Source organism: Coregonus clupeaformis, chromosome 8 (assembly GCF_020615455.1).
Source record: "Coregonus clupeaformis isolate EN_2021a chromosome 8, ASM2061545v1, whole genome shotgun sequence".
Taxonomy (NCBI): Eukaryota; Metazoa; Chordata; class Actinopteri; order Salmoniformes; family Salmonidae; genus Coregonus; species Coregonus clupeaformis.
The window spans coordinates 55128730-55195609 of record NC_059199.1 but is presented as its reverse complement, the minus strand read 5'-3'; the positions used below and the strand labels follow the sequence as shown (position 1 = coordinate 55195609).

The 66880-nt window shown below is 43.1% G+C and overlaps 2 protein-coding genes across 3 annotated transcripts; both read left to right on the top strand.

Annotated features, from left to right (window-relative positions):
- The first annotated feature begins 12713 nt into the window (after positions 1 to 12713).
- si:ch211-196f2.6 (immunoglobulin domain-containing protein) lies at positions 12714 to 24476 on the top strand. Of its 2 annotated transcripts, none has more exons than XM_041884760.2 (7): positions 12714 to 13039; positions 16572 to 16745; positions 17058 to 17243; positions 17511 to 17667; positions 22595 to 22649; positions 23537 to 23761; positions 24015 to 24476. In XM_041884760.2, the coding sequence occupies exons 1-7, from the start codon at positions 12973 to 12975 to the stop codon at positions 24234 to 24236; spliced, it is 1086 nt and encodes a 361-aa protein (XP_041740694.1). In that variant the 5' UTR covers positions 12714 to 12972; the 3' UTR covers positions 24237 to 24476. The 2 variants fall into 2 exon arrangements, with proteins under 2 accessions (XP_041740694.1, XP_041740693.1); XM_041884759.2 differs by having other exon boundaries at positions 12715 to 13039; positions 23979 to 24476.
- A 4577-nt stretch (positions 24477 to 29053) lies between these two features.
- On the top strand, positions 29054 to 49992 carry nat16l (N-acetyltransferase 16, like). The gene is made up of 5 exons (XM_041882682.1): positions 29054 to 29128; positions 38437 to 38635; positions 39012 to 39121; positions 39272 to 39395; positions 48897 to 49992. The coding sequence occupies exons 2-5, from the start codon at positions 38447 to 38449 to the stop codon at positions 49476 to 49478; spliced, it is 1005 nt and encodes a 334-aa protein (XP_041738616.1). The 5' UTR covers positions 29054 to 29128; positions 38437 to 38446; the 3' UTR covers positions 49479 to 49992.
- Positions 49993 to 66880: the final 16888 nt, after the last annotated feature.

The window sequence follows — 66880 nt, the reverse complement described above, 5'->3', positions numbered from 1 at the left end:
CACACACACGTACAGTTAACAACAACAGTTTGAGCTGCATTCTGTGTATGAGATATCCTATAGGCTACAAATAATGTTAATTTATGTATAATGTACTGTAGGCATACAGTAGTCCCATGCACCGTGGGTGGACACAAGACAGACAAACACAATTATGACCATGAATGTTCTGCAATGGGATGAGTGTTGTTCTATGCTGCTGTATATATCTATTATCAGGATATTGTCTCATATGATTTACTTATTTTCATGCATTATACTGTAGCGCATATAGGGTTTATAAATAGTAGTAGGATATAGTGTTTATGCACACACACACACACTCTTATTATTATTATTTCGATTTTGCAGATCAATTTAGGATACAGTATGAATACCGCATAACCATAGTCTTGGACAATAACTCATTGAAATGGTCTACCCACAATATTACATTTAATTGATATCTAATTCATGTATCATATTTTTCCATCCATGGCCATATTGAAGCCCTGCTCTGCACAGACAGTAACGCATCATTTGGATGCAAAGACACACACAAACACACAAGCACACACACATACATACACACACAGCCATACACACTGAGTGAGTAACGTGTCACATAAATGTACAGCCCCGTAGCTGCTGCAAATCCCGGATGACATCGAATGCACACTAAGCCCTCCATGGCACTGAAACCCCAAGGTTGAATACCACTGTGTGTGTGTGTATGCCAGTGGACCAGACAATAACCCAGTGGAATTTTCCTCTCCCCCTCCCTCCCCCTCTCCACCCTCCTCCCTTTCCTCCTCTTCTACCCCCCTCAATTCCACTGTGGGGGAGGGGCGGAATTCTGATTGGACAGAGTTGGGGCAAATGTGGGAGAGAGGTTGGCGTTGGGGGGGGGGTTGTGTGTGCGTGCATGTGTGTGTGGTGTGTGTGTGTGCACGAGGCATGCTGGCACAGTTATCCCAGCTGGCAGTGCCTCTCTGAGCCCCTGGGCGTCCATGCCAAGCACATGCCTCAGCATCAGAGAAGAGGAGTGGAAAAGGAGGAAGGAGAGGGGGAGAAGGAGGAGGGGATGGGGGATGCTGTAGGACTACAGGCTGATGTAACAAACGGCCCTGTAGCGCATCGAACCTCCCCTCTCCTCATCACCCCCGATACACACACACACACACACACACACATAAACACATACACACACATATACCTCTTTCATCATTATGAGCAGACTGGAGGCGAGGCAGATGGAACAGATAGGGAGGGACAGGGGATTACACCATCAACCTACATAGTCTTTACCAAGGGGTGGCATATCTATGATAGAATATCTATGATCTAGTGTTGGGAATCAATTTGAGTAATTATTTGATTTGAGTGGCTAATTACTTCATAAGACCGGCAGGTATACAGTATATATATCCCAATCTGTGTCTGTCACCATTGCAGTGCTACGCAAGCATGTGAGTGTTGGGAGAGAGTAGACTAGCCGCACACACACACCCATAGAGAACGAATTGCCCTGCTTTGTAATCGTAGTGATAACAACAAAGTGAAATAAACACACACATATAAGTTCCTGCAACAAGATAGTTTATAATACACACAGTCATGCTGTGCCAACTGAGGTCACAGTGTAGTGTGTGTGTGTGCATGCTTGAACGCCTGCATGACTATGTGCATGTATGCATGCATTACTAAGTGTCTGTGTGTTTGTGTGTGTGTGTGTGTGTGTGTGTGCATATGTGTGAGTGTAGCACTGCTTCTCTACTTCAATATGGGAACAATATGTGCAGAGCACTGTCCCCACAGTCATGAAGCTGAATGTGTGCGCTTGTGTGCCATGACGCTGAAACTGAAGTCTCTTCGAACACGATATTCCCTGCCCAGACTGGAGGGTAGAACCAGGATGGACAGATGGAGGGAGGGGGAGGGGAATAGAGGGCGGGACAAAGATGGAGGGATGGAAGGATGGAAGGAGGAAGGGAGGTAGAGAGGGAAGAATAGAGGCAGAGAAGTGGGAGTGGGAGAGAGGGATGGAGAGAGAATGAGAGGTAGTGGAGAGGGGGAACAAGATAGATGGAGAGGGAGGATGAAATAGATCCTAGGGCATTTTGGGTGAATATCAATACTGTGAGTAATAATAATAGAACTGAGATGGATATATGTACTCTAAGGGCAGTCACCTAGAACAGATCAAAGTGTTTAGAAGGGAAATGATTATGTAATAATGAGAACAAGATGTAGTGCTTTACCCTTGTCTTGCGTGTGTGCTTATGTGTGTGTGTGATTTACTTTACTTTATTAGGTTCCCCATTAGCTGACGATAATGGCGACAGCTAGTCTTACTGGGGTCCGACACATAACGAAAAAGACATTACAGAAAAGATCGTTTACAATTTACATACATTTAAAAATATTAACATGTAGTGTGTGTTTGCATCTATCAGTTACACATACATGTCAGTACATACAGTGTATTCTGAAAGTATTCAGACTCCTTGACTTTTCGACATTTTGTTACGTTACAGCCTTATTCTAAAATGGATTAAATTGTTTTCTTTACTCATCAATCTACAAACAATACCACATAAAGACAAAGCAAAAACAGATATTTTTTCTCGCAAATATATACAGTGGGGAGAACAAGTATTTGATACACTGCCGAATTTGCAGGTTTTCCTACTTACAAAGCATGTAGAGGTCTGTAATTTTTATCATAGGTACACTTCAACTGTGAGAGACGGAATCTAAAACAAAAATCCAGAAAATCACATTGTATGATTTTTAAGTAATTAATTTGCATTTTATTGCATGACATAAGTATTTGATACATCAGAAAAGCAGAACTTAATATTTGGTACAGAAACCTTTGTTTGCAATTACAGAGATCATACGTTTCCTGTAGGTCTTCATCAGGTTTGCACACACTGCAGCAGGGATTTTGGCCCACTCCTCCATACAGACCTTCCCCAGATCCTTAAGGTTTCGGGGCTGTCGATGGGCAATACGGACTTTCACCAGGTCCTGCCGTGTAGTTCTGGGCTGATCCCTCACCTTCCTCATGATCATTGATGCCCCACGAGGTGAGATCTTGCATGGAGCCCCAGACCGAGGGTGATTGACCGTCATCTTGAACTTCTTCAATTTTCTAATAATTGCGCCAACAGTTGTTGCCTTCTCACCAAGCTGCTTGCCTATTGTCCTGTAGCCCATCCCAGCCTTGTGCAGGTCTACAATTGTATCCCTGATGTCCTTACACAGCTCTCTGGTCTTGGCCATTGCGGAGAGGTTGGAGTCTGTTTGATTGAGTGTGTGGACAGGTTTCTTTTATACAGGTAACGTGTTCAAACAGGTGCAGTTAATACAGGTAATGAGTGGAGAACAGGAGGGCTTCTTAAAGAAAAACTAACAGGTCTGTGAGAGCCGGAATTCTTACTGGTTGGTAGGTGATCAAATACTTATGTCATGCAATAAAATGCAAATGAATTACTTAAAAATCATACAATGTGATTTTCTGGATTTTTGTTTTAGATTCCGTCTCTCACAGTTGAAGTGTACCTATGATAAAAATTACAGACCTCTACATGCTTTGTAAGTAGGAAAACCTGCAAAATCGGCAGTATATCAAATACTTGTTCTCCCCACTGTATATATGTACAGTTGAAGTCAGAAGTTTACATACACTTAGGTTGGAGTCATTAAAACTATTTTTTCAACCACACCACACATTTCTTGTTAACAAACTATAGTTTTGGCAAGTCGGTTAGGACATCTACCTTGTGCATGACACAAGTAATTTTTCCAACAATTGTTTACAGACAGATTATTTCACTTATAATTCACTGTATCAAAATTCCAGTGGGTCAGACGTTTACATACACTAAGTTGACTGTGCCTTTAAACAGCTTGGAAAATTCCAGAAGATGATGTCATGGCTTTAGAAGCTTCTGATAGGCTTGCAAGCCGAAGAACACCATCCCAACCGTGAAGCACGGGGGTGGCACCATCGTGCTGTGGGGGTGATTTGCTGCAGGAGGGACTGGTGCACTTCACAAAATAGATGGCATCATGAGGAAGGAAATTATGTGGATATATTGAAGCAACATCTCAAGACATCAGTCAGGAAGTTAAAGCTTGGTCACAAATGGGTCTTCCAAATGGACAATGACCCCAAGCACACTTCCAAAGTTGTGGCAAAATGGCTTAAGGACAACAAAGTCAAAGTAATGGAGTGGCCATCACAAAGCCCTGACCTCAATCCTATAGAAAATGTGTGAGCAGAACTGAAAAAGCGTGTGCGAGCAAGGAGGCCTACAAACCTGACTCAGTTACACCAGCTCTGTCAGGAGGAATGGGCCAAATTCACCCAACTTATTGTGGGAAGCTTGTGGAAGGCTACCCGAAACATCTGACCCAAGTTAAACAATTTAAAGGCAATGCTACCAAATACTAATTGAGTGTATGTAAACTTATGACCCACTGGGAATGTGATGAAAGAAATAAAAGCTGAAATAAATAATTCTCTCTACTATTATTCTGACATTTCACATTCTTAAAATAAAGTGGTGATCCTAACTGACCTAAGACAGTGAATTTTTACTAGGATTAAATGTCAGGAATTGTGAAAAACTGAGTTTAAATGTATTTGGCTAATGTGTATGTAAACTTCCGACTGTATACTTATATATACATACATACATACATACATACATACATACATACATACATACATACATACATACACACACACATATCCTTTTTTAAATTATATTTCCCTTTATTACTTTCCAACTACACCACCCCTTCCCCAATTGGAGTAAACTAGTGAACAACAACACTTAGGCCTCTACTTCCAGTCCATACATACTATATACATTTTATGGACACAGTCGAATTCTACAATAATTATATTTTGTTTGTTTTTACTCCTGAACTTCCTCCGATCATTTTCATGATGTCCATCTGGTTTGCCTCAAGTCTTCTTGGGTATGACGCTACAAGCTTGGCACACCTGTATATGAGGAGTGTCTTCCATTCTTCTCTACAGATCCTCTCAAGCTCTGTCAGGTTGGATGGGGAGCGTCACTGCACAGCTATTTTCAGGTCTCTCTAGAGATGTTAGATCGGGTTGAAGTCCAGGCTCTGGCTGGGCCACTCAAGGACATTCAGAGACTTGTCCTGAAGCCACTCCTGCATTGTCTTTGCTGTGTGCTTAAGGTTAGTGTCCTGTTAGAAGGTGAACTGTCACCCCAGTCTGAGGTCCTGAGCGCTTTGGAGCAGGTTTTCATCAAGGATCTCTCTGTACTTTGCTCTGTTCATCTTTCCCTCGATCCTGACTAGTCTCCCAGTCCCTGCCTCTAAAACATCTCCACAGCATGATGCTGCCACCACCATCCTTCACTGTAGGGATGGTGCCAGGTTTCCTCCAGACGTGACGCTTGGCATTCAGGCCAAAGAGTTCAATCTTGGTTTCATCAAACCAGAGAATCTTGTTTCTCATGGTCTGAGTCCTTTAGGTGCCTTTTGGCAAACTCCAAGCGGGCTGTCATATGCCTTTTACTGAGGAGTGGCTTCTGTCTGGCCACGCTACCATAAAGGCCTGATTGGTGGAGTGCTGCAGAGATGGTTGTCCTTCTGGAAGTTTCTCCCATCTCCACAGAGGAACTCTGGAGCTCTGTCAGCGTGACCATCAGGTTCTTGGTCACCTCCCTGACAAAGGCCCTTCTCCCTCGATTGCTCAGTTTGGCCGGGCGGCCAGGTCTAGGAAGAGTCTTGGTGGTGCAAACTTCTTCCATTTTAGAATGATGGAGGACACTGTGTTCTTGGGGACCGTCAATGCTGCAGAATGTTTTTGGTACCCTTCCCCCAGATCTGTGCCTCGACACAATCCTGTCTCGGCGCTCTACGGACAATTCCTTCGACCTCATGGCTTGGTTTCTGCTCTGACATGCACTGTCAACTGTGGGACCTTATATAGACAGGTGTGTGCCTTTGCAAATCATGTCCAATCAATTGAATTTACCACAGGTGAACTCAAATCAAGTTGTAGAAACATCTGAAGTATGATCAATGCAAAGGATGCATCTGAGCTCAATTTCGAGTCTCATACCAAAGGGTCTGAATACTTATGTAAATACGTTTTTTTCTTTTTTCTTTTTTTAATATAATTTAATCCATTTTAGAATAAGGCTGTAACTTAACAAAATGTGGAAAAAGTCAAGGTGTCTGAATACTTTCCGAATGCACTGTATATGATGGTGTGTATAGACATTATGGAGAGTATATGAATAGAAGGTGTGTACAGCAGTAGTTACAGTATATAGAATGAGCCTTGAATACAGTATATACATATGAAGTGGGTAAAACAGTATGCAAACATTATTAGAGTGACCAGTGCTTAATGACTATGTACATAGGCCAGCAGTCTCTAAAGTGCAGGGTTGAGTACCGGGTGGTAGCTGGTTAGTAACAGTGACTAATGTTCAGGGCAAGGAACTGGGCGGAAGCCAGCTAGTGGTGACTATTTCATAGTCTGATGGCCTGGAGATAGGAGTTGTTTTTCAGTCTCTCGGTCCCAGCTTTGATGCACCTGTAATGTCTCCGCCTTCTAGATGGTAACGGGGTGAACAGGCCGTGGCTCGGGTGGCTGAGGTCCTTGATTATCTTCTTGTCCTTCCTGTGACACCGGGTGCTGTAGGGCAGGCAGTGTGCGCCCGGTGATGCGTTGGGTGCAGTTGCCGTACCTGGCGGTGATACAGCCCGACAGGCTGCTCTCTGTAGAAGTTTGTGAGGGTCTTAGGAGCCAAGACAAATTTATTCAGCCTCCAAAGATTAAAGAGGTGTGTTGGGCCTTCTTCACCACGCTGTCTGTGTGAATGGACCATTTCAGGTTGTCAGTGATGTGCACGGCGAGGAACTTGAAGCTTTTCACCCTCTCCACTGCGGCCCCATCGATGTGAATGGGGCGTGCTCCCTCTCCCTCAGTGGCAGGTCATTGGTAAAAACAGAAAAGAGTAAAGGGCCAAGAGAGCTGCCCTGCAATACACCACACTTTACATGTTTAACATTAGAGAAGCTTCCATTAAAGAAAACCATCTATGTATACAAAAGTATGTGGACTCCCTTTCAAATTAGTGGATTTGGCTATTTCAGCCACACCCGTTGCTGACAGGTGTATAAAATCAAGCACACAGCCATGCGATCTCCATAGACAAACATTGGCAGTAGAATGGTCTTACTGAAGAGCTCAGTGACTTTCAACGTGGCACTGTCATAGGATGCCACCTTTCCAAGTCAGTTCATCAAATTTCTGCCCTGCTAGAGCTGCCCAGGTCAACTGTAAGTGCTGTTATTGTGAAGTGTAAACATCTAGGTGCAACAACGGCTCAGCCGCGAAGTGGTAGGCCACACAAGCTCGCAGAACAGGACCGCCGAGTGCTGAAGCGCGTAGCACGTAAAAATCATCTGTCCTCAGTTGCAACACTCATTACCCAGTTCCAAACTGCCACTGGAAGCAACGTCAGCACAATAATTGTTTGTCGGGAGCTTCATGAAATGGATTTCCATGGCCAAGCAGCCATAAACAAGCCTAAGATCACCATGCGCAATGCCAAGCATTGGCAGGAGTGGTGTAAAGCTCACCGCCATTGTACTTTGGAGCAGTGGAAATGCGTTCTCTGGCGGGATGAGTCACGCTTCACCATCTGGCAGTCCGACGTACGAATCTGGGTTTGGCAGATGACAGGAGAACGCTACCTGCCCCAATGCATAGTGCCAACTGTAAAGTTTGGTGGAGGAGGAATAATGGTCTGGGGCTGTTTTTCATGCTTCAGGCTAGGCCCCTTAGTTCCAGTGAAGGGACATCTTAACGCTACAGCATACAATGACATTCTAGATGATTCTGTGCTTCCAACTTTATGGCAACAGAATGACAATGCCTCCGTGCACAAAGCGAGGTCTATACAGAAATGGTTTGTCGAGATCGGTATGGAAGAAATTGACTGGCCTGCACAAAGCCCTGACCTCAACCCCATCGAACACCTTTGGGATGAATTGGAATGCCGACTGTGAGCCAGGCCTAATCGCCCAACATCAGTGCCCGACCTCACTAATGCTCTTGTGGCTGAATTAAAGCAAGTCCCCGCAGCAATGTTCCAACAGTGGAAGGCCTTCCCAGAAGAGTGGAGGCTGTTATAGCAGCAAAGGGGGGACCAACTCCATTTTAATGCCCATAATTTTGGGCATTGATATGGAGCAGGTGTTCACATACCTTTGGTAATGTAGTGTAGCTCTGAATCCATCTTTATGGCAAATGTTGAAAAGTCATAACACATAAATGTTTTCAACAACAGGTTATGGTCAATAATATCAATTTCTTTCAACCAGTCATCAGTCATTTGTGTCAGGGCAGTACATGTTGAGTGCCTTTCTCTATAAACATGCTGAAAGTCTGTTGTTAATTTGTTTACAGAGAAATAGCATGTGTGTGTGTGTGTGGATGAACAGGAGGGTGGTGTGAAGAGAGGCATAAAGAGGGTTAGGAGGCACAACGAGGATGGGGCGGGGTGAAAGGGTTAAGAAGGGGTTAGGGGCACAACGAGGATGGGGCGGGGTGAAAGGGTTAAGAAGGGGTTAGGGGCACAACGAGGATGGGGCGGGGTGAAAGGGTTAAGAAGGGGTTAGGGGCACAACGAGGATGGGGCGGGGTGAAAGGGTTAAGAAGGGGTTAGGGGCACAACGATGATGGGGCGGGGTGAAAGGGTTAAGAAGGGGTTAGGGCGACGGGAGAGGGGTGTATACAATTAGTGTGAGAGCTTTTGTTAAATGATGAGTAGTAGTGCATATAGTTCCGCTTTTAATAATCCTCCTTTATTTTCTTGTGTTCTGTGTTGATTCTGGGAATACTCAGAGCAACAATGAGAGGTAAAAAAGAGAATGCAAAAAGCATTGGGACCCAAAATAGTTCTACCTGGAACCAAAAAGGGTTCTTTAGCTTCTAGATAGCACTTTCTTTTCTAATAGTGTACTATGAGAGGCTTTGCACAAAAACACAACCTAGTCTTATTTACCACAACAATATCAAATAGAAATGGAATGTTAGCAGAGCGTTGGTGGAACGTTGACGGAACTTTGACGGCACTCCAGAACAGGTTCCAGCACCTCTCTCACTGCAGACAGCACAGCACTCATCTCAACATTCCACCCCATTGTAACCTTGACACCCCAGCCCTGCGATCTGATTGGCTGCTGTTTCCCGGCCCTGCGATCTGATTGGCTGCTGTGATCCTGGAGGACAACAGCGGGCAGCGACACACAGAAGCTCTCCTCTGTCTGTAACTGACTTTGCTTCAGGGCCGCCTGAAGAATCACACGTACGCACGCACACACGCACGATTACGCGCGCGCACACACACACACACACAGAGTTCAGATCAATCTACAGAACACAGGAAGACAAAGAGTCATCTAGGGGATGAAGGCCAAAGCCACTGGGGCTACGTCCCAAATGGCACCCTATTCCCTAAATAGTGCACTACTTTTGACCAGGGCCTACACGGCTCTGGTCAAAAGTAGGGCACTATATAGGGCATATGGTGCCACTTGGGACGCAAACCCAGTGTGTAGGAAGGCTACAAGCATCTATATCTATCATCTATCTGAAGTGTGCTGTGCAGAGCTAAAAATACTGAACCAGTGTTCAAATACTATTCTAAATAATTTCAAATTACTTTATCTGTGCTTGACTGAGCTTGCCTAGCTTAATGGAACCGATAAAATATCCTAAAACTAGAAACCCCTCCTATCTGTCACTCCAGTCAGGATAGAGCAAACGCAAAACCTATTTGAAAGATTACAAATAGTATTTGGTCCCAGGTCTGGTGTGATGAAACCATAGAGAGTGATAGAGGCCTCTAGTGGCCAAAACACTGTATGAGCATGGGCAGTGCCATTGAGTGCTTCCACCATTTTAATGTAGTCAACTGGGTGAGACTTCCAACTTCATTGGCTGATCCCTCCTGGTGACCCTGTTGGAGTCATATCCAACCGGGTCATCATGAGGGATCAGCCAACCGTGTAGAAGAAAACGGACTCATTCAAAATGGAGATTGCCTCAATGGCGCTGCCAATGCTGTCACACAGACGCTACAATGGCACAGATACAAAGATGAGTCCTCTATCTATCTCTATGGAGGAAACATCCAATGGCACAGATACATGCTGCTGCTGCTGGTGGTGGTGGTGGTGCAGCTCAGTCTGCTCTCTGGTGGTGAGTGCTTTGATGTTCATGTTTGACATTTCCATGCGATTAATATTTAATAGAAGAGCCCAGTGGGAGAAGACACACACACACACACACACACACACACACACACACACACACACACACACACACACACACACACACACACACACACACACACACACACACACACACACACACACACACACACACACACACCATGGTGACATCATAGTGTGTTAAAGTTAAGTGGAACATGAAATCTTATTAAGATCTGTTCATATACATCCCCAAATGTTTTATTATTAAATTTTCTGACAAGCAAGCACATTTTCACGTTTTCACAAATTCAGAGAATGTTTGGGAATGCCATATAGTAAGCCATTTGTGAAAATGTAGTGTGTGTAGTGTGTGTGTGTGTGTGTGTGTATAGAGTGGGAAAGTGGCAGTGCGTTTGGTCAAGTAGTAGACACTGCAGTAAATAAAACAGGACCGGAGTCTACGCAGACCTTTGCACCATAGCCTTATCAGAGCTACAGTAGGCCTACAGTATATGCAAATAAGCTATTTGCCACACTGGCCTGGCACCATTCACTTTGAACTGGACTGTGTTTACAGGCTACATCAACAGCGCAACTTTAGATCATTAGATCGCATTCGCCAAAAAACACAAAATACACCTGAATGGATTTCTGCAAATATGTTAATACCACAGGAGTCATCTTGCATTTGGGAACTTCACAGTCCTATTGATCAAACAACCATGAAAAGGTAGGCTATCTCTCCCTTAATCGCATGGTCTAAGGCACTGCATCTCAGTGCTAGAGGCGTCACTGCAGACCCTGGTTCGATCCCGGGCTGTATCTCAACCGGCCGTGATCGGGAGTCCCATAGGGCGGCGCACAATTGGCCCAGCGGCGTCCGGGTTAGGCCGTCATTGTAAATAAGAATTTGTTCTTTAAAAAAAATCTATGTTGGCCCCCTGGACGCCCTGAGTGCCCGGTCGGTATTCGACCATGATTACTACAAGTTTAGAAAGCTGGCTAGACTAACTACCAATCTAACACATTTTAGCTGACATGTTTTATTGAGTGACTGTCAGTGACTGACATAACAAGAGAAACTGCTGATGCACAGCCAAATTTCGAAATTGCACCTGGTATATTCTAATATTCTTACTATCAATAGAAAGTTGAGACCCCAACTGAGTCCCCCCCCCCAAAATTATGTTGCTTATGCTTGGAACTGGCCCTGTATGTATCATAATTGAAATGACCATGAACAGCAGGAAAGAGCCCAGATTGTGCCTTACAGTATAACTTCTGTCGAAACCACATCAAGAGATCCAAAGCTGCATCCTAATTAGTGATAGGATATACATTTACATTTTAGTCATTTAGCAGACGCTCTTATCCAGAGCGACTTACAGTTAGTGAGTGCATACATTATTTTTATTTTACTGGCCCCCCGTGGGAATTGAACCCACAACCCTAGCGTTGCAAACGCCATGCTCTACCAACTGAGCTACATCCCTGCTGGCCATTCCCTCCCCTACCCTGGACCAATTGTGCGCCGCCCCATGGGTCTCCCGGTCGCGGCCGGCAACGACAGAGCTTGGATTCGAACCAGGATCTCTAGTGGCACAGCTAGCACTGCAATGCAGTGCCTTAGACCACTGCGCCACTCGATATGTCATAGGTTTCTGGTTTCTTTAGGGTACTGTCTATTCAGCTACACGAACCTCACGGTTCTATAATGTCTGTGTTTCAGGCTTCATTGAATCAGTGTGTGTGTGTGCGTGTTCGTGTGTGTATGTGTGTGTGTGTGTGTGCATGGACGTGTTTAACTATACTTGAGGGGACCAGAAGAATAGTAAACCAAGAACAATTTGACCAACTGGGGACATTTTGTGGTCAAATGCTATTTCTAGGGGGTTTAGGGTTAAGGTTAGAATTAGTGTTAGGGTTAGAATTAGGTTTAGGGTTAGGAGATAGGGTTAGGAGCCAGGGTTAGGAGCCAGGGTTAGGTTTAAGGTTAGGGTTAAGGTTAGGTTTTTGGGTTAGGGTTTGGGTTAGGGTAAGGGTACGGGTTAGGGTTAGGGTTAGGGGTTAGGGAAAATAGGATTTTGAATGGGACTGAATTGTATGTCCCAACAAGGTTAGCTGCGCAAGACCATGTGTGTGTGTGTGTGCACGTGTGTGTGATTAAAATGAAAGCAGAATGGAAAAACCCAAGTAACACATGAACACGTAAGAAGAAAAAAAAAGAAAAAATATGATGAGCTCGGCAGCTCTATGCTACTCTCTTCACCTCACTTCACTTCCTCTTCCTTTTGAGAGAGAGAGAGAGAGAGAGAGAGAGAGAGAGAGAGAGAGAGAGAGAGAGAGAGAGAGAGAGAGAGAGAGAGAGAGAGAGAGAGAGAGAGAGAGAGAGAGAGAGAGAGAGAGAGAGAGAGAGAGTGAGTGAGAGTGAGAGTGAGAGTGAGAGTGAGAGAGAAATCATATTAAAAGTGCTTAGGCCGAAAGTGTTTGGAAAGAGGAAGTTGAGAGTTGTGAGTCAGAGACAGAAAATTGGTGTGAATACAGAGATTTACTCAGAGAAACACGGAATGAACAGATGAAAATAATTATGGTGGAGTGAAAAAAAGGAGAGTGGTAAAAAAGCTAACAGATGAAACTGAACTGGAAAACACAACAAAAAGACAACAAGTGAAGAGGAAAAGAGAAGACTGAACATTGTGGCAGATGACAGAGTCAGATATGAGAAAACGCTGTGTCTACACTCTTCTGGTCTTCGTGCTGATACAGACAGGTGGGTTAGACTAACTCATCTAGGATAAGATTCAAGTTTTAGTTTAGCAGAAACACACATAGCAAAAACGGCATTAATATAATAATTTAGGATGAAAAAAAAAATACTTATTTCCATTGTGGTCCTCAAAAACCCAAGGTTTCATTACATTGCATTGGTATGGTTATGCAGTACTAAAACCTATTTTAATAGTTCAAGGTAGGGTAATACACATCCAGCTGATTTAAAAAGTGTAAGGTTTCGGCAAAAAGAAAGGGATATTACAGGTTTCGACCTTTGTGTGTGTGCGTTTGTGCGCGTTTGTGCATGCATGTCTGAATGTACTCAATTGTGAAATCAGCTTTTGTGAAAGAGCACAGTTAGATATGGCATATAGAAGCAAACCGGATGGACATCATGAAAATGATCGAAGAAGGTTGAGGGTAGAGGAAGTTCAGGAGTAAAAACAAACAAAATATAATTATTGTAGAATTGACTGTGTCCATAAAATGTATATAGTATGTATAAGCTGGAAGTAGAGGCCTAAGCATTGTTGTTCACTAGTTTACTGCAAATAGGGAAGGGGTGGTGGGGTTGGAAAGTAATAAAGGGAAATATTAATTTTTTAAAGGATGTATATATATATATATATATATATATGTATGTATATGTATTTATATGTATGTATGTGTATATGTATGTATATGTGTATATATACAGTGGGGAGAACAAGTATTTGATACACTGCCGATTTTTGCAGGTTTTCCTACTTACAAAGCATGTAGAGGTCTGTAATTTTTTATCATAGGTACACTTCAACTGTGAGAGACGGAATCTAAAACAAAAATCCAGAAAATCACATTGTATGATTTTTAAGTAATTCATTTGCATTTTATTGCATGACATAAGTATTTGATCACCTACCAACCAGTAAGAATTCCGGCTCTCACAGACCTGTTAGTTTTTCTTTAAGAAGCCCTCCTGTTTTCTACTCATTACCTGTATTAACTGCACCTGTTTGAACTCATTACCTGTATAAAAGACACCTGTCCACACACTCAATCAAACAGACTCCAACCTCTCCACAATGGCCAAGACCAGAGAGATGTGTAAGGACATCAGGGATAAAATTGTAGACCTGCACAAGGCTGGGATGGGCTACAGGACAATAGGCAAGCAGCTTGGTGAGAAGGCAACAACTGTTGGCGCAATTATTAGAAAATGGAAGAAGTTCAAGATGACGGTCAATCACCCTCGGTCTGGGGCTCCATGCAAGAGCTCACCTTGTGGGGCATCAATGATCATGAGGAAGGTGAGGGATCAGCCCAGAACTAAACGGCAGGACCTGGTCAATGACCTGAAGAGAGCTGGGACCACAGTCTCAAAGAAAACCATTAGTAACACACTACGCCGTCATGGATTAAAATCGTGTAGCGCACGCAAGGTCCCCCTGCTCAAGCCAGCGCATGTCCAGGCCCGTTTGAAGTTTGCCAATGACCATCTGGATGATTCAGAGGAGGAATGGGAGAAGGTCATGTGGTCTGATGAGACAGAAATAGAGCTTTTTGGTCTAAACTCCACTCACCGTGTTTGGAGGAAGAAGAAGGATGAGTACAACCCCAAGAACACCATCCCAACTGTGAAGCATGGAGGTGGAAACATCATTCTTTGGGGATGATTTTCTGCAAAGGGGACAGGACGACTGCACCGTATTGAGGAGAGGATGGATGGGGCCATGTATCGCGAGATCTTGGCCAACAACCTCCTTCCCTCAGTAAGAGCATTGAAGATGGGTCGTGGCTGGGTCTTCCAGCATGACAACGACCTGAAACACACAGCCAGGGCAACTAAGGAGTGGCTCCGTAAGAAGCATCTCAAGGTCCTGGAGTGGCCTAGCCAGTCTCCAGACCTGAACCCAATAGAAAATCTTTGGAAGGAGCTGAAAGTCCATATTGCCCAGCGATAGCCTCAAAACCTGAAGGATCTGGAGAAGGTCTGTATGGAGGAGTGGGCCAAAATCCCTGCTGCAGTGTGTGCAAACCTGGTGAAGACCTACAGGAAACGTATGATCTCTGTAATTGCAAACAAAGGTTTCTGTACCAAATATTAAGTTCTGCTTTTCGGATGTATCAAATACTTATGTCATGCAATAAAATGCAAATGAATTACTTAAAAATCATACAATGTGATTTTCTGGATTTTTGTTTTAGAGTCCGTCTCTCACAGTTGAAGTGTACCTATGATAAAAATTACAGACCTCTACATGCTTTGTAAGTAGGAAAACCTGCAAAATCGGCAGTGTATCAAATACTTGTTCTCCCCACTGTATATATTTGTGAGAAAAAAACATATGGGGGATTGGAAGTTATGCAGACAATTACATTGATGGAAGTTACAATCTATCTGCAATTTTAAAGCTGATCTACCCCCTAAAGAATTGTACTCAATTGTCATACTTGAGTAAAAGTAAAGATACCTTAATAGAAAATGACTCAAGTAAATGTGAAAGTCACTCAGTAAAATACTACTTGAGTAAAAGTCTCAAAGTATCTAGTTTTAAATGTAAGTACAGAGGTGGAAAAAGTACTCAATTGTCATACTTGAATAAAAGTACAAAGTAAAAGTAAATGCTATACATCAAATTCCTTATATTAAGCAAACGAGACGGCACAATTTTCATATTTTTTTTGGGATTTACAGACACACTAACACTCAGACATAATTTACAAATGCAGTATTTGTGTTTAGTGAGTCCGCCAGATTTGAGGCATTAGGGATAACAACGCGTTATACTGATAGGTGCGTGAATTGGGCCATATTGCTGTCCTGCCTGAGCATTCGAAATGTAACAAGTACTTTTGGGTGCCAGGGAAAATGTATGGAGTAAAAAGTATATACACTGAGTGTACAAAACATTATTTCATTTAATTTATAGTCATTTAGCAGACGCTCTTATCCAGAGCAACTTACAGGAGCAATTAGGGTTAAGTGCCTTGCTCAAGGGCACATCGACAGATTTTTCACCTAGTCGGCTCGGGAATTAGAACCAGCGACCTTTCGGTCATTCTAGATACATACTCTTTCCATGACATAGACTGACCAGGTGAATCCAGGTGAAAGCTATGATCCCTTATTGATGTCACTTGATAAATCCAGGACATCCAGCCAACTTGACACAACCGTGGAATGCATTTAAATCAACATGGGCCAGCATCCCTGTGGAACGCTTTCAATATTAGGACGGTGTTCTTAATATTTTGTATACTCAGTGTATTTTCTTAAGGAAAGTAGTGGAGTAAAGGTAAAAGTTGTCAAAAATATATAAATAGTAAAGTACAGATACCCAAAATAACGACTTAAGTAGTACTTTAAAGTATTTTTACTTAAGTACTTTACACCACTGTCTGAATATGTGTGAGTGTGTATTAGTGTGTTTTTAATGTATGATCCACAAAAACATGGTTTCAGCATTATTTCACTGGAAGTGGCTGTCATTTTTACTAGCGCCTACACAACTTTGATGCAAAAACGTCTACTTTATTACTTCACACAGGCATGACAGACAGTGGGATTTCTGTATCTCACACATGGGATGGATATCATCTATCTATCACCTGTCGTCTCATGGGGGACAATGACACTGTTTCTCAGATCAACTGGGAGATGACCAACAGTACACACCACACCACCACCAGACTGAAACTGGGCATCTTCCATCCCATATTCGGTACTTAATATAATAATAATATAATAATACTCATTAATTGCTTTTACTTTGACTATTGCAGAATGTGCAAAGTTGTCATCAAGGCAAAGGGGGGCTACTTTGAAAAATCTCAAATATAAAATATATTTTGATTTGTTTAACACTTTTTGGGTTACTACATGATTCCATATGTTTATTTCATAGTGTTGATGTCTTCACTGTTATTCTACAATGTAGAAAATATAGAAAAATATAGAAAAACCCTAGAATGAGTAGGTGTGTCCAAACCTTTGACTGGTACTGTATATTAATAATATAATATATGCCATTAAGGTACCTACGTGGCCCCAGAGTACAACGATACTGTGGAGATCGAGGGTAGTACCTCAAGCGGCAGTTACACGCTCAGCCTGAGAGGTAGCGCTGTGTTGGAGGACAGTCAGCTCTGCTGTAAATTCATCACCTTTCCCTCTGGAGTGCTGGAGCATTGTACAGATACCAGGATTAATGAAAGTACAGGTACTCTCTCTCTCTCTCGCTCTCTCTCTTGTTTGTCTGTCTCTGTTTCTCTCTCTCCTTCTATCCCACACATCCTGGTATTTCCCCTCTCTGGTTCCCTTTCTTTGTTGATCACAACTATCCATACAATACATATAAAAAATATTATTTCACAAAATTCAACTTTGCCATCACAACTACTTGGGTTGGGTAGTGCTTGTATGCACAATTTTGTGTGAATGTATGTGAGCATGATTGAATGTGGGTCTATCTATGGTCTACTCACAGAGGAGGCCCAGGAGTCAGAAGGCCCAGAGGGTTTACTAGGGGAGAGACAAGTGGAGCAGTGGGCTCTGCTAGTAGGAGGATCTACCATCTGTCTCCTCTGTATTGCCACCTCTCTCTACTACTGCTGGAAGTATTGCTACAGACACTGCTGCTGCAGGTACCTATTCGTCAACCAAACCCAATGTCTCTCTGTGTCTGTCTGTTCTCTCTGTCTCTCTCTCTCTCTCACTCTCACTCTCTCTCTCTCTATATATATATATACAGTGGGGCAAAAAAGTATTTAGTCAGCCACCAATTGTGCAAGTTCTCCCACTTAAAAAGATGAGAGAGGCCTGTAATTTTCATCATAGGTACACGTCAACTATGACAGACAAATTGAGAAAAAAAATCCAGAAAATCCCATTGTAGGATTTTTTAATGAATTTATTTGCAAATTATGGTGGAAAATAAGTATTTGGTCACCTACAAACAAGCAAGATTTCTGGCTCTCACAGACCTGTAACTTCTTCTTTAAGAGGCTCCTCTGTCCTCCACTCGTTACCTATATTAATGGCACCTGTTTGAACTTGTTATCAGTATAAAAGACACCTGTCCACAACCTCAAACAGTCACACTCCAAACTTCACAATGGCCAAGACCAAAGAGCTGTCAAAGGACACCAAAAACAAAATTGTAGACCTGCACCAGGCTGGGAAGACTGAATCTGCAACAGGTAAGCAGCTTGGTTTGAAGAAATCAACTGTGGGAGCAATTATTAGGAAATGGAAGACATACAAGACCACTGATAATCTCCCTCGATCTGGGGCTCCATGCAAGATCTCACCCCGTGGGGTCAAAATGATCACAAGAACGGTGAGCAAAATCCCAGAACCACACGGGGGACCTAGTGAATGACCTGCTGAGAGCTGGGACCAAAGTAACAAAGCCAACCATCAGTAACACACTACGCCGCCAGGGACTCAAATCCTGCAGTGCGAGACGTGTCCCCCTGCTTAAGCCAGTACATGTCCAGGCCCGTCTGAAGTGCATTTGGATGATCCAGAAGAGGATTGGGAGAATGTCATATGGTCAGATGAAACCAAAATATAACTTTTTGGTAAAAACTCAACTCGTCATGTTTGGAGGACAAAGAATGCTGAGTTGCATCCAAAGAACACCATACCTACTGTGAAGCATGGGGTTGGAAACATCATGCTTTGGGGCTGTTTTTCTGCAAAGGGACCAGGACGACTGATCCGTGTAAAGGAAAGAATGAATGGGGCCATGTATCGTGAGATTTTGAGTGAAACCCTCCTTCCATCAGCAAGGGCATTGAAGATGAAACGTGGCTGGGTCTTTCAGCATGACAATGATCCCAAACACACCGCCCGGGCAACGAAGGAGTGGCTTCGTAAGAAGCATTTCAAGGTCCTGGAGTGGCCTAGCCAGTCTCCAGATCTCAACCCCATAGAAAATCTTTGGAGGGAGTTGAAAGTCTGTGTTGCCCAGCGACAGCCCCAAAACATCACTGCTCTAGAGGAGATCTGCATGGAGGAATGGGCCAAAATACCAGCAACAGTGTGTGAAAACCTTGTGAAGACTTACAGAAAACGTTTGACCTGTGTCATTGCCAACAAAGGGTATATAACAAAGTATTGAGAAACTTTTGTTATTGACCAAATACTTATTTTCCACCATCATATGCCAATAAATTCATTAAAAATCCTACAATGTGATTTTCTGGAATTTTTTTTCTAATTTTGTCTGTCATAGTTGACGTGTACCTATGATGAAAATTACAGGCCTCTCTCATCTTTTTAAGTGGGAGAACTTGCACAATTGGTGGCTGACTAAATACTTTTTTTCCCCACTGTATATACACTGAGTGCAGTGGCAATTTTAGCATGTAAATCTTGGTGGGGCAAACAAAACAGAAAAATGTTTTTATGCATGCCAGCAAAGCCACTACACAACACTAAACAATACAGTCATTGCACTATAACGGTGACAAACGGGGCCCACAAACGGTTAGGGCCTACATAAAGCTGTCACAACAGCAGAGCTTTCATTTCAGCACTATGGAGTGAATCCTTACCACCGCTACACCTGGCTATCAGCGGAGCCTTGTCTGGCAGCGAAACAGTTCACTCAGTCTCATTTACTGCCTTTTTTTAAAACATAGCTGATATGGCTGACTTGCTTAAACAAATGTGGTTTCTACTGACAATTGAGATGTACAAACTATGACATAAGGGAACGACGAGCGGTTAAGAGGCAATCCGTAATGAGCGAGCTAGGACGGATGTAGTCAATATAAGTATTTGTTCAGCACTTTTGAAATGTACAGCGACAGAATTCAGAACATGGGACGTTCTTACAGTATTCTCCCTGTACACCAAGTCAGAACCGTAGGATAAATAAAGGGGGCATATAAGCAGACAATGAAAGCTCTTACAATATTTGATGATGACATTTCTCTAAAACAGGCTATAGGCTACATGTGCACCACCAAGTCAGAACAGTAAGCTAAGTTATGAGGGGGAAAGGGACCAAATTATTAGGGTGAGGCACATGGGCTACTAACAGCTTACTACACAACATACACTTAGTATTACTTTCTTAGCTACAGTATACATATCTCCCTGGCATATTACATCATTTATGCAGCAGCATACAATACATTTTTGGACTCACCTTGTTGTGCTGTGCTCACTTGAACAGGAAGGTGGTGCGACGGTCCTTCTTGTGGGCTCTAGAAAGAGGCCCGAAATCCCGACTTGGAATTCCGAGTTGGATGACCATTCAAAAATTATTTTCCGTATTCCCAGTTGTCTTGAACTCAGTGAAGTCTGTGATTTCCCAGTTCCGAGTTTCCAGTTGTTTTGAACGCGGCAGAAGTCATGCTTGATTGACAGCATGGCCAGTGTATTCAAACCTTTCTGGCCCATGGCGTTACACCCTTTTCGTGATATCCAATTGGTAGTTAAGATCTTGTCTCATCGCTGCAACTCCCCTACGGACTCAGCGAAGGTTGAGAGCCAAGCCGCACTGCTTCTTGACACACTGCTCGCTTAAGCCGGAAGCCAGCCGCATGTGTCAGAGGAAACACTGTCGAACTGACGACCGAAATCAGCTTGCCCGGCCTGCCACAAGGAGTCGCTAGAGCACGATGAGACAAGGACGTCCCGGCTAGCCAAACCCTCACCTAACCCGGACGATGCTGGGCCCATTGTGTGCTGCCTCATGGACTGGGAGACCCATGAGTCACAGCCGGCTGTGACACAGCCTGGGATCGAACCCGGGGCTCCAGTGGCACCTTAGCAATGTTACCACTGGCTGCCCCTCCACCACAGAAAGCACTGAGCTAGGCTGAAACACCTGCATTTTGGAGCTGCCTTACTCAAGAAAGCAAAAAATAGACCATGTTTGTTTGCGGCTTTATTAACTCAAGTTGCAAAGAAAAAGCCATATCTCAGACTGCCCATCTTAATCTTTTCTTTTTATTGGCCAGTCTGAGATATGGCTTTTTCTTTGCAACTCTGCCTAGAAGGTCAGCATCCCACTGTCGCCTCTTCACTGTTGATGTTGAGACTGGTGTTTTGCGGGTACTATTTAATGAAGCTGCCAGTTGAGGATCTGTGAGGTGTCTGTTTCTCAAACTAGACACTCTAATGTATTTGTCCTCTTGCTCAGTTGTACACCGGGGCCTCCCACTCCTCTTTCTATTCTGGTTAGAGCCAGTTTGCACTGTTCTGTGAAGGGAGTAGTACACAGTGTTGTACGAGATCTTCAGTTTCTTGGCAATTTCTCGCATGAAATAGCCTTCATTTCTCAGAACAAGAATAGACTGACGAGTTTCAGAAGAAAGTTATTTGTTTCTGGCCATTTTGAGCCTGTAATCGAACCCAAAATTTCTGATGCTCCAGATACTCAACTAGTCTCAAGAAGGCCAGTTTTATTGCTTCTTTAATCAGCACAACAGTTTTCAGCTGTGCTAACATAATTGCAAAAGGGTTTTCTAATGATCAATTAGTATTTTAAAATGATAAACCTGGATTAGCAAACACAACGTGCCATTGGAACACAGGACTGATGGTTGCTGATAATGAGCCTCTGTACGCCTATGTAGATATTCCATAAAAAATCAACAGTTTCCAGCAACAATAGCCATTTACAACATTAACAATGTCTACACTGTATTTCTGATATATATATATATATATATATGTCTCTCTTTGTCTATCAATGTCATTCATCTCTGTATCTCTCTCCCTTTTGTTTCTCTTTATCATTTATCCAAACAAACCAAGACAGTCGTGAAGAGGGCACGACAACACTTTTTCCCCCTTAGGAGACTGAAAAGATTTGGCATGGGTCCTCAGATCTTAAAAAAGTTATACAGCTGCACCAGCGAGAGCATCCTGACCGGTTGCATCACCGCCTCCAGTCACCCAAGTCATAGACTGTTCTCTCTGCTACCGCATGGCAAGCGGTACCGGAGCGCCAAGTCTAGGTCCAAAAGGCTCCTTAACAGCTTCTACCCCCAAGCCATATGGCTGCTGAACAAATCAAATGGCCACCCGGACTATTTACATTGACCCCCCCCCCCGCACATTGACTCACTGTTTATTATCTATGCATAGTCAGTTTACCCCTACCTACATGTACAAATTACCTCGACTAACCTGTAGCCCCGCACATTGACTCGGTACCGGTACCCCCTGTATATAGCCTCATTATTGTTATTTTATTGTGTTACTTTTCATTTAATTTTTTACTTTAGCTTATTTAGTAAATATTTTCTTGACTCTATTTCTTGAACTGCATTGTTGGTTAAGGGCTTGTAAGTAAGCATTTCACGCTAAGGTCTACTACACCTGTTGTATTCTGCGCATGTGACAAAATACAATTTTATTTTATTTTATTTTATTTATCTTCCTCTCTGTCTTTCTTTTCGCTTTGTATTTCTCTCACACTCACATGGAAATACAGGCCTCTCTCTCTCTCTCTCAGTAAAGTTTCCAGTAGCACTGACTATAACACCAAAAGTCATCAGCTCTCTGACTGTAACACCAATACTTATCTGCTGATATATATTTTTCCAGGAGGCGAGTATTCGAGGTGGAGACTTATCTGACAGATCAACACACAGACTCAGAGGTAAAGTTATCCTGTCAGCTACTCTTTCAGCTCAACATCCGCTACATACCTTTTTGACACAATGGAAAAGGACATCTTTATTTAGAAATTAAGTATTGCAAGGTAATTGTAACCTAAAGCCCACAGAAAACGTCATTGGTGTAACTGAAAGCAGGCTACCTTGGACCACTGTAATCTAAAGTACCCCAAAATTGGCCTAACTTCATCTAATGTAGGCACCCTAATCACAAGCCTTTCTAGAGTCATAGAGATAAAGCTTTGCCTCTCTCTATGGCTAGAGTGACCTCTGTAACTATAGTGACCTACGTTACCATGAAAACCCACAGGGCCCCGTCAGCATGGTTATCGCCATGGTTTCCTGTTGTTCACTGTGAATGACGTACATGTGGTTAGACGTCTCGGCCATCGCTCAGCCGTTTCTCTCTCTCTCTCACACACACACACACACTCAAATGCACACGCACACACACACACACACGTACACATACACACACACTGGTAAATGTGGTTTGACATCTCGGCCATCGCTCAGCCGTTTCTCACATTTTATTCGAGAGGGTTGTACGGTCGAGAGATTTGCTTTCATTACACTTCTGTTACAGTCCTCTTTACATTGAAATTATATTTACATGATAGAACATGATTAGGCCTACATTATGGAGCCAACTGATCCAATAACTGTTACAAGCAACATTACATACAGTATAATTTAGTTACCAATTATTTTTTATAGTGTTTACATTTACATTAAATGTACATGATAGAATATGATAAAAGGACAACTAAAAAAAATCAACATTACAACATTAGTTACCAATTATTTTCAAAACAACATACATATCACCTAGTCTCTCTTGCCCCACCCCCTCTATCTCTTTACCATCCAGGGGGTCACAGAGGAGCCACCCCATCAACCCACCCTTCCCTCAACCCCTCACCCCCAGCTCCAGGGTTTTGACCCCTCTAAGCTGTACACTAAGATCAAGCAGGACCTGCTGTATGGACGGCTGTGGAAGGCCTACCAGGGGTCGGCTAGGGCCTGGGGCCCCACAACAAAGCAGGGACCACAGCAGCAAGGGCCACAACAAGGGGCAGAACTAGGGCCACAAAAGGTATATCTTCCTTTCTATAGGTTTTTTATTAATATGTCTATGCACGAGGAAACCTAACCTTATAAAACAGTCTATTGAAAACAAAGAAATTGAAAAAGATTATACAACATGAATACAAAGCAACAATAATGTTTGTTGAAGCCTGTGGGCCATGCCAAATGACACAGAAATCACACACATGCTGTAGAGTATTTGATAAAGTCATCATCATCATCAGGTCTATTTTCTTCTGGGGGAACACCGGGCATCACAGAGAGAGGAACCAGAAGAACCGGAAGCAGAACCTAATCTAGAACAGGAACAAGATCCTCAACCAACCCTGGAAGGAACCGTGGAACCACAGACTGAGCCTGAACCTATTCATCCACTAGCCCTGGAACCTGGAACACCTAGAACTAGAACCCAACTTCCCACCAACCTTTCCTGCACAGAGGGAGGAACTGGAACCAGACTCAGGGACAGAGAAGGAAACTGAAGAAACCAGAGACTAACCCTTCAGCGAGGAGGTTTATGAAGGGAGGGTGTGTTGTGTTGCTGTGTTTGTCTGTGTGTCTGTGTGTGTGCGTACGTACGTGTGTGTTGGGAGGAATAATGCATTGTTGACATTGGGTGAATAACCCTGACCTCCTGAAGTTAGCTGTCAATCAATACGATCACACACTTATTGCCCCAGTGGGAAATGTAGTGTGTGAATATTAAACTCACTGGTTATCGCCCTGGTTTCCTGTTATTTACTGTGAACAACGTACATGTGGTTAGACGTCTCGGCCATCACTCAGCCGTTTCTCTCTCTCTCTCTCTCTCTCTCTCTCTCTCTCTCTCTCTCTCTCTCTCTCTCTCTCTCTCTCTCTCTCTCTCTCTCTCTCTCTCTCTCTCTCTCTCTCTCTCTCTCTCTCTCTCTCTCTCTCTCTCTCTCTCTCTCTCTCTCTCTCTCTCTCTCTCTCTCTCTCTCTCTCTCTCTCTCTCTCTCTCTCTCTCTCACACACACACACACACACACACACACATACACACACAGACACACACACACAGACAGACAAACACACACACACACACACACAGACAAACACACACACAAACACACATACTGCACACACAGACACACACACACACACACACACAGACATACTGCACATACTGTACACACACACACACACACACACACACACACACACACACACACACACACACACACACACACACTGGTAAATGGGGTTTGACGTCTCGGCCATCGTTCAGCGGTTTCTCACATTTGAGCTCACAACAGACAGAAGAAGCAGGGGAATGTCTTTCAAACAGAGATTGTTTATAACATTTGCTGTATGGTTGAATTTAGTGTGATGTGCATAGAACATTTTGCTTTTAAATATAGTAATAGGTTGCATGACCTTTAGCCTCTAAAGAGAGCTGTTATAGCCAACTGATCAGTTATGGTAAGGAGCAAGACAGTGAGTGATTTTGTTGTTGTTGTGTATCTGTGGTTTTGTGATTGCAATTTCTGTATATAATGCAAAGAGGCATACTGATGAAACAATATCTGTTAGATATTTTTGTGTTTGATTTACCAAACGGTTTTGCTTATTTTGCACCAATAATATATTTCATTGTTTTACTCTAGGCTTATTTTATAAATATGTTGTGTAAACAAAATATTACTTAAGCCTGTTGAATGTCTTATTGTTTTATACTTTTATATAACGTTTTTACTTTTGTTTCAATAAAAAATCGGACTAGCAAAAGTTTGAGTCCTTCACTTGACATCTAGAATGTGCCTGCTTTATATTTTGGCCACTGGGGGACGACACAAGACCATTTATTCACTAACCTCGTCCCCAGGCTATTCCGCACAGCGCATCAACGACTCAAAGTTGGCCTTAGTTGGAGTGACCATAGAATTCTATGGGAGTGACCTTACTGAGTAAAGTTTGGATAGTTCTAACCACAGGAGGTTGGTGGTACCTTAATTGGGGAGAACAGGCTTGTGGTAATGACTGGAGCGGAATCCGTGGAATGGTGTCAAATACATCAAACACATGGCTTCCAGGTGTTTGATGCCATTCCATTTGCGCCGTTCCAGCCATTATTATGAGCTGTTCTCCCCTCAGCAGCCTCCTGTGGTTCTAACAGACTAATTTTATTGTATTTATTTTTTATTTAACCTTTATTTAACTAATGCATGTAATACAATGTGTAATGAAGCAGAGAATATTAATTATGGAGACTAGATACAGTAGTTCTTCCACAAACCGTTTGAAAATAAGTCCAAACAAATAGGCTAGCCTAAATTGGGAATAGCAGTAGGCTACAATGGCATATGGGGCGCTTGTAACAACGACCTATATAGCAGTACAGGTTTCTGACATTTCCAGTCCAAGTCCAGGTGAAAAGTCAACTTTTATAACCATTACACAGAAGGCCCCTGTTGGGACTAAAGTTCAATCCCTTCCTGGTGTTATTGGGCAGCCTGGTCTCATATACTATATGTAACATAGTAAATGAAAATCCGGGACACTCAAATTAGTAGGGGCCGATGATATATTACATTTGGTATGGTTACATGCGACAGAAGGTTACTTAAGGCAAGTAACATGAACGTCTAGCAACCCAAAGTTTGCGTGTTCGACTCTCATCACGGACAACCTTAGCATTTCAGCTAATTAGCAACTTTGCAATTACTTACTACTTTTGAGCTACTTTGCAACTAATTAGCATGTTAGCTAAACCTTCCCCTAACACTAATCTTAACCCTTTTACCTAACTCCTAACCCTAAACCTAACCTTAACCTTAAACCCTAACCCTAACGCCTTGCTTAGCTAAACCCCTAACCCTAACCATAAATCCCTTTAACCCAGAGTTCCCCAACTGGCTGCCCACCAAAGACTGTAAAAACACCAGCAAAGACTTATAAACACCAGCAAATCAGAGCCAACTGATTTTAATTTAGGAAATCTGTTTCAAAGTATTCCCACGCATAGAGCGATATATGTGATTGTATACAAATATAAACAAGGTTTGAAATTATTATGTTTTAGTCAAATATTATATCTGTTTGGGCTTATTGTGTTCAATTTGCAGTTTACTAATTATTTGTAATAACGTTCCGGCCCCCTGACCATCCGCTCAAGAAATAATCAGCCACCAGATGTATCTAGTTGATGATCCCTGTTTTAACCTAAATCCTAACCCTAACTCTAACCTTAACAAGCATTTCGCTACACCCGCTATAACATCTGCTAAACACGTGTATGTGACAAATAAAATTTGATTTGATTTGATTTAACATTAACCCTAACCTCAGCTCTAACCTTAACCTTAACCCCTAACCCTAACCCCTAGCCTAGCTAACGTTAGTACTTAGCTAACATTAGCGTTAGGCACCTATCCACCTAGCTAACGTTATCAACAACAAATTGGAATTTGTAATATATCATGCGTATGGCAAATTCATAACATATTGTATGAATTGTAATTCGGAACATATCATACAAATTGTAATTCAGAACATATCATACAAAATGGATAATGGACATCCACAAATTAAGACATACCACACTAAATGTAAATACCATACTAATTTGAGTTTCCAGGATCTCGTATACTATGTTACATCTACCACTGAATCCAGGTTGCAGCAGGGGAAAGGGAAAGGCAGGATATTATGCTGGCGCAAGGGGAGCAGAGATTTATTTATTCTTCAAAATAAGAGTCCCCCTGCAAAGACATGCTAAACTTTGGAAAATATCTATATATATATTTATTTTGGACTGTAGTGCAGTACAACTGTTTTACAAAATATTGCAACAACCTTTAAAAATATATATTGTTAATTTGATGTATTTTAGTTTTATATTAGCATTTCTTTAGAAAGTTTACACAAATACTGGTATGTTCAAAACTATTGTGGAGGCTGTATTTGAAGAAATACACTTTTAATAAAATACAAATGAGTGTTATTGGAATTACTCAATAGAGTCTCCAAAACTTAAATTGGTCTCTTGTACTGGGCAACAGGTTTAATACAGAATGCTGGCGACTCCTTACTCCACCCACTCCATTCACTGCAATACAATACACAATACATATATGGGATATTTATTGGGTTATAGTGAAATAACTTGACTACCCGTCTCATTTAAACTGGGGTGGGAAATACTCAGTCAGATCTCCACTAACCAAATATGGTTCATTTTTGAAGGGGACTGTGTCACAGTTTAAACTGTCTCATGCCATTGTGACAGAGTATTGCTGCTTAAAAATAATAAGTAAATAAGACAGGACTTCTAATAAGGCCAAGTAACAATCATTTGTATTTTCTCACAAATTACAATTGGGAGAGATGGGCTATGATCCATGAATCAGTCCAGAACCCAAGTCCAAGAGGTGAATCTTTGGATTAACTGCGACCAAGGTGGGTTTAAGAAAATCGTTGGAAGACTATGCATAATTGGAGTGATATAAACCTGTAGCAACATGATTTTACTAGGATACTGAGTCAAAAATATCTTATTTGCTAGGCCAAGCGATTAAATTGACGCATATTTTGGCTTATGTCAAGGCTGGCCTTGGGCGGATTTAAATGTGTGAAGGTGCCACCATTACCATCACCATTAAATTAATCTAGGTTGTTAACAGCTAAACCTGTCCATCAATGTATTTGAAGCAGTTGGTTTCTCGACCAATCAACTGCTAAGAATCGGTATTTGGCACCTCCATCAGGGCAAGGTCAAGAGTGCTTGAAAGTCTAGTTTGGAAAGGCATTTTATTTCACGCTGGAAGCAAACAAGGTAAGCAACAAAAAAGTGTTAAGGTGTTTTGTCTTTCCAACTGATTTTCAACACAACATCAGTACATTAATTTATTGTTTTGGAATTAATATAACATGCAGGACTAAATGCATATGTCTATAACACAGTCCCCTTCCAAAACTAACCATAATAATAATATGCCATTTAGCAGACGCTTTTATCCAAAGCGACTTACAGTCATGCGTGCATGCATTTTTGTGTATGGGTGGTCTTGGGGATCGAACCCACTACCTTGGCGTTACCAGCGCAGTGCTCTACCAGCTGCGCTACAGAGGACCACATATTTGGTTAGTAGAGACTCTACTGAGTATTTTCAACCCCACTTTAGCTGAGACATAAATTACTTTGCCTTTATTGTTGGCACGATAAAAGTGGCCATTGATTAAAATTAAATATATTTTTGAATTATGTAACCTCATTGCAATGTTTTGAAATGCCGGCTTTTATTTTGAAGGTTTCACATTACAAAATAAAACTGAGGTAATCGTTTGTGCTGCTGGCAGAATACTAGTAAACTTGCGGAACTGACGGATTTCCAGGCGACTCACAGCAAGTCACGGGGTATGAAAAGTTGTTCAGTCTCTGCATATAGTTTCTTTACACATAATGTAAAAAAGATATATATATATATATATTCTTTTTCGGATAAAGTTCCATTGAGAAAACGTAGGCTATTGTAATAATTTTCAGTGTTTGCAAGTCTAGCCCTATGTTTTCACTGTAACAACTTCTTAATGGAAAAGTAATTGTAACATTGCAACAACACAGTGCAACATTTAGGTTCTTGCATGTTTTGTTGGGGTGCATTTGAAACGGATCCCTATATATAGCCTAACATTGATTTGTTTTTGATATTGGCTGACGTTGAATGTCTGCCTCCACCTGCTGTCTGTCTGTCTGTCTGTCTGTCTGATACAAGCCTACAGTAAATGAGCAAACCCTTGGCCTTGGCTTATTCAGGATGGTGATATTGCAATGTAACAGCTAGGGCACTGAATTGCTTTAGAACCGACATGGGACACTGACTGGTGTTACATTTACATACATTTACGTCATTTAGCAGACGCTCTTATCCAGAGCGACTTACAAATAGGTGCATTCACCTTATAGCCAGTGGGATAACCACTTCTTTCTTTCTTTTTTAATTTTTCTATTTTATTTTATCTATTTTCTTTTTATATTTTTTACTTTTATTTTATTTATTTATTTATGTATTTTTTTTTTTGGGGGAATGTTGGAGTAAGGGGGGGTAGAAGGATTACTTTATCCTATCCCAGGTATTCCTTAAAGAGGTGGGGTTTCAAACGTCTCCGGAAGGTGGTGAGTGACTACGCTGTCCTGGCGTCGTGAGGGAGCTTGTTCCACCATTGGGGTGCCAGGGCAGCGAACAGTTTTGACTGGGCTGAGCGGGAACTATGCTTCCGCAGAGGTAGGGGAGCCAGCAGGCCAGAGGTGGATGAACGCAGTGCCCTCGTTTGGGTGTAGGGACTGATCAGAGCCTGAAGGTACGGAGGTGCCGTTCCCCTCACAGCTCCGTAGGCAAAAACCATGGTCTTGTAGCAGATGCGAGCTTCAACTGGAAGCCAGTGGAGTGTGCGGAGGAGCGGGGTGACGTGAGAGAACTTGGGAAGGTTGAACACCAGACGAGCTGCGGCATTCTGGATGAGTTGTAGGGGTTTAATGGCACAGGCAGGGAGCCCAGCCAACAGCGAGTTGCAGTAATCCAGACGGGAGATGACAAGTGCCTGGATTAGGACCTGTGCCGCTTCCTGTGTAAGGCAGGGTCGTACTCTCCGAATGTTGTAGAGCATGAACCTACAGGATCGGGTCACCGCCTTGATGTTAGCGGAGAACGACAGGGTGTTGTCCAGGGTCACGCCAAGGCTCTTCGCACTCTGGGAGGAGGAAACAACGGAGTTGTCAACCGTGATGGTGAGATCATGGAACAGGCAGTCCTTCCCCGGGAGGAAGAGCAGCTCCGTCTTGCCAAGGTTCAGCTTGAGGTGGTGATCCGTCATCCATACTGATATGTCTGCCAGACATGCAGAGATGCGATTCGCCACCTGGTTATCAGAAGGGGGAAAGGAGAAGATTAGTTGTGTGTCGTCAGCGTAGCAATGATAGGAGAGGCCATATGAGGATATGACAGAGCCAAGTGACTTGGTGTATAGCGAGAATAGAAGAGGGCCTAGAACTGAGCCCTGGGGGACACCAGTGGTGAGAGCACGTGGTGCGGAGACAGCTTCTCGCCACGCCACTTGGTAGGAGCGACTGGTCAGGTAGGACGCAATCCAAGAGTGAGCCGCGCCGGAGATGCCCAGCTCGGAGAGGGTGGAGAGGAGGATCTGATGGTTCACAGTATCAAAGGCAGCAGACAGGTCTAGAAGGACAAGAGCAGAGGAGAGAGAGTTAGCTTTAGCAGTGTGGAGAGCCTCCGTGACACAGAGAAGAGCAGTCTCAGTTGAATGACCAGTCTTGAAACCTGACTGTTTTGGATCAAGAAGGTCATTCTGAGAGAGATAGCAAGAGAGTTGGCTAAAGACGGCACGCTCAATAGTTTTGGAGAGAAAAGAAAGAAGGGATACTGGTCTGTAGTTGTTGACATCAGAGGGATCGAGTGTTGGTTTTTTGAGAAGGGGTGCAACTCTCGCTCTCTTGAAGACGGAAGGGACATAGCCAGCGGTCAAGGATGAGTTGATCAGCGAGGTGAGGTAAGGGAGAAGGTCACCGGAGATGGTCTGGAGAAGAGAGGAGGGGATAGGGTCAAGCGGGCAGGTTGTTGGGCGGCCTGCCGTCACAAGTTGCAAGATTTTATCTGGAGAGAGAGGGGAGAAAGAAGTCAAAGCATAGGGTAGGGCAGTGTGAGCAGGACCAGCAGTGTCATTTGACTTAACAAACGAGGATCGGATGTCGTCAACCTTCTTTTCAAAATGGTTGACAAAGTCATCCACAGAGAGGAGGGAGGAGGGGGGGGGATGGTGTTGGGGAAGCTACTCTGAAAATACAGTTTACCAAGCTAGCAATAACTTCACACTGGAAGAAGTTAAGCTACACTAAAGCTACCTTTAAGAAAAATATTATGGACTAAACTAAAGTAAATAAATAAACTACTTCGTGAAAAATTATCATATGTAAATCTGAAATGTCATAGGCTACAAATTGCAAGAACACAACTTTGGGGTCATATGTTAACAGAATGTGTAATTTAGCCTATTAAGTATTAAACACAAAAACGATGTTTCAAGTGAGAATTATGCCGGTCTGATGCTGAAAAAGAAAGTAATATATTGCCTACAATACTTTTTCTTTATTTTCTTTTTTATTAACTACTGAAAACACTACCTAGATTTAGTTCAACTACCACCAACCCCCTGGGCACAGACATCAGTTCCATGTGTAGTTTACATGTGGTTGAGTTGTCAACTAAAGTCAATTCAACATGAAATCAACAAAAACCAATTTTTTTTGCTGGATTTAGGTTAAAAGTGAAAAAAAAACGAAAGGCCCTTATGTTAGTAACTTTTTGCAAAACGAATACGTTTTCTGAACGTCATCACATTGATTTTTTTGGTTGAAATTACATGGAAGCTACTAGTTGAACTACATATACAGTTGAAGTCGGAATACACCTTAGCCAAATACATTTAAACTCAGTTTTTCACAATTCCTGACATTAAATCCTAGTAAGAATTCCCTGTCTTAGGTCAGTTAGGATCACCACTTTATTTTAAGAATGTGAAATGTCAGAATAATAGTAGAGAGAATTATTTAATTCAGCTTTTATTTCTTTCATCACATTCCCAGTGGGTCAGAAGTTTACATACACTCAATTAGTATTTGGTAGCATTGCCTTTAAATTGTTTAACTTGGGTCAAACTTTTCGGGTTCCACAAGCTTCCCACAATAAGTTGGGTGAATTTTGGCCCATTCCTCCTGACAGAGCTGGTGTAACTGAGTCAGGTTTGTAGGCCTCCTTGCTCGCACACGCTTTTTCAGTTCTGCCCACAACTTTTCTATAGGATTGAGGTCAGGGCTTTGTGATGGCCACTCCAATACATTGACTTTGTTGTCCTTAAGCCATTTTGCCACAACTTTGGAAGTATGCTTGGGATCATTGTCCATTTGGAAGACCCATTTGTGACCAAGCTTTAACTTCCTGACTGATGTCCTGAGTGGTGCAGTGGTCTAAGGCACTGCATCGCAGTGCTAGCTGTGCCACTAGAGATCCTGGTTCGAGTCCAGGCTCTGTCGCAGCCGGTCGTGACCGGGAGACCCATGGGCGGCGCACAATTGGTCCAAGGTAGGGGAGGGTTTGGCTGGCAGGGATGTGGGTTCGTTTCCCACGGGGGGGCAGTATGAAAAGAAACATGTATGCATTCACTAACTGTAAGTCGCTCTGGATAAGAGCGTTTGCTAAATGACTAAAATGTCAAATGTGATGTCTTGATATGTTGCTTCAATATTTCTCTTCCTCGTGATGCCATCTATTTTGTGAAGTGGACCAGTCCCTCCTGCAGCAAAGCACCCCCACAGCATGATGCTGCCACCCCCGTGCTTCACGGGTGGGATGGTGTTTCCTCGGCTTGCAAGCGTCCTCCTTTTCCCTCCAAACATAACGATGGTTATTATGGCCAAACAGTTCTATTTTTGTTTCATCAGACCAGAGGACATTTCTCCAAAAAGTATGATCTTTGTCCTCATGTGCAGTTGCAAACCGTAGTCTGTCTTTTTTATGGCGGTTTTGGAGCAGTGGCTTCTTCCTTGCTGAGCGGCCTTTCAGGTTATGTCGATATAGGAGTCATTTTACTGTGGATATAGATACTTTTGTACCTGTTTCCTCCAGCATCTTCACAAGGTCCTTTGCTGTTGTTCTGGGATTGATTTGCACTTTTCGCACCAAAGTATGTTCATCTCTAGGAGACAGAACGCGTCTCCTTCCTGTGCGGTATGATGGCTGCGTGGTCCCATGGTGTTTATACTTGCGGACTATTGTTTGTACAGATGAACGTGGTACCTTCAGGCGTTTGGAAATTGCTCCCAAGGATGAACCAGACTTGTGGAGGTCTACAATTTTTTTTCGGAGGTCTTGGCTGATTTCTTTAGATTTTCCCGTGATGTCAAGCAAAGAGGCACTGAGTTTGAAGGTAGGCCTTGAACTACATCCACAGGTACACCTCCAATTGACTGAAATTATGTCAATTAGCCTATCAGAAGCTTCTAAAGCCATGACATAATTTTCTGGAACTTTCCAAGCTGTTTAAAGGCACAGTCAACTTAGTGTATGTAAACTTCTGACCCACTGGAATTGTGATACAGTGAATTATAAGTGAAATAATCTGTCTGTAAACAATTGTTGGAAAAATTACTTGTGTCATGCACAAAGTAGATGTCCTAACCGACTTTCCAAAACTATAGTTTGTTAACAAGAAATTTGTGGAGTGGTTGAAAAACAAGTTTGAATGACTCCAACCTAAGTGTATGTAAACTTCCAACTTCAACTGTACACTCTAAAAAGAAAAGGTTCCTGGAAGAGCTTTTAGGGGTTCTTCAAATTGAAACTGGGTGAACCTCTATAAGTTCTTCGAATAACCCTTTAAAAGGGTTCTTCAAATAACCTCCTTTAAAGGTTTCTCGAATAACCTTTTGGGGTTAAATGTGTACCCCCCATTATTATTATTATTATTAATCCGCATAACAATAACAACAATAACACAATATTTTAGTTGTCAGTGTTTATTATGATTTTAGTGGCAAAGCAGAATTCAAAAATCTAAATATGAGGTAAACTTCCAGCAGAGCTCCAAGTTCAATCAGTAGATCCTCTGGCGTGTTAATGTGTTGATATCTTTCGTATCCATAGCCAGAATGATTTTGCAGTGCATGATGATCGAACAGGTTTCCAGTTATATTCATCAGCGGTGTAGGGCAGGTGGTCTGTGAATACAAAAAAAATATTTATACTAATGGTTATCAAAACATGTGCATACCTTGGTTTTTGTGTTAAATGTGAAAGAAAAAAACGGTTCACTTTTGCCAACGGTTTTCATACACACCTTGTCCAAAATGTAGAGACCACTGGGATCTTCATTGAAGAGGTCAGGGAGGAGGAAGATGGCTGCTGTGACTGAGTCCTATAAGGTTTTAGAGAAACCATTAATAAACATTAGATGATAGCCTACCTGTGATCAGCATAACATTATGCGACAAACCAATACCAATTGTACATACCTTTGTGTGCCTCCTCGTCAGTATACCTGCAGACACAGACACACACAAATAAGTGGGCAGTTCAGTCATCTGCGCTCAATGCAGCTATAGCCTAAAACATATTCCTACCTCTTTGTTGATTGACATCCATTGAATTGTGTCCATTTTCTGTTTTAGAAATAATTTTAAAAGGGAGAAAGTGCCAAACAACACAGTCATTTGCACAAATATGAAAAGTTAGATGTTATCATCATAAAACAATATCAGTTTAGATCATACAAGGGAGAAACCTTACCTTAAATTGAGGAGATCTTAAAAATGTTCAGTTAAGTGCTTGCACCTGCCGTTTTCTCAAATTAAAATCCAAATGTTTCCGTTGGGCAGTGAGGTTCCTGCAAGAACCCCCAAGAACTAAGGAGGTTCCTCGATGAACCCCACCTCCTCCCCACCTCCTATAGGGTTCTTGGAAGTACCTTTTGGGGGCATTTTTCGGTGCCAAGAACCATAAGGTTCTTCAAAGAACTTTGAGGATCTTAGAAGAACCCTTGTTGAACCCCTAATTTTTAGAGTGTAGTTCACTACTCCCAAACACTATCACTGACACATAGGCATGAAGAACACAGAAATCGACAAGCATACAGATGCCTGAAATACGTTTATTTAACTACATGGTAACAAGCGGCAATACTTAACATTCTCATTCCATTTTTGGACTTTTAAATTAATGATATATAGCAGTGGTCACCAACCTTTTCTGAGTCAAGATCACTTTCTGAGTCAAAATGCAAGCCGAAATCTACTGCTGAGATTTTTCTTACATGACTTAAAAAACTTAAGCGTATGCAACATTAACCTAAAAACAGTCCTGTAGCAATGGGGTTTGTGCAGTAGGCTATAGGCCCAATCAGGGCGCAACTTTGGTTATAGAAGTGGGGGGGACATCTATTGTTTTATTTGTTTGTTAATGTTTTACCCAGTCAGATAAACACTCCAAACAGCCTACCCGACCACTCTGAGGCGTCCGCATGGTCCTAAAGCACACCGTTGCCTTGTTTTGTATCACATTCCAATTATAAAACTGGGGGGGCAAAAATGCTATTTCAGAATGTGGGGGGACAGTCCCCAGTGAAAGTTGCGCCCCTGGGCCCAATACATTATCACCACATATTGGCTTTTCTTGAATTGCCCTGCCAATGCATTATTGTTCTGCCATTTTTATTTTTTATTTTTACATTATTCAAAATGGATTACATATTTTTTTTAAATGTCACTCATCTACACATTATACCCCATAATGACAAAGTGAAAACATGTTTTTAGACATTTTTGCCAATTTATTGTAAATGAAAAACAGAAACATCTAATTTACATAAGTATTCACACCCCTGAGTCAATACATGTTAGAAACACCTTTGGCAGCGATTACAGCTGTGAGTCTTTCTTGGTCTCTAAGAGCTTTGCACACCTGGATTGTACAATATTTGCCCATTATTCTTTTCAAAATTCTTTAAGCTCTGTCAAATTGATTGCTGATCATTGCTAGACAACCATTTTCAAGTCTTGCCATAGTTTTCAAGAAGATTTAAGTCAAAACTGTAACTCGGCCACTCCAGTGTAGATTTGGCCTTGTGTTTTAGGTTATTGTCCTGCTGAAAGGGGAATTCATCTCCCAGTGCAAGCATACCCATAACATGATGCAGCCACTTAGTAATGTGTTGTATTGGATTTGCACCCAACATAACGCTTTCTATTCAGGACCATAAGATAATTGCTTGGCCACATTTTTTTGCAGTATTACTTTAGTGCCTTGTTGCAAACAGGATGCATGTTTCGGAATATTTTTATTCTGTACAGGCTTCTTTCTTTCTTTTCACTCTGTCAATTAGGTTGTTAATATTGTGGAGTAATTATAATGTTGTTGAACTGTCCTCAATTTTCTCCTATCACAGCAATTAAACTCTGTAAGTGTTTTAAAGTCACCATTGGCCTCATGGTGAAATCCCTGAGCGGTTTCATTCCTCTCTGGCAACTGAGTTAAGAAGGACGCCTGTATCTGTGTAGTGACTGGGTGTTTTGATACACCATCCAAAGTGTAATTAATAACTTCACCATGCTCAAAGGGTTATTCAATGTCTGCTTTGTTTTACCAATCTACCAATAGGTGCCCTTCTTTGCGAGGCATTGGAAAACCTCCCTGGTCTTTGTGGTTGAATCTGTGTTTGAAATTCACTCCTCGACTGAGGGACCTTACAGATAATTGCATGTGTGGGGTACAGAGATGAGGTAGTCATTAAAAAATTATGTTAAACACTATTACTGCACACAGAGTGAGTCCATGCAACAATTTTTACTCCTGAACTTATTTAGGCTTGCCATAACAAAGGGGTTGAATACGTATTGACTCAAGACATTTCAGCTTTTCATTTTTAATTAGCCTGACGACACAAAATTCTTCCGCTGCTCTGTCGTTCGCTACATACCTCTCATTGTGGAGAAGAAACTAATGTCCGTGGGCGTGGCATAGCGTTTGGCCAGAGCAAGGAGTCTGGGTAGCAAGGCAAGGTGATAAGCACAGTCGTTCGCGAACTGCACCCCCCAAATGATTCGTTCTCGAGTTTGAATTTGTTTTCGCAGAGGCTGTGTATGTTTTGGTTCTACAAAGCTGTGTCCATAACATTAAATAATCTATGAATTGCAGTCATTATTGCACCATGTGATCAATTATTAGTTCTAAACATTTATTTTTCTTCTCTATGCTCATGATCTATTTTCTTGCCTGCATATGACAGACAGTTGGTGGTTGAGCATGTCTCTGGAGCCAAAGGAGCGTGCATTAATCCTGCTGTAGGACTCATTGCGGCCAGCACTAGCAGGTCAAAATAACGACTAAAATGAACGAGTCACTCAGAAAAAGAGAATGAATATTTTGCCAACTGCACGTCACTACCGTCCTCCAGTTCATGGCGAAACTCGAGTGGCACCGCATTATTTCTGCCTCATGCACAAATTCATGTTGTTACTCCTATGAACAGAGAAAGTTAAATATTCCTCGATATTAAAAAAGACCCAAGCCACTAATAATAACAACGCAAGCCTGTCGAAACAGTTTCCTACTCATTCATTACAGCTGCAGTGCTGGTTGTAGCACAAGTGGAAGTAGGAAGAGCTTTCATTCTATTGCTCATAAAAGCATTGAATAAAAAGTGTTGACAGTGCTGAGTAAGAACTTGAACATATGAACTCACTCATAAAAACAGCAGCTTTTTGCTGTATTCGTTGAGTCTCTCTCTAGTCATGGTTGTAAAAGTTTTGAAATCTCACAGTATCAACTTTGCTGTAGATTTATTACACCTGCTACATTACTGCAGACACGGTTATCTGGGCCATCAGATTGGCCTATAGTGTACTTGATTTGCTCTCCGGGCCCGCAGGGAAGGCAGAGTTTATACCTTCAGAAACATGAAATGGTTCAAAATGGGAACAGCACAAGAAGAATAACAACAAATAGGAATGTAAGGCTTTATCGTTTACATTTTTTTTATTGCTGATCGACTGGGAATGCCTTGGAGATCGACCAGTCGATCGTGATTGATCGGTTGGTGACCACTGATATATAGCCATTGATTCTTTACTAAATTGTTTGTAAACAACAACTTTTACAGGACAGAAGCCATGGCAGGTAACTGTGTTGGGGAGAGCGACGGCCTGACATTCTGGGTGGCTGAACAAAAGGACTACGATGACGTCATGTCCATTTCTGTTCAAATCTACGGAGGGAATGACTACCTGCCTCATCGATACGCCGGTTGGATGACTGAGCCTGACAGAGTGGTTATACTGGGACGCAGAAACGGCAAACTGGTCTCTCAAACTGGTCTCTCTCTCTCTCTCTCTCTCTCTCTCTCTCTCTCTCTCTCTCTCTCTCTCTCTCTCTCTCTCTCTCTCTCTCTCTCTCTCTCTCTCTCTCTCTCTCTCTCTCTCTCTCTCTCTCTCTCTCTCTCTCTCTCTCTCTCTCTCTCTCTCTCTCTCTCTCTCTCTCTCTCTCTCTCTCTCTCTCTCTCTCTCTCTCTCTCTCTCTCTCTCTCTCTCTCTCTCTCTCTCTCTCTCTCTCTCTCTCTCTCTCTCTCTCTCTCTCTCTCTCTCTCTCTCTCCCCCTCTCCCTCTCCCTCTCTACCATCCCTCCCTCCTTTCCTCTCTGCCTCCTCAATCCATCTGTCATCTGTCCCCTCTCCCCCAGGTGGCACTGGAGTCTGGTCTAATCGTTGACGAGGGGCGTACGGTGGTGGTGGAGGGATTGAGGGTGTGCCCCAGCGAGAGGGGTCGCGGCGTGGCTAGGGTCATCCAGGGGTTCGCTGACCTTTTTTATGATTTTATGAAAAAAGAACAGCAACAAACAGAACAGACACAACAAACATAGTAAACACCACATAATGTCAAATACACAGCTCAAGTCCATTGTAAATAAAAGACAAATGTATGGAATGTATACATATACAGGTTTGCTGACCAGTACATCCAGCAGCTGTACCCCTCCGTCAGGACCAAGAGACAAACCAAGGCTGATGACCCTTCAGCTGGGCCCACACAGACACTAGCCAAGTTCACAGAGCTAGGGAGACGGGTGAGTTAGAATTCATACTATACTATACTAATATATACTATACTATACTACTGTATACTTTACAATACTATACTGTACTACTGTATAATTTAATTTACTTTACTATACTATTCTACTGTATACTATACTGCTGTATAATTTACTTTACTATACTATACTACTGTATACCTTACTACTGTATACTTTACTATACTATACAAACCCTCAACTTTTTTTGATCTGAGAAAACAGTTTGAAGGTTTTTGTTTACCGTAACCCTCAACCACAACCCTAACCCTCAACCACAACACTAACCCAACACAGGGACCCAACCCAATACACCTCAAGACCCCTCTGAGGTGGTGACTATGGAGAAATGGGTAAAGGTGGAGAAAGTTGTGATGATCGGACAAAACAAAGGGAATACCAATCCTGACAGTTTCCCTTTTGAACCCTCCACAATACTAACCTCTCCACACACCTCCTACCCACCCCACTCAGTCTGTCTAAAAAAACAGGGTTTTCCCAGAGCCCACTGTGAGACTCTCCCCCTTACCTTCACCCAGACACTCCACCCCAAAATCCCCAGCCTTCCCCCCACTCTTGTACCGGCCCACCAGACACAACATGACACACAGAAAAATGTATGATTGGCAAATAAAATCTCACAAACCGATTGCCATCATTGGAGCCTCAAACTTGAGCAGAATACCTTACCATCCATACAAACACATCCACATTAAAGCTATTCCAGAGCACAGTTCCACCACATTACTGGGGTCTTGTCAAAATCTACCCCAAACCACAACACCAAGGTGGTTGTGCTGTCTCTCGGTCTGAACAACGAAGACCAAACACATAAACAAACACCCATAGGCCAACTGCAATCACTCCACAGTAAAGCAACAGCCATGTACCCCAATTCAACTATCTACTTCCCCATCATTAACTACTCACCCCACCTGTCAGAGAAACAACAAGCCATGTTGAAACACATGAACTCACACATCGCCACACACTACAACTCCCTACTAGAAATCCACCACTCAGATTTCCACACTGAAAAAGCTACAATAAGGACACATACCACTTCATAGACTCCACACCATTTCAGTCCCAGCACATGCTTATTTATTAACCATAGAAACACTCTCTCTACACCAACATAGACATCTGATCAGGCTTGGCATGCGGGGAATCTGCACTCCGGAGATATCCAGATAGACCAGATTGACACATTTTACATTACATTTTAGTCATTTAGCAGACGCTCTTATCCAGAGCGACTTACAGTTAGTGAGTGCATACATTTTCATACATTCTCTTCTATATTATATTAAAATATATATTTTTTATAAAAAGGTTTGTTGGCTCATAAAGAATCACAATTATGTAAAGTTGTATAAAAAAAACATATCTCCTTCTTCCTCATATACACTAACCTGATCCATAGGAGTCCTGGAGTGCAGTCAAACTTGCATTGTACAATCAAGACCCTCAAAACCATGTTGAAATGTTACTTCCATGGTCTGAAACTTAAAACCTTCACCTGTTTTAATTATTGTCATTCATGAGGTTTGGAAGGGAAGCTCGTTTCAAATATCAGTCGAACTTGAACACTTTTAAGCAAAATAAACATTAATGAAATCTCTGATTAGAAAAAATTGTGACCAACTAGATCAAGACGGAAATGTACATGTTGGAGTACCTGCCCTGTCAAGGGGGGTAATTGTCACGCCCTGGCTCTGGGGACTCTTTAATGTTGAGCCAGGGTGTTCGTTTCTATGTTTAGTTTTCTATGTTTATGTTCTAGATCGTGTGGATCTATGTTGGCCAGGGTGGTTCCCAATCAGAGGCAGCTGATTCTCGTTGTCTCTGATTGGGAACCATACTTAGGCAGCCTGTTTGGCACAGTTAATTGTGGGATCTTGATCTGTATAGGTTTGTGTTGGTGAACCTTTAGACTTCACGTATCGTTTTGTTGTTTGTGTAAAGTACTCATTAAAAGATGTACGCCTATCACTGCGCCTTGGTCCGGTTCCTATAACGATCGTGACAGTAATAATCACTTCGAGGAAAAATAATATTTCAAGGTGTTGTAATAAAGAAATAAACAGAACACCCGAATCCTTTTTCTCCCCTTAACAAACAATCAAATGGATGATTGTCTCTCTGGCAATACCTGATGCTTTTGTGACAGCTAACATTCCAAAGCCAAACCCGATGGAGCACAGCTACTCTTGAGGGTAAAATAAATTAAAAATAAATATAATAATTATTAAATAGGTGTAGGTGTGTATTTACTGCTCCGATGCCTGTGGAGCGCTTTGTGGCTCGGCTGTCTCCTGGCAGACCATGACTTGACCTGAGGCACTGCTGGGCTTGAGCCGCTGACCAGTCTTGCCACAGAACGTGCCCTGGAACTCCTGTTTGATGGAGTCTCCGTACACCTCTCTGACGTACTTGAGGAAGGCGGTGGTCCATTGCAGGGTGGTGGCTTTGTCCGTCTCGTGGTTACAGAACGGCGCCAGCACATTCAGCTCATCACAGCAGAAGCGGATCCTCCTCCTGCGGTCCCGCTTCTTGCTATTGTGCCTCTCTCTGCGCTGGCTACTTTCCACTGGTGGCCCTCCTCTCTTCCTGGTGCCTGCTCCTCCAGCTGCTCTTCCCTCCACTGAGTTTGGGACAATGCCGGGGACCTTGACAGCACAGGGTCCACGGATCCTACCGCGTTTAGCAGTCTTCGCCACAGCATCATCTTCCACCTTCACCCAAACTTTCTCCTCTGTTGGGTTGGGGCTGTTGACGCATGGAACTTCGTCAGGCATCTTGTCTGGCCGATAGCTGAATGTGAAGTTCTTTGGAATGATCAACCCTTGATGCTTATTGGGTTCAAGCATATGAGGGACCATCCCAAACCCTTGACACCTCCTATAGTTCTTAGAACTTGGTTTAAAAAACAATGATTTAACATTCAATAGCCAACACTACATACATATTCATGAGACAGTGATGGGTAAGAAGTTCGCTCCGGCCTATGCTAACATTTATATGGCAGACTGGGAGACGACAGCCTTGGCTAAATTCCCATTGCGTCCCATGTTTTGGATCGGTTTAGTCTATGACATGATACTCTAATTTTTCCTATACCCATCATGAGGTTGCTACAACCTAGCCTATGAATGAGTTTTCAACGTAGGTGCACAGGTCGAGAGAAACATTTTAGTAATCAAGATGACAGACAATGACACATTCAATACCGCCTTGCACACTCTTGCCTGCATCTAGTTGATATAGGGTGTAATCATTAGTCCAACAGTTGCAAACGAGAGTTTCTATTGGACTAATTCAGGTATGTTTATCCCCGTTTTGTTCCATTTGCTTCCATGTAAGAAAACTTTTTTCAACAGAATCGGCGTAATGAATACACCCCTGATCACACGCAAACACAGTTCACCTTCATAGCACATACATACCTTCATAGCCACATACAAACAGCATGATCACTTTGCGCATTGTATAATTCCTTCTTGCATCTACATGCTTTCCTCCTCTCAAGTTTTCCCTTCGCTTGTGGACTTCAGTGCACAACACATCAGCTGACTGTGACCAGGCATAAAAACCTTTTCAAGCCAAACCTTCATATCATAACCGCTTACTGCTACACACAGCCTACATCATTGTCACCATATTAGCTAACTTCATCAACATAGCTACTAGAACTAACGCTTTAGTAAACCCGCTAGCTACAATCATGCAGTACAGTGTATAGTCAGCAAGCAGTTCAGCAGTTCCACTGGCAGGCCCCGGTGGCAATAAATTAATAAAACCAAAAGCTTACCTTGACTTGGAAGAGTTCCAGTTTTGGATAGCCATAGCCAGCTAGCTAACTTAGCATCCCTGTCCGTTTGAGCTGGGTGTTTGAGTAGGCTAAACTAGCTAGCTGCATTCGCTAGCTAAGTAAGTGAAAGTGAAAGTTTTAAAAAATACCGCAAAATATAGGTAGCTCTCTCTCTCTTGCTTCTCATCATTTCTTAAGAAACGAATTTGTTCAAAGCTGTTCAACTATTGTCTTTCTCTCTCATTGAGTCAACTAATGCTAGCTAGATGTAGCTTACGCTTTCAGTACTATGTTCATTCTCTGATCCTTTGATTGGGTGAACAACATGTTAGTTCATGCTGCAAGAGCTCTGATAGGTTGGAGGACGTCCTCCGGAAGTTGTCATAATTACTGTGTAAGTCTATGGAAGGGAGTGAGAACCATGAGCCTCCAAGGTTTTGTATTGAAGTCAATTGCAAAACAGTGTGTTTTAATCCATTATTTGGTGACGTGAATAAATGTAGTATAGTTTTATCTAAAAAGGATAACTTTTTTAATGTTTCACTATTTAAAAAAAAATGAAATTCACTGAGGAGGATGGTCCTCCCCTTACTCCTCTGAGGAGCCTCCACTGCGCCCCATTGATTCGGAGAACCCCGCAAATGAATGTTCTTATGAGATAAACCTGAGACTTACTCATAAGTGTTCACAGCATGTTTTTCTTGTACAGAAGACAGTTTTACAATCTCTAACATGGAATGCGTAGCCTGTAGGTACCCAGCATTCCTTTTACACCTATTATATGACAGAAGATAAATATCACTTTATGTTTCAAGTTATAACAACATGTCATGAGTCCTTCAGTTTAATACAGTGTTTATAAAACGTGTTTACATGTAATTTGCGTTATTTTCTCTTTGTGACAAAGAGTACGAAGAAAAAGTCCCTGACTTCTCTCCCTTGCAATCTCTTAGCGCTCAAAAGCATGATTGGTCGTTTATCCAGTAACACATGCAGATCATAAGATGGTCTGCTGACTTGCCAAAGGCAACTATCTTCTATCTCCTGACCTCCCCAGGGCCGTTCAGAGTCGTAAAGGGAGAAAGGGAGAGCCGTTTATTGGTCTTGTGATAGGTTGAAAGGGGGCGCTGTCAATAGCAGAACTGTTATTAACAGAACTCGTCGGCTCTCGTTACAACACTATGTACACAGCAGAAATACTTTAATTCAGCCACACAGACCCTCGTTGGTGCAATGAGGAAGATGGAATACTCAAAGCGGTCATTGGGGTATATAAAGGCGACAGTGGCAGGCCTGACCCAGAACAGATTGCCTGATTCCCCTAACCCAGTGGTCACCAACCATTTCTGCGTCAAGATCACTTTGGCAGTCAAAAAGCAAGCCAAGATCTACCGCTCCAAAAAGAAAAAGAAACATGACTTAAAAAATGTAACATTAACCTAATAAAAACAGTGTAGGAATGAGGTTTGTGCAGTAGGCCTAATACATTATCACAGCATATTGGCTATATGCCTGGTCTGCCAATATTGTTCTTCTCAGACCATATTATATTTCAAAACTCGAGCTTTGATAACAAAATAGATCAGTTGGTGTAACACTTGCTGGGCATAAATATAAATAATTTGCTAATAATTAGCTTTTTAATTTTACTGGACTGATGATACCAGCATCTGATGGTCATGGTGCTTTCAACATAACTGGGAACTCTAAAAAACTAGGTCAAATCATGATGTCAATGAACTTCAGGTCAGGAAGTCACAGCTCTAGAAAGATGCCAGATTTTCCGAGTTGTATAACCGTTCAAAACAATTTTTCCCAGTCTAATCTATTTTTTTTTCTTAGAGTTCCCAGTGTATTGAATGCACTGAAGTCGGAAGTTGGAGATTTCCGTGTTTCGAGTTCCCAGTTGTTTTGAACATGGCATTAGTATCAGCGGAGGGAGGGAGAGAGCAGCAGAGGGGTCCGCCTCTCACAGTCTCTGCTCTCTCCTTCCTTTCCTGCGGTGAGACTCACCAGAGAGAGAGGACACAGTCTTCCACCTGATGGCGAAACTCGAGTCGCCCCGCATCTGCCTCAGGCAAAAATTGATGTTGTTCCTATGACCAGAGAAAGTGAAATACTCCTCGATAATAAAATGGACACGACGAGCTGCTAATAATAATAAAAACGCGGGGCTATCGATACACTTGGCTACTCATTCATTGCAGGTGCAACACAAGTGGACGTAGAAAGAAGCGCGTTTTATGTTTTGTAGTAGTGTTGAATAAAAACAGTGCAGACAGTGCTGAATAAAACTTAGATATGAACTCACTCATAAAAACAGCAGCTCTTTGCTGTATTCTTTGACAGTCACTCTCTGGTCATGGTTTTAAAAGTTATAAAATCTTACATAGGCTAGTATCAAACTTTGCTGTGGCCGGGGTTGTGGAAACTGTAGGTAGGCACGGTGATTTGAGCTTTCCGATTGGCCTGCACAGTAGGTGCGCTCGATTTAGCCATAGATATTTTCAGACAAATGTAATGGTTAAAAATGGGAACACTTTGCCACCTGGTGTGCAGGGCTTCTGAATCAAGTGCACCTACCGCCAACAGCGCAACACAAAAAAAAGAAGCGCAAGCCTTTATCGTTGGCATTTCTACGTAAATGTTTGGTGATCGACTAGGAATGCCTTGAAGATCGACCAGTCGATCATGATCAACCGGTTGGCAACCAATGCCCTAACCCTAACACTAACCCACCTGCTCCCTACAGAACCCCGGGCCTGAATCAGACATCTAACCCTACCCGTAACCCTAACCTCCATAACTCTCCCGGCAGAACCCTGGACCTGGCACTGAATTCTGACCTGGGCGAACAGCCCACACTCAATCTTAACCCTTTCTCTAATCCTGGTCTGTAGCCCTGTAGGGGTCGGTAGGGGCCCAATTAGGAGAGCCAGAGAAGCCACCAACACCAGGAGGAATTTCAAGGAAAAATGTGTTTATTTACCATGTCTTGTTTTGTCTCTAGTTTTGTCTTTTATATTTATTTAATTTCTTATGTTAGGCACTTTAACATAGCACTTATTTTTGAAGCACTTCAATGTAGACTCAGCGAGATGACGTTTCCACGAGCAGCACCAAAAATATTGAGATGAGTGAGATGCAAGACTTCATTCTCACACAGTCACACACGGTATCTGTGCATGTGCATGGGTTCGCTTCACGCTGTTACAGAGTGGGCACAAAAACAGCTGAGAAGTTTAGCCTTGCGTTTCAACGCTCTTAGTTGTTGCGGAAATTGACCCACTATGCTGTTTACTTTCTGCAGCTACGTGATATCGCTGAGTCTACCTTTAATCCCTTAAACCCTCAGCACTTAATAAAATTTAGCACTTAATCAACGCTTAGCACTTAATCAACCCTCAGCACTTAATCAACTCTTAGGACTTAATCAACCATTAGCACTTAATCAACCATTAGCACTTAATCAAACCTCAGCACTTAATCAACCCTTAACACTTAATCAACCCTTAGCACTTAATCAACCATTAGCTCTTAATAAACTCTTAGCACTTAATCAACCCTTAGCACTTAATCAACCATTAGCTCTTAATCAAGCCTTAGCACTTAATCAAACCTCAGCACTTAATCAACCCTTAGCACTTAATCAACCCTTAGCACTTAATCAACCATTAGCTCTTAATCAACTCTTAGCACTTAATCATTCCTCAGCACCTAATCAATCCTCAGCACTTAGTCTTCCTCTCATTTAACCGTTGCATGTGACCCGTCTGAGCTATCAGCCTCCATTGATCCCTCAGGCAAACAACCGCCCCATGTTCCCACATCCTCTCCAGACCAGACTGACGTACCGCCTCATGTTCCCCCACCCTCTCCAGACTGACTTTCCATATACATATGCAGACAGAGGAGGGTTGCAATAGGCCTGTGCAACCCAAGGTTCGATGCCAGCACAAAAAGAAATCCTCTTAAACCTAACCCTATAGCTTCATGTCCACATCCCTATTCAAACCTTACCCTAACATCAACCACAACCCTAACCCTAACCCTAGCTTCATGTCCACATCCCTATTCAAACCTTACCCTAACATCAACCACAACCCCAACCCTAACCCTAGCTTCATGTCCACATCCCTATTCAAACCTTACCCTAACATCAACCACAACCCTAACCCTAACCCTAGCTTCATGTCCACATCCCTATTCAAACCTTACCCTAACATCAACCACAACCCTAACCCTAACCCTAGCTTCATGTCCACATCCCGGTTGAACCCTAACCCCAGCCTCAACCCTAACCCTAGCTTCATGTCCACATCCAGGTTCAACCTAACACTAGCCTCAACCACAGTTCTAACCCTAACCCCAACCCTATCTTCATGTCCACATCCCGGTTGAACCCTAACCCTCAACCACAGTTCTAACCCTAACCCCAACCCTATCTTCATGTCCACATCCCGGTTGAACCCTAACCCTCAACCACAGTTCTAACCCTAACCCCAACCCTAGCTTCATGTCTACATCCTGGTTTAACCCTAACCCTAGCCTCAACCACAGTTCTAACCCTAACCCCAACCCTAGCTTCATGTCCACATCCTGGTTCAACCCTAACCCTAACCTTAACCACAATCCTAACCCTTACCCTAACCCTAGCTTCATGTCCACCTTCTGGCTCAACCCTAACCCCATTGATATTAATTAATCGATTAAATGCACCTTTGAGATATCATAACAAGTAAATAATCTTCTACCAACCTTCTGCTGAGTTCACCCAGTCAAAAATGGTGTACATTGCTGTTGCCTTACATAATCTCAAAGTGGTTTCACAGTACTTCTCTGAATTGTATTTGAATACCTGCTGCTCCCCCTTCTGTGCAGATCTCTAAATTCGGACTCAGCTTATCAGTGACAATATTATTATATTGATAAAAGTGGTTGAAATAGGCAGTACTTCTGTGAATTGTATTTCTGTGTCAAAACCTTTTGAAAGGCAAATATCCAGACAGTCTGTCTGTGTTTCCTCTTTCTTCCTAGAAACCAGCCCAAATGTCAGTACCTCATACCTGGAAACACAGAGTGGTGGAAAGTCTGTCTCAGCGTGTGGCTGTGTGGTGCTCTATACTACTGCCTTTCAAAGAACACCTGACTAAAGGAAGAAACAGCATGTGCTTCTGTCCTAAATGGCACCCTATCCTCTATATAGTGCACTACTTTTGACCAGGGCCAATAGGGCTCTAGTGCACTACAGAGAGAATAGGGTGCCATTTTGGGATGCAAGCCTGTGTCATGGGTACTGGTGTGGTGAATACAATACGAAACAGTGCTGTGTACTAATGGAAACACTTAGACTGGTTTATCGCAGCAGTAGTCCCATTGAGGGCTGCGGACCATATGGAGACAGGTTATTTCTAATTTAATTGATAAATTAGAGTCATTGACAAACTGAGTCAAAGGGTGCATCCCAAATGGAACCTATTCCATATAATGCACTACTTTTGACCTCAGCCATTCTCTCTCTCTCTCTCTCTCTCTCTCTCTCTCTCTCTCTCTCTCTCTCTCTCTCTCTCTCTCTCTCTCTCTCTCTCTCTCTCTCTCTCTCTCTCTCTCTCTCTCTCTCTCTCTCTCTCTCTCTCTCTCTCTCTCTCTCTCTCTCTCTCTCTCTCTCTCTCTCTCTTTAGGCTACTCTCTCATTCGTCGGGGAGGCCGACAGTTTCGACGGTTTCATCTCACACCTGAAGAACAAACTACATTCCACCACAGGAAGTGACCCAGGTGTGTCCGTCCCCCAAATGGTTCCGCTAGAGGATGAGCAACACCTGAAGAACATCCTCCTTGATCCTGAACTCCCTTCCAGGGTCCAACTTCCTGGTGGTGCCATTATCCAAGACTGGCAGCCCTTACAACCAATCAAAGGCAACCTTGAGATCTTAGCAAGGCGAAACCTCACCTGGTTGGCCGACAAGCTAGAAAGACCTGCCTTTCTCAGCTTTTACACTCCGCCTTATCCAATCCCGTACAAGGGAGGATCGCTGAGATTCAATATTGATATGTTTGGAACGGATCTAGTTTCAGCAAAGATGGCGCTTGTCGGCCATTTTGAGAAAGTGAGGGAGAGGAGGGAGTTGAAGGGGAGGGTGATGGTTCATGTGTACCTGAATAAGTTGCTATGGGAGGGGGTGAGGGAGTTCTGTGAGGGAGACGCAGGCGTGCGGAGGTGTAGAGAGTACTGGGAACAACTGTTTCTGGAGAGAGAGATGTGAGTAAAGGGAGAGAGAGAGGGGAGAGGATGAGGAAGAGAGAATGAGGAAGAGAGGGAGAGAGAGATGGAGGGAGAGAGGATAGCAAAAAGAAGGACACAGTGAGAAAGAGAGGAAAGGAGACTTAGAGCAGGGCTTTCCACATCATCTTGCTTTGATTATTTTAATCACCCAGGACCGAGTTTGGGAAACCCTGACTTAAAGGACTGAAGATTTAGAGTGAATTAGCTATATGTTTTAGCCATGTAATCAATATAAATAATATATCATACTGTATGTAACTGACTTGTTATTTTGATTTGATTGATCGACTGGAACGAAGCCAGCACTTTAGAAGTTAATATGATCAAAAAATGATTGTGATAATGTAAGAATTTATAATGGGGCATTACAGGAATAAATGTTTTCTTATTAAATCATCATAGATTTTTGTAAAGACAACTCTACCAAATCACTGTGATTCATCATGATTATGAAATGCAACTCAATATCAATAAGAATAAATAAATAGAATGCCGTTGGTCATTATCTCTCTCTCTCTCTCTCTCTCTCTCTCTCTCTCTCTCGCTCTCTATCCACCCTCTCCTCTTTCCATTACTGTATCCATTTATAACTGAAGCAGGCGGAGCTAAAAACGGGGGAAATGACAGAGCTTATTAGAGACCCATCAGTCTAACACATACACACACATACGGAACACACACACACACACATACACTCTCCCACTCTGTCTTTTTCTCTTTCACACACACAAGCATGCACACACACCATTTCTTTTTCTCTCCCACACACATTAGGATGGCACTAGTAATGAATTCTATGAGGTCTGGCCAGCTGAATTGAGGCCATCGTTCAACACCACAGACCATAGACACATGCCACTGTCTCTGTTGCTATGTGGGGTCACGATTGTCTTCTATAAAATATCTATTGAAGTAGACTTCAGCTTCAGTGTGTGTGTGTGTTTGTGTGTGTGCGTTTGTGTGTGTTTGTGTTTGCCTGCGTGTGCGTTAGCTGCAATGAAAGGGCTATGGAAAACATGAATGAAAGCAATTAGTGGGGAAAAAATCAGAATTGGGCTGCCTGTGTAAACACAGCCATAGAGTCCATCCTCACCTCCTCGATCACTGTCTGGTTAGGGAATGCGTCTGCCCGATCCAACGACAAACTGCAACGGATTGTCCGGTCTGCTGAGAGGGTTATCGGCTGCCACCTGCCCTCCATTAGGCCGTCATTGTAAATAAGAATTTGTTCTTAACTGACTTGCCTAGTTAAATAAAGGTTAAATAAAATTAAAATGAAGGTCCTGCACGACTCTAAAGAAAGGTCAATGTGCAGGAAAGATCATTGCTGATCCATTCTACCCTGGTCTCCCCTTCTTCCAAAGACTCTCCTCTGGCAAAATTGTTCAGGTCAATCACGACCAAACCCCCAGCTCTTCTGTTTTGCTGACGTTGAGGGAGTGGTTGTTTACCTGGCACCACGCTGTCAGAGTGCCTACCTCCTCCCTGTAGGCCGTCTCATCATTGTTGGTAATCAGGCCTACTACTGTCGTGTCGCCAGCAAACTTGATGATGGAGTTGGAACTGTGTGAGGCCATGCAGTCATGGGTATACGGGGAATACAAGAGGGGATTGAGGATGCACCATTGTGGGCCTCCGTGCAGTGGTGGAAAAATTACTCAGTAATTACTTGAGTAAAAGTAAAGATACCTTATTAGAAAATGACTCAAGTAAAAGTGAAAGTCACCCAGTAAAATACTACTTGAGTGAAAGTCTAAAAGTATTTGGTTTTAAATATACTTAAGTATCAAAAGCCATTTCAAATTCCTTATATTAAGCAAACCAGACGGCACAATTTTATTTTATTTATTTATTGGCGGATAGCCAGGGGGCACATTCCAACACTCAGACATCATTTACAAATGAAGCATTTGTGTTTAGTGATCCCACCAGATCAGAGGCAGTAAGGATGACCAGGGATGTTCTCTTGATAAGTGTGTGAATTGGATCATTTTCCTGTCAAAATGTAACGAGTACTTTTGGGTGTCAGGGAACATGTATGGAGTAAAAAGGACATTATTTTCTTTAGGAATGTAGTGAAGTAAAAGTAAAAGTTAGCAAAAATATTAATAGTAAAGTACAGATACCCCCCAAAACTACTTAAGTAGTACTTTAAAGTATTTTTACTTAAGTACTTTACACCACTTCCCCCGTGTTGAGAATCAGTGTTGAGGAGGTAACGTTGCCTACCTTCACCGCCTGGGGGCGGGCGTTAGGAAGTCAGGGACCCAACTGCATAGGGAGGAATTCAGTCCCAGGGCCATGAGCTTTGTGGTGAGCTTAGAGGGCACTGTGGTATTGAAGACCGAGCTGTAGTCAATGAACATACAGTTGAAGTCGGAAGTTTACATACACTTAGGTTGGAGTCATTAAAACTTGTTTTTCAACCACTCCACACATTTCTTGTTAACAAACTATAGTTTTGGCAAGTCGATAGGATATCTACTTTGTGCATGACACAAGTAATTTTTCCAACAATTGTTTACAGACAGATTATTTAACTTATAATTCACTGTATCACAATTCCAGTGTATGAGAAGTTTACATACACTAAGTTGACTGTGCCTTTAAACAGCTTGGAAAATTCCAGAAAATGATGTCATGGCTTTAGAAGCTTCTGGTAGGCTAATTGACATCTTTTGGGTCAATTGGAGGTGTACCTGTGGATGTATTTCAAGGCCTACCTTCAAACTCAGTGCCTCTTTGCTTGACATCATGGGAAAATCAAAATAAATCAGCCAAGACCTCAGAAAAAAAATTGTAGACCTCCACAAGTCTGATTCATCCTTGGGAGCAATTTCCAAACGCCTGAAGGTACCACGTTCATCTGTACAAACAATAGTCCGCAAGTATAAACACCATGGGACCACGCAGCCGTCATACCGCTCAGGAAGGAGACGCATTCTGTCTCCTAGAGATGAACGTACTTTGGTGCGAAAAGTGCAAATCAATCCCAGAACAACAGCAAAGGACCTTGTGAAGATGCTGGCGGAAACAGGTACAAAAGTATCTATATCCACAGTAAAACGAGTCCTATATCGACATAACCTGAAAGGCCGCTCAGCAAGGAAGAAGCCGCTGCTCCGAAACCGCCATAGAAAAGCCAGACTACGGTTTGCAACTGCACATGGGGACAAAGATCGTACTTTTTGGAGAAATGTCCTCTGGTCTGATGAAACAAAAATATAACTGTTTAGCCATAATGACCATCGTTATGTTTGGAGGAAAAAGGGGGACGCTTGCAAGCCAAAGAACACCATCCCAACCGTGATGCACAGGGGTGGCAGCATCATGCTGTGTGGGTGCTTTGCTGCAGGAGGGACTGGTGCACTTCACAAAATAGATGGCATCATGAGGAAGGAAAAATATGGGGATATATTGAAGCAACATCTCAAGACATCAGTCAGGAAGTTAAAGCATGGTCACAAATGGGTCTTCCAAATGGACAATGACCCCAAGCATACTTCCAAAGTTGTGGCAAAATGGCTTAAGGACAACAAAGTCAAGGTATTGGAGTGGCCATCACAAAGCCCTGACCTCAATCCTATAGAAAATGTGTGGGCAGAACTGAAAAAGCGTGTGCGAGCATGGAGGCCTACAAACCTGACTCAGTTACACCAGCTCTGTCAGGAGGAATGGGCCAAAATTCACCCAACTTATTGTGGGAAGCTTGTGGAAGGCTACCCGAAACATTTGACCCAAGTTAAACAATTTAAAGGCAAAGCAACCAAATACTATTTGAGTGTATGTAAACTTCTGATTCACTGGGAATGTGATGAAATAAAGAAAAGCTGAAATAAATAATTATTTCTACTATTATTCTGACATTTCACATTCTTTAAATAAAGTGGTGATCCTAACTGACCTAAGGCAGGGAATTTTTACCAGGATTAAATGTCAGGAATTGTGAAAAACTGAGTTTAAATGTACTTGGCTAAGGTGTATGTAAACTTCCGACTTCAACTGTATGCATTCCTTTTGTCCAGGTGGGTGAGGGCAGTGTGCAGTGCAATGGCGATTGTGTAGTCCGTGGATCTGTCAGTGTTGTGGGCGAATTGGAGAGGGTCGAGTGTGTCGGGGTGGAAAGCGGTGATATGTTCTTTGACTAGCCTCTCGAAGCACTTTATGATGACGGAGGTGAGTAATATGGGATGGTAGTCAGTTCAGTTATTTTCCACTTCTTGGACACAGGGATGACAATGGACACCTTGAAGCAGGTGGGGATAACAGCCTGAGCTAGAGAGACATTGAAAATGTCCGAAACACAACAGCCAGCTGGTCTGCACATACTCTGAGGGCGCGACTAGGGATGCCGTCTGGCTCGGCAGCCATGTGAGGGTTAACACGTTTGAATGACTTACATAAGTACATAGCCCTCATTGTCATCAGGGGCTCTCCTCGGCAGCTCAGAGTCGTCATTGTCCTCGAAGCGTTTTTAGCTCATCCGGTAGTGCGGCATAGATGTCTGCGACGTGGCTGGCTTTCTTTTTGCAATCCGTGATTGTTAGGAGTCCCTGCCACATACACCTCGTGTCTGAATTGATCCTCCACTTTGTCCCTGAACTTGAGTTTCGCCATCTTGATCGTAGGTCGTAATTGTACTGTTTAACCATACTATTGTCCCCAGTCACCTTCAGTTTCCCTACAAGGCTGCCATCAAACCACGGTTTTTGATTCGGGTTTTGAAAGATACTATCGGTATCACATCATCTATTCTGATTGGTCGGACCAATGGTGGACAGACCTGACCCCCGGAACTTCCCTCTTGATTCTTTGTTTGTAGGCAGGGATCAGCAAAATGGAATCATGGTCATATTTACTGAAAGGAGGATGGGAGATGGCTTTATACCCATGTCTAAAAGGCGTGTAGCAGTGGTCAAGCGTGGAATTTCCACGAGTAGGAAACCTGCATTGTTTAATAGGGGCTCGGAGCGAGGCGCCATCTTATATATGAAATACACATAAATATTTACTGTCTGTGTATTCTGTTTATTGTGGCCATTTCACAGAGTCAAATTCTTCTACATGCAAATGTATTTGGCGAATTTAGGTGATTCTGATTCTATTCCTCCCTCCTTCACACGCTTACCCCCCCCTCCCCCCATCTGTTTTTATGAACGGACTGCAGTCACCGCCTCTAGTGGGCAGTAGAGTCCGTCTGTAAGGCTGTCAGGGTGGTATTGGTGTGGTGGTGTTGCAGTGTAGTGAGTCATAGAAATAATAGCTGGTGGGGAGAGATAATGTAAGCTGCCAAGATGGATGGAGGTAGGGAGGAAGGGAGGGGGGCGTAGGAGACGAGGGGGGAGTAATGAAAGGGAAAGGGTTTTCAACGGTGAAGTGAGACAGAAAGTAAGAGAGGGAGGGGGAGTGAGGCGGAGGTGAGGAAGGTAGGGAGGGAGGTATGGTGGAGTAATGAGAGAGAAAGGGAATAGTTTTAGAAGGAGAGTGAGAGTGAAAGTAAGTGGGTAGAAGCAGGTTCTTCAGATTCATTCTTCCCACCTTTCAGAGGGTTGATGGTGCAGCGTGTGCCTGTGTGTGCGTGTAAGGGGGTAGCTGGAGGTGGGCTGACTGTTGCTTATTGGAGTTGAGAGAATGCCACGGTGATTCAAGATGATCTCTCTCTCTCTCGCTCGTTCTCTCTCTCTCTCTCTCTCTCTCTCTCTCTCTCTCTCTCTCTCTCTCTCTCTCTCTCTCTCTCTCTCTCTCTCTCTCTCTCTCTCTCTCTCTCTCTCTCTCTCTCTCTCTCTCTCTCTCTCTCTCTCTCTCTCTCTCTCTCTCTCTCTCTCTCTCTCTCTCTCTCTCTCTCTCTCTCTCTCTCTCTCTCTCTCTCTCTCTCTCTCTCTCTCTCTCTCTCTCTCTTTCTCTCTTTCTCTTTCTCTCTCCTCTCTCTTGTTTCTTTCTCAAGTCTTCATCTCTTCCTCTCTTTTTCTGTCTCCCCCTCTCTCTCGCTATCGCTCTCTTTCTCTCTCTATCCATTTCTCTCTCTCTCTCGTTTTATTCTTAACTCTTCAACTCTTCCTCTCCCTCTCCCTTTCTTTCTCTTTATCAACTCTCTGACCTCTCTCCAATCTTCCTTTCTTTTCCCGTTATTCTCTCTGCTATAATTTTACGCTGGTTTCCCAATTGACCCAGCGGTTTGAGAATGACGCATCCCTTAGACGGAGATAGAGAGAGAGAGAGAGCGAGAGAGTGGGGGAGAGAGAGAGAGGGGGAGAGAGAGACACGTCCCTAGCTAATCATGATACTTAGGATGGCGATGAACATAATGACACACTTCCGTTGCTGCTCACACACACACACACACACACACACACACACACACACACACACCACACACACTGCTCTCTGTGCCAAATTATCATCAATTTGTACGGCGAAGAAGCTTCAACACACCTACTTACACTCTCATATTATCTTCTCCTTATTTATCTTCTACCACACACTACACACACACACACACACACACACACACACACACACACACACACACACAGATACACACAGACACAAATTCCATAGTGCACTCATAAGGGCCCTTAAGGCTCTGGTCAAAATTAGTGCATGATGTAGGGAAAAGGGTGCCATTTAGGATGCAGATGAAATGTATCACTTGTGTGCGTCATAGGAGAGGAAAGGTGGAGGGCGATGAGAGGAGAAAAAAAGAAGGGAAAAAAGGAGAGACAGGGTAGAGGAGAGATTTAAGGAGAGTAGGTATGGAGGGTGAGCAAGGTGAAATGTGCGTCACAGGAAAGGAGAGAAGAAGAAGTAGAAGAAGAAGAAGAAGATGGAGAAGAAGATGGAGAGAATGTAGAGAGAAGGGAGGGGAGATTTTGGGTGAGGAGGGGGAATGAGGGAAGAGAGGTCAAATTAAGGAGAGGAGAAAATGATCAAGAGAAGCGAGGGAGAAAGAGAGAGTGAATGGTGAAAATGAAGAGGCGAAAGATGAGATTGAGGTGATAGAGCAGAGAGAAATGGAGAGAGATAGAGAGAGAGAGAGAGAGAGAGAGAGAGAGAGAGAGAGAGAGAGAGAGAGAGAGAGAGAGAGAGAGAGAGAGAGAGAGAGAGAGAGAGAGAGAGAGAGAGATGGGGGATTAAGGGTTGTTATAACACTGCTGTAGGGCCACCCCTCGACCCTAGCTCACACCGGGTGAGAGCTGTCTGCCTGCCACCTGCCTCTGAGACAAACAGCAGGAGAGGGCAAACAGGTCAACACTTCCATTCTGAAATGTACAGAGCCAAGGTTATAGGAGGGGATGTGTTGATCAAGCCCTCTTTCCAACGCACAGTCAGTCAGAAGCCTAAAGTACCTGTTTTGTTGTTGTTGAGAGGTTAGACAGATGTTTAAACTATGATGGTATAGATTTCATATTAAATGTATTCTTTGTTTTTATTCTGTATTCTCTTTCTCCTTCATCTTCTCTCACTGCTCTCCGTTTTGCGTTCTCCATTCATTATTTTCCCTTTGAGTTTTAAAGGCAAAAAAAGGGCTACTGTAGCCATCCAATAAGCAGTCCTCTGAGAAGCCCAGTTTATTAAACAGTTCCTTTCCAGAGAGAGAGAGCGAGCGAGAGGGAAAGAGAGTGAGAGAGTGTGCGTGCGTTTGTAGGCGTGTGTGTGTAGCACAAGAGATATACAGTACCAGTCAAAAGTTCGGACACACCTACTAATTCCAGGGTTTTTCTTTATTTTGACTATTTTCTCATGAGTTATTCAGCTGGAATGCATTTCAATTAACCGGTGTGCCTTCTTAAAAGTTAATTTGTCGAATTTCTTTCCATCTTAATGTGTTTGAGCCAATCAGCTGTGTTGTGACAAGGTAGGGTTGGTATACAGAAGATAGCCCTATTTGGTAAAAGACCAAGTCCATATTATGGCAAGAACAGCTCAAATAAGCAAAGAGAAACGACAGTCCATCAATACTTTAATACATGAAGGTCAGTCAATACGGAACATTTCAAGTACTTTGAAAGTTTCTTCAAGTGCAGTCGCAAAAACCATCACGCGCTATGATGAAACTGGCTCTCTGTCAGGCGTCAGTGTGTAGCGGTAGGACGGAGTCAGGCGCAGGACACAGAGCTAGTAGACAACGTACTTTACTCGTAAATAACAAATGAACATAACCTCCACGCAGGCAGGACAATCCCGCTCACCAGTCGATAACACCAAACATAGAACAAACATGCACACAACACAGTGGGAGCCAGAGGGTTAAATAGAGAACAAATCATAGACATAATGGGAACCAGGTGTGTACAATGAAGACAAAACAAGTAGAACAGAGAAACATAGATCGGTAGCAGCTAGTACTCCGGTGACGACGAACGCCGAAGCCTGCCCGAGCAAGGAGGAGGAGCAGCCTCGGCTGAATCCGTGACACTCTCATGAGGACCGCCACAGGAAAGGAAGACCCAGAGTTACCTCTGCTACAGAGGATAAGTTCATTAGAGTTAACTGCACCTCAGATTGCAGCCCAAATAAATGCATCACAGAGTTCAAGTAACAGACACATCTCAATATCAACTGTTCAGAGGAGACTGCCTGAATCAGGGCTTCATGGTCTAATTGCTGCAAAGAAACCACTACTAAAGAACACCAATAAGAAGAAGAGACTTGCTTGGGCTAAGAAACACGAGCAATGGACATTAGCCCGGTGGAAATCTGTCCTTTGGTCTGATGAGTCAAAATTTTAGATTTTTGGTTCCAACCGCTGTGTCTTTGTGAGACGCAGAGTAGGTGAATGGATGATCTCCATATGTGTGGTTCCCACCGTGAAGCATGGAGGAGGAGGTGTGATGGTGTGGGGGTGCTTTGCTGGTGACACTGTCTGTTTTATTTAGAATTCAAGGCACACTTAACCAGCATGGCTACCACAGTATTCTGCAGCGATACGCCATCCCATCTGGTTTGCGCTTAGTGTGACTATAATTTGGACAATGAACAGGACAATGACCCAAAACACTCCTCCAGGCTGTGCAAGGGCTATTTGGCCAAGAAGGAGAGTGATGGTGTGCTGCATCAGATGACCTGGCCTCCACAATCTTCCGACCTCAACCCAATTGAGATGGTTTGGGATGAGTTGGACGGCAGAGTGAAGGAAAAGCAGCCAACAAGTGCTCAGCATATGTGGGAACTCCTTCAAGACTGTTGGAAAAGCATTCCTCATGAAGCTGGTTGAGAGAATGCCAAGAGTGTGCAAAGCTGTCATCAAGGCAAAGGGTGGCTACTTTGAAGAATCTCAAATATAAAATATATTTAGATTTGTTTAACACTTTTTTGGTTACTACATGATTCCATATGTGTTATTTCATAGTTTTGATGTCTATTATTCTACAATGTAGAAAATAGTAAAAATAAAGAAAAACCCTGGAATGAGTAGGTGTGTCCAAACTTTTGACTGGTACTGTGTGTTTCTCTCGTTTTATTTATCACCGTCACTGAGTGCTATAAAGGGACACTCCTTCACCGGCTGTAGAGATCCCCACATTAAACCTCTCTCTCTTCTCTTTCTTTTTTGGGTATTTACGTTTTATTCAAAAAATGTTAATCAAACAAACACACTGTACAGCATAAAAACATTGAGCATGACAGCCAGACATACCCTCCAGCATAACACACATACACAATCAAATAGTACTTCAGCATCGCATAACCTACAATACAAAATGGGTTTACAAGCAGAGCATTACAACATGGGCCATCACCTCACATTCCCAGAAACGACATGACAAAGAAAGTGTGTCCAGATTTCTCATCTTGCTTTCACACACTCATCCCCGTATTTCTCTATATCCCTCTCTCTTTTTTCTCTCCCTCTCTCTTTCTCTGTTCCTATAATGAAATTTCATGACTCCAGTCCACTGATTTGCTCACTAGACCATTAAACAGTCCAGACAGAGACAGAGGAAGATTTGCATGAGTAGAAGTGATGTTGAATGAAAGAGAAAAGATGAGGGGAAGAATTAGGCTGAGAGAAAGATGATGAAGCACTCTGTGCTACTGACGCTGTGTGTGTGTCTTCAGACAGGACCGACTATTTCATTCCAGGTGACTTTGACCATGTCGCTGATGATATGTACTAACAACGACAATAGCTCCAGCTAAGCCATTTTCTATCTGAAATGGATGGAGCGAGAACGAGAGCGGGTGAGAGAGAGAGGGAGGGGAGAGAGAGAGCGAGAGAAAGCGAATGAGAGGGGAGACAGACAGAGAGAGAGATAAAGAGAGAGAGTGAGTGAGAGAGAAAAGGAGAGAGAAAGAAGGGTGAGGGAGAAAGAGAGAGAGGGGAGAGGGGAGAGAGAGGGAAAGGGGGAGAGGAGGAAATGGTATGAAGCATTATATTGACAAGACAAGGTGAGTCATCATGTTTGTACTGGGCCAAAAACATAAACACATACACATACATTATTAGTTACCTGTTGAAGGTGTATTGGTTTTCTTGTTTGCATTTTGCATTTTGTTAACTTGATATGAATGATTCATGAAGATTTGAGGAAGTAATTCAGGCAGAAATAATCATATCATTTAAAAAGTGTATTTCTAAAATTAATTTAATGTGATTAGTATTAGTTATAGTGTTGGTAGTATAACACCAATGGTAACAAGCAGTTATAAACAAAGTAATATTCTCTGCATAGATATTGTGTATAGGGACATCAATGTTGGGTAGACTGCTTACGGAATATAATGTAGAACGCAATACATTATCAGTAGAGAGAAACAATATCTACATTTCAGAAAGATTGCTTGATTTCAAAAAGGTCAACAGGGAGGAAAGAAAAACAGAAGGCAGGGTAGAAAGAAGAACAAAAGGGTAGAATACAGAAAAACAGATTTTCCGAGTTGTAAATTGACATCATTGTGGCTACCACTGTACCCTTGGGTAATTTAAAAATGATAGAAAAACAGACTTTGATAGTACACTCACACACACACACACACACACACACACACACACACACACACACACACACACACACACACACACACACACACAGGCATGCACGCACACACACCTTAATGTCTTGTCACACTTCATTGCCTCTTGTTGCCAATGCTGGTCCTCCAGCACACAGACCATACAACAGCTGCTCTGTGACGTCTCTCACACACACACACACACACACAGACACACGTACACACACTCACACACAAACATGCTCTTTCATCCAGCTATTCCTCTACCTTTGAATCTATTCAGGCAGAATGTGAATGGCCAAATCCCAAGTGAGATATCTACAGTATGAGCAGACATGTTCTTTCATTTGTCTCTCTTTCCGCATCTCCCTCCCTCCCCCTCTCTCCATCCCTCTCTCTTACTCCTTTTCTCTCTCTCTCAAAATATAAAAACAAGGCTTTTTTTTCTTTCTCTCAGGTCTCAGGTGAAATCCAGAATGAGGCAAGAAAAGAGAAAGCATCTGCAGTCTTTAATCAGTCAAGCACCAAATGACCTTCATTTACCATCAATCATTTACTCAAACTACAGTTAATTGTGATCTGAATTCATTCAGGAAGCTGCTGTAGATTCATTGTTGTATTGTTAAGGATGCACAGTGCAGGGCACTATAATGTTAAGTGGTACCTTGTATGGGGTCTCTCTGGGGTTGTTACTAATGTAGTACATATTACTTATTACTCTATGGAAAAGTAATTAGTTACACTACTTGTTACATTACTTTTGTGTTACACCCCGAAACGTTGCGCGTCCTCACTAAATGTAGACAATGTCGGATTTACGTTACGTAGGCCTATACACCAACACAAGACACAAAATCTTACAGTCATCTTCAACGACAGTGGTCAGGCCTAGTGGGTCTTTCGCTATGAGTTTTGTCTTGGCATGTTGCTTTTGCAGGTACTTCAAGAGTTTGGAAGTTGTGTTTCTAGCAGTAGAGAGGTGTTTCTCGCCTGGGCACAGTACACAGTTATATTCTTATCATTTTGTCCTCCTACCAAATCAAAGTAATGGTAGTACTTCCTTGCTGAGTCATTTTCCATCTCCCTCACTAAAGCGGTTAGTAGTAGTGTGTGCGTGCGTAAACAGGAACTTGGTGAGAGGACGTCAGACGAAAACAATTAGAACATTTTTGACTCAAATTGGAACAGTAACTCCGTTGTATTACTCGTTACAGGGAAAATGTATATTATTCCCCAACACTGACCCTCAGATACAGTACTTTTTGCTTGCTTTAGGTTTTTGCTTATAACCAAGGGAGGTGTTGAGTGTATGATTAATCTTTTGGCTTTAGTGGGTTTAGAAAGGAGATGAGAGACCTACAGTAAGTAGCACCTGGGAGGTGTGCCAATTTAGGTTTTTAAATGAGATTTTCCTTCAAAAACTAAAGGCTTTCTGTCTTTTTTAATGTGGCGAACCTGTCACACCAACTTCCACTGTTCTTCTGATCTGTGTTTATTGACTGTGATACCGCAATGATGATGGCACAAACACACACATTTCCCGACCATGGAGCCACCCAACCAACCAAACTTCCTGTTTCAAAATTGCGTAGTCTCACACAGGCAAACCAAGCATAATTAATCATGGAAGTCTAAGCAGTGTAATAGGGTTCTGAGTGGCCAAACTCTCTACAGAGCATGACACACACACACACACACACACACACACACACACACACACACACACACATAATTACAGTAAATGGACGTAGTAGAGAGAAGAGCGGAGAGCCCCATTAGGCCCAGAGAATTCTGGGAAGGATCTGTGGCCTGCATTAGAGATGTTAAATTAGACTAGACTGATCAACAAGAGGGGGAAGTGGGGAGGGGGTAGGGTGGTGGGGGGCGGGTAGCTTCAGTCAACTCTTGCTGTAGCCTGTGAGCTACACACACACAAACACATACACATACACACACACTCAAACACACACACAAACACTCCCCCTCTCTCAATATGACAACAAGCTGTTGTGGACGTCCATGTGAGTTCAGCCAATCAGGGATCAGAGGCGAGCCGACGTGGCGAGAGAGAGAGAGAGAGAGAGAGAGAGAGAGAGAGAGAGAGAGAGAGAGAGAGAGAGAGAGAGAGAGAGAGAGAGAGAGAGAGAGAGAGAGAGAGAGAGAGAGAGAGAGAGAGAGAGAGAGAGAGAGAGAGAGAGAGAGAGAGAGAGAGAGAGAGAGAGAGAGAGAGAGAGAGAGAGAGAGAGAGAGAGAGAGAAAGAAAGAAAGAAAGAAAGAAAGAAAGAAAGAAAGAAAGAAAGAAAGAAAGAAAGAAAGAAAGAAAGAAAGAAAGAAAGAAAGAAAGAAAGAAAGAAAGAAAGAAAGAAAGAAAGAAAGAAAGAAAGAAAGAAAGAAAGAAAGAAAGAAAGAAAGAGAAAAAGAGAAAAAGAGAAAAAGAGAGAGAGGAGAGCGAAACAGGGAGAAAGAGGGAGAAAGAGAGAAAGTGGGAGAGGTAGAGGAGAGGGAAAGGAGATAGGGAAAGAGAGATGGAAAGAGAGATAGTGAGAGAGAGAGTGGGAGAGGGAGGGAGATGGAGAGAGAACCAGATGGGTCAGACAGAGAGCTCTTATCACTTCTGACACATTAATCAGTAGCCTACTGTGTGCGTGTGTGTGTATGTGTGTGTGTGTGCGTCATTACTCAGATAAAAAAAAAGAATGATTATCTTGCTTCAATATCACTGTCAGTGTTTTGTTCCAGAATGGATATCGTGATTGATTGCTGTGCAGTATTTGCTTGACAAATGCAAGGGCTTCCCCTAGCCCATCAAAATATGTGTGTAATTTCTACATTAACATTTGTGCATGTGTGTATGTATATCTGGCCTATGTGTGTGTGCATGCACATGGTACTGTTTACATTGCATAGTATGTGGCTCTCTCACTGCATTAGTGTGTGTGATTCATAATCTGTGTGTTTCTACCAGCAGTTGTGTAAATAACCAGTATTTATGTAGATGACCACCTGTGTCCCTGTATCCATTTGATCTGATGAGTGTGTGTGTGTGTGTGTGTGTGTGTACGCGCACACATCTGTGTCCCCGTGTGTTATCTTCTCCTCCAGCCCAGCGCTGGTGACGCACGACACAGAGCTGCAGAGCTGTGAGTCATATTGCCCCCAGCAACCAGCCAGCTACACCCCTCCCTCTCTCCCTCCTTCTCTCTCTTGCTCTCTCTTTCTCTCTCGCTACCCCTCTCTCTCTCCTTCTCCCTCTCTGTCCCTCTCTCTCTCCCTCTCTCTTATTCTCTCCCTCCTTCTCCCTCTCCACTATCACTCTCTGTCTTTTGCTCTCTCTCTCTCTCTCTCGCTCTCGCTCTGCTATCTCTCCCTCCTTTTCTCTCTCATTCCGTCACTCTTTTTGTTTCCCCCTCCTTCTTTTTATTGTGTCTGCGTTCATCCCTCTTTCATTTTATATCCTTCTCTGCATTCTCTCTCTCCTTCCCTACCAACACCTCCCTCCCTCCCTCCCTCCCTCCCTCCCTCCCTCCCTCCCTCCCTCCCTCCCTCCCTCCCTCCCTCCCTCCCTCCCTCCTCCCTCCCTCCCTCCCTCCCTCCCCCCCCTCCCTCCCTCCATCTCCCAGTATGAACACACAGCTACCTTTTCCAGATGGATTAACTAAGCTATTCCTTCAGTTTAGTATATCCTTCTTCCCCCTGAGAATAGGCTCACCATTACTAATACTAACGTGTGTGTGTGTGTGCATGTACGCAGCCAGGTCATTCAAGAAGCAAAATGTCGGGAGATGACTTAAAAACTGTCCACTAGGGGCAACGGTGAGCGCTATTACCATCAAGTAGGCTTAGGTTTTGTTAGGGCAAGGGTTTTACTTGGGTTTTGCTAAACTACGAGCTCCGGCTCCAAGCGTTGCATGTTTAATACCAGTGCTAGGCACTTTTTTAAAAATCCTATCCCAAACCTTAACCCTTAACCCTTTACACTCGTGGGAGTTGGCCTATATGGATAGGGCTCAATTGAAATGTTTCTTACAGAAGAAATATGGAAAGCATATGCGTTCGATAGACTATGGAGAATAAATATTAGTTCATCATAAGAGAGGTGTAGCTCCGCCCACCGGTGATGTGGAGCAGAGCATGCTGGGCAATCTCTAGCTCTGAGGAGAAGTAACAAGAGAAAAGTTAACTGCCAAAGGAGGCCAGATCAGACAGCCTTTAGCTTTGGCTCGCCCAAGAGAAAAAGGATTCACCTGAGTCTACCCTAGGCCTCAGCTGGCACTGCCAGTCGGACACCTTGGGGCACAAGCATCGAGCCGTGGACTACGGAGTGCCGACCAAGCGGAATATGTACAAGGTTCTCACTACCCAGTACGACCCCCTTGGGTTCATTCTGCCATACACCACTTGAGCCAAAGTGTTGGGCCAGTGCCTCTGGGATAAACACCGGGACTGGGAATAGTCCTGAGATCTCATCCAAGTTGGTGGTAGACTACGTCGAGCCGAAGATCTAGAACATACTACAATTCATCCCATCGCCCTCAATCTTGTTAATCCATTCACTAGACACCTGATCGAATATTTCAACAGCTGTCTGTGCAATCCTGGTCCTGAGAGGGTGTTCGCAGAGATCCGCCGCACCTTTTGGATCCTCCATGGGCGGGAAGCTATCCGTCGCTTCCAGCACACCTGCACAGAATGTCGTAGATGGAAATCCAGACCTAATGTCCCTAAGATGGCTGACCTGCCAGCTGCATGCCTACACCTTTTCAAGCCAATCTTCCACTCCACGGGAATGGACTGCTTCGGGCCCTTCCAGGTCAAACTGGGGCAGCACGTTGAGAAGAGATGGGGGATAATCATCAAGTCTCTCACCACGAGGGGTGTACACTTGGACCTCCTGACCAACATTGATGCAGACTCCTTTCTGATGGCCCTTAGAAGATTAATCATCTGTCGAGGGATGCCTGCTGAGCTGTTCTCCGACCAAGGAATGAATTCCTGGGGAGGAGAGAAGCAGCTGCCCAAGGTCTTCGCTGACTTGTCTCCCAATCTCTAAGAGTAGCTTGTAAAACAGAAGATTGCCTTCCGCTTCAACCCCACTGCAGTACCACACTTTGGAAGAGTTTGGGAGAGAGCGATTTCGTTCCGTTAAGACTGCCCTCTACACTATAGTGGGTGCCCAGTCAGTGACTGAAGAAGTGCTCAGAACTGTCCTCATTGAAGTGGTGGGTATCCTGAAATCGAAGCCCTTGGGCTACGTGTCCTCCAGTATCTCAGACCTGGACCCCGTGATCCCGTGATCCCGAACCTCCTGTTGATGGGGCAGCCAGACGGGTCTCTGCCGCAAGTGGTGTATCCGGAGTAGAGGTCTTTACTGGTCCAAAAAGTTGGACCCATTCCGAAATGGTCCTGGGGCTTTCCCACCCGGACCCAATATGCATAAATTATTATTTTAATATAGTGATCCTTTCTGAACGGACCCAAAGACAACTAGACCCGTTCCGTGTATACCTGGTCTGATCCGAAGCAGCAGAAAAGTCATTTCCTAAGCGACATTGTTAACCGGAGCTGATAAAGCGCGAAAGGAGGGAGAGAGGTGCCGCTCTAGCAGGCAGGGAATGGGCTGTACTGTGTGCGAGTGACACAGTGAGTAGGGAGGAGGGAGGGAGAGACGAGAGACAGCAAAAACCAAGCCGACTCGCACTATAGTAGACTAATAGCTGCCATAGATAGGTTATTTATTATCAAATATAATTACCTAGTACCTGTCTTGACTGCATCCAACCGGGAGAAGCTAGTTAAGCTAGCTAACGTTAGCTAGCTAGGCTAACTGAGGCTGAAGTGCATGCGCTTTCTCATCCTACAGTTACAAACAACAACAATTCCATTCAGAATATTAAGTAGCAGCCTACCTGTTGGCTCTTGGTCATTGTAGCCTATCCTTCTCCGTAGTACATTTTTAATTCCGTCATTCTAATTCCATCTCCCATTGATTAGATATCTCCTAACTTTTGCCACACACAGAACAAGGCTTTATGACTGTAGCCTATTGCAGCTTTGATGAATTATGATTTGCCAACAACAAGCTACACGCGCCACGCTCCACTCTCGTGAAAAGCAAGATCAGCAGCATAAATAATAACATTTCTCTCTCTCTCTCTCTCTAGTGCAGCAGTCGCGTTCGGATCTGTATAGGCCCTTCCAGACAAGTCAGTTAAAATTACACATACCCGAGACCTGTGACAATCATATCAGATCCAACCCAGATCCGTGACATTATTTAGAATTCTGTATCCGGACCTGCTCGGGTCCTGGATCGGGTCTTGGGTATTCAGGTACAGCTGGATCCGTGAAGACCTCTAATCTGGAGCTCCTCAGCAGACATTGATGGAGACACTGCCAGATCCTGACGAATTACTTCTGGGCCAGTTATAT

Excerpts from the sequence above, each read along its gene's own strand:
- si:ch211-196f2.6 (XM_041884759.2), top strand. The coding sequence starts at position 12,973 with ATGACAGAGTCAGATATGAGAAAACGCTGTGTCTACACTCTTCTGGTC. Across the intron at positions 22,650-23,536 it reads ATCAACACACAGACTCAGAG|GGGGTCACAGAGGAGCCACC; the intron begins GTAAAGTTATCC and ends TTTACCATCCAG. Across the intron at positions 23,762-23,978 it reads CAGAACTAGGGCCACAAAAG|GTCTATTTTCTTCTGGGGGA; the intron begins GTATATCTTCCT and ends CATCATCATCAG.
- nat16l (XM_041882682.1), top strand. The coding sequence starts at position 38,447 with ATGGCAGGTAACTGTGTTGGGGAGAGCGACGGCCTGACATTCTGGGTG. Across the intron at positions 38,636-39,011 it reads GACGCAGAAACGGCAAACTG|GTGGCACTGGAGTCTGGTCT; the intron begins GTCTCTCAAACT and ends CCTCTCCCCCAG. Across the intron at positions 39,122-39,271 it reads GTGGCTAGGGTCATCCAGGG|GTTTGCTGACCAGTACATCC; the intron begins GTTCGCTGACCT and ends ATACATATACAG.